Genomic DNA, 72,089 nt, shown 5'->3' with positions numbered 1-72,089 from the left:
CTGGTGCCCTAAGCCTTAATTGGTTGGGAGTCACCGACCTCAATGCTCGTTACAAGGGTGGATAGGTGGAGTTTAACATACTATAGGTGCTTGGGTATTAAAATTCATTGTCAAAAGTCCGGGGTAAAATCCGAGTTAGTGGTTGAAAAATCCTTAAAGCTTGATGCCCTAAACCTTGATTGGTTGGGAGTCATCGATGGACCCCCGTTACATGGACAATTTAGAAAAGAATGCCTTTAAGCTTTGCACTCCTACAAGAAAAAAAAAATTGTGAAAAAAAAGAGGTGCGTTCTTAGCCTATTGGAGGTTGATTAGTTTGCTAAGCTTTGAAAAGAACTAGGTTGAGGGGAGAGATTAGTTTGACATACTATATCCGGAAACTAATAAATAACACAGATTTTTGTGGAAGAGTAAGGATTGGACCTTTGGGAATGGAAATGATTTTAAAGCTTAAATTTGCATAATGCTTTCTCTTTAAGAATTGTGATTAGACAAGTTATTTGATAACTCTTGTTGAAATTTGAGTTTATGTTTCTTTAATGTTCCATGTGAGAGTTAGATCATCATGCCACTTGAAAATTGTTTTTTGATCAGCATGATGTTGTAAATTATAGTACTTTTTATTTTTCTTTTTCTCTCCTTCATTGCTAAGGGACTAGAAATATGTCGGTTGGGGGGAGTGATTACTACTCAAAAAGTGCTATTTCATAGCTTGTAATTAACTCTTTTAAACACTTTTGAATAGTAGTTATTACCTTTTAACCCAATTAACATGTTAAGGACCCTTGCAATCAATTATAATCAAATTGTGTTAAGTTTTGGTGTTTTGATAGCTTTTTGATCACCAAAGCAATCCGAGATTGAGGAGAGTTATTTGGAATCCATGGCAAAGCAATGGAAAGCTCAGAAACATGAAGAACCAAAGCTTTGAAGTCCTTTGCCATAAGCAAATCAGGAATGCAAGGAGAGAAGCAAAGAGGAGAAAAACAAAGAGGAAAATAGAGGACAGCAGCTGCAGTCTTCCTTTGCACTTTTGGAGCACTTCCCGAAGTCCATTTTCTACATTCTATATACCATTTCAAAGCTCAGGAAGTCAAGAATCCAACTCTTCAAACCGTGTATGATTTGGAGCTGAAATGAGGAAGTTACAGCCTTTGGAAGACAACTGCATCAAGCTGAAGGAAGAATTTTGCTCGGCTGCGAAATCACCCTTTTGTTGCGAAATGATTTCACAGCCATTTTGCACAGTGCTATGGAATTCCTCCTGAAGTTTCACGACACGATGGAAGCCAAACACCACAAGATGAAAGCCAACTTCGTAGCGCTGCGGATTCAGCCATTTGCTGCGAAGTGATATCGCAGCCCTTTTTGTGCGTCTACGAAATCTCGCAGACCTCGTTTTCACCTGCGAAATGGTCCTTAGTGCTTCCCGATATTTGTGACCGACACTTTGAGATATTTTTCTTCAGATTTTTGTGTCTAAATTTCCATTTTCTCCTTGTATTCAGCCACTCATGTAATTCCTTAGCTAGGAAGTATCCAAGGAAGGGTAAATTACCTTCCTATATAAACTCTCTTGTAAACACTAAAAAAGGAGACTCTCGGAGGAGCTTGTTCCAAAGAAGATATCCAATATATAGATATCATATAAATATATAGAATTAACGAACAGAGCACTTGCTCTGTTTTTCATATATATTCTTGTTTTCTCGTTATTTTTCTTTCTAGCCAATCAAACTCTAAGGATTTTTCCTCAGAGGATGAGAGGCTAGGCTCTTCGTCTCTTGGAGTGAAGAAAGCCGGGTAAGTTTCCTCATGCATAAATTAGAAGTTTTGTTGTTTTAGCTTTTAATGAAGAGAAAGTGTGACCCGTTAATGGTTTTTATCTTTTTAGTTAACTTAAAACGCCTTTAAATCACCTGGGCCAACACTTGGTAAGGCAAGTGATCTCCGTCCATGGAGATTCACTAGTTTACCCCTTGCGAGCCTCTGGGAGGTGACTTGAAGGTAGGATTTTCTAGAATTGCCAACACTTGGTAAGCTTTTGGACTCCAAGGAGACATCCATTAGTTATCTCTTGCGAGCTTGTGAAGGGAAATCCAAGGTTAAAGATCACCTTGAATGGCAAGTGCTAGGTGAGAGACACGAGCCATTGCAAGTTGCATCGGTGAGAGAGATTTAATGTTTGAACCCATTAAGAGGAAGCATCTGTACCACACCGATTCGGGAAATAACTATAGGTTAAATCTCAAATGTGAGGAAATGAAACAAGTGACCGGAATTCTCCTTTTTGTATAAGGAATCTGAGCCTAATGATCTGAAACTCCAAGAAACACTTTTCTTTGTAATTGAAATCAGTTACTATTTTTGGTTAGCTTAAAACCAATCCTTTTTCCACCAAAGTTTATGTTTTCTTTTAAAGTTAACCTTGAAATGAAAAGGCACCAATTCAGCTTTGAATTAATATCATTTGCAAAGTGAAAACCCATCCCAGTGAACGATCCTAGAGCCACTATGCTATAGTAGCTTTGTCTTTGCTACCCTAGTATATGGTGTAATAAGTTATAAATTTTGTTGATTACTCCCTCAATCAAGGAGCACCAGCTGGACACGAATCAGCTGAGACATCAATTGGGCACGAATCAATAAATGAATAATGAAATGCATGAAAGTCCTAGTGCACAAACAACCTTACAAAGAGATCTTATGAAGCTTTGGTCTTGAAAAACTCTTCTCTTTGAGGTGGTCTTCTTCTTCATGATTTCTCCTTGGCTTGATTTATCTCTGTGATTGCCACTTTGGAAATCGTCTTGCCTAATCACACTTGAAATATGACCATTAGTTCTAAACCTTGTTTTGTTATCATCAAAATCAAGATTAACCAAACCTTGGTTTCACAACAATTAATCCAAAGTATCTTTATGAACCTCTCATCTATGTTTGCCAATTTGTTTAGAATTTCCCTATAAGGCAAAGGTGGTTCAAATGTAACAAGACTTAGATAATTAGACTTGTTATCAAGTATATTTAGGTAAAAAATAATTTAGGTTTTTAACATTATGTTAAAAAATCCCAAGCACTCAAAAATCCCTAATTGGTCAAAATAGCAAAAAAAAAAAAAAAAAAAAAAAAGTACTCATGATTTGTGCCCAATTGGTGTATGTCCTGTTAATTGGTGTTCAATCAACTGGTGTACCTTGATTTTGGTCCTTAGACGGGAGTAATCAACAAAATTTATAAACCTATTTCACCATGTACTAGGATAACTTTAGCTAGCATAGCATAATGGCTCTAGGATCGTTCACTGGGATGGGTTTTCAAATTACAATTGATATTAATTCAAAGTTGAATTGGTGTTTTTTCTTTTCAAGGTTAGCTTTAAAAGAAAACATAAAGATGTTTGAAAAGGTTGGTTTTTAAGTGAAACCAATAATAAAGTAACAGAAATTACTTACAAAGAAAAGTGTTTCTTGGAGTTTTTAGATCAATGGGCTCAGGTTCCTTCTACAAAAAGAGAGTTTAGGTCACTTGAATCTTTTCCTTGCATTGGGGATTTAACATATAGTTATTTCCCGAACCGGTGCGGTATAGATGTTTCCCCTTAATGGATTCAAACACTAATTCCCTATCACTGAATCATCTTGCAATGGTTCACACCTCTCACCTAGTATTGGCCATTCAAGGTGATCCTTAACCTTGGATTACCCATCAAAAGCTCACAAGAGATAACTAATGGATGTCTCCTTGGAGTCCAAAAGCTTACCAAGTGTTGGCTATTCTAGAAAATCCTACCTTTAAACCACCTCCCAAAGGCTCATAAGAGATAAACTAGTGTAACTCAATGGACGGAGTCCACTTGCCTTACCAAGTGTTGGCCCAAGTGATTTTAAGACATTTTAAGTTAACTAAAAAGATAAAAACCATTAACAGGTCACACTTTCTCTTCATTAAAAATTGAAACAACAAAACTTTCAATTTTTGCATTCGGAACCTTACCCAGCTTCCTTCACTCCAAGAAACAAAAAGCCTAGCCACTCATCCTCTGGGAAAACATCCTCAGAGTTTGTTTGGCTAGTGAGAAAAATACAATCAAAATGAGTAGGTAAGTTAGAGCAAAGCTATGTGTATTACTTTCTTCAAAACTATACAAAAGTTGGTCTCTGAGAAAGAACTCCCGAGATCTTTTTTTAAAAGAAAAATTACAAATGATTATATAAAAGGTTATTCACCCTTCCTTCTTACTTTCTAACTAGGGAATCCTATGATTGGTGGATTACAAGGAGAAAATAGGGATTTAAACAACAAATATCTGAAGAAAAAAATCTAAAAAAGTCGGTCGCAAATATTTGGGAGTACACAAGTGGATTTCGCAAGTTGAAACATGACTTGTGAAAATTTCGCAAGTTGAATTTTCCATTTCGCAAGTTGGACCTTGATTTCGCAAGTTGACTTTTGTGATTTCGCAGCTTGCGAAATTGTCTTTCAACTTGGCGCTGTTATCTTCCAATGGCCATAACTTCTTCATTTTGGCTCCAATTTACACCCCATTTGAAGCCTTGGATTCCAGACTTCTTGAGCTTCGAAATGACCTATAGTATGTATAAAATGGACTCCAAAAAGTGCTCGAAATGTGTCCTACAGATTCTGTGCTCTTAAATTTCTTCATATTTGACTCCTCTCTCTGTTTTTTCCTCCTTGCATTCTTGATTTGGCTTTTGGAAAAGGACTACAAAGCTCCAAAGCTTGGATTCTTCCTACAAATGAGCTTCCATTTGCTTTGCCATGGATTATACAGAGCTCTCCTAATTCCTGGTTCCCAGCTGGTGTACCTTGATTTTGGTCCTCAGACAGGAGTAATCAACAAAATTTATAACCTATATCACCATGTGCTAGAATAGCCTCAACTAGTATAGCATAGTGGCTCTAGGATCGTTCACTGGGAAGGGTTTTCAACTTACAACTGATAATAATTCAAAGTTGAATTGATTAGGATTTATATTAGCTATTGAAAAAGCTTTATGATAATCAATTTTTGCATGCTTTTTCAGCTATGTATAGACTATAAGGAATCAAATGCAAAAAATAAAAATAAATAAAATATTTTGGTCTCACAAGTTTGACGCAAATTTGATGTTATACTTTAATATGTTATGATATTACATTTTTGTCACTTTCTTTAGGACATTATTTATTTCTTTTTTATCATGATTTTGAAATTTGTGTAAGAACACACATTTTTTATTTTTTATTTATTTTCTTTATTGTTCATAACTCTCCCTGTACTTTTACTACATTAGAATACAAAAACAATCTGCAACCTAAAATAGTTATGTAGGACACACATAACTAGACTTTGTTATTTATCTTAGTTTATTATTATATGACAATCAATAATATCCTCCATTTTCTTTTATTTAACAAACACTAATATTTCTTATTCTCAGCTTGGAGTGTTTACAACATCACCATTCTATAAGTTGTTTCAAGCCCAGATGATATTCTTAAGTGAGTAGAACTCAAATTCAATAGATGATTATGGATGGTTCTCAAGCTTCTCTTATTAAAATTTAGGTAACCATACTATTTGAAGAAGATACTTAGAGAGAAGAAAAAGAAGATGAAGAAAATGTTTGAGAACAAGTACCTAAGGAAGACAAATTTCTTCTTAGTAGTTGAGGATGATTCTACTCTTGATGATGATGATTAAGAGTCTATTTTAGGGTCTAATGAGATAATAATGATTGTTATGTAAGAGGAGGAAGAGGTTGTTGATACAAGGAAAAAATAAAAGGTTCGTGCTACTTACAGTTGGGAATATACGTGATGCTTAATGACTTCTGTTCCATTTTCCCTTTTTTCCTAGACATTGGGATACATTAATATTTTTTTTTTTTGTACTTATTTAATTGGCATGATTTTCCATTAACATTTGTACTAACTTTTATTGACATTTTCTTTTATCATTTAGGGATTTTTTTTTTTTTTTGTCCAATTTGCATTTCATTCCTTAAATAAATGTTCTAACTTGTTCTTGTTGTTCGTTGGTTTTGTTTTGTGAAGTAAAAGGATGTTGATCTCCATTTTTAAGGTGATTCTTCCATTCTTACATTTTTCTTTCAATGCACTTTAGGGACAATGTGCCTAATAAGTTAGGAGTAGGAAGAAGTAACAAAAAAATTTATTCTTTCAAATTATTTTTCTGCTTTTGCATTTCTTTTTTAGAAAATGGAACTTTATTAAAAAATAAATTCCAAATTTTGTTACATCATGTCATTCTTTTAAGGGTTCTATCCTATCATGCTTTTAAGGAACCCATAACTTTAATCTTTAAAGAAAGAAACCCATCATGTATGATACAATTGTTAGGATATAGCCCTTAAAAACATGATATGATGTAACAAATTTGGAATTTATTATTTAATATTCCAATTTCACTTTTATCTATTCTTGTTCCATGCATTACACTTTATGAGCATTCTAACCTAGCTTGTTTTGTATTGTATGTGATTTGAGTACATTAGGAGTTGCACAGAAGATTAAAGTCATAGGTTCCTTTCAAATAGATGATTTGTTCACAACCGATGTGTGGACTTAGGCAATTCATTTGACGGTGTAGTGCACTACTTCCTAATTGGAGGGATGGTTGGTAATGACCTTCAAGATAGGTTTCTCATGGTGAGTGCACTAGTGTGTATGTTACACATTAGACAAGACCTAAGGTGAGTCATGACATAAAGCTCTCAAGTAGTCAAGACATTTACCAAGTTGTTTTATCCCTTTGAATGAATAAAATAAAATAAAAAGAAAATAAAAATGCAAAAATTTATTCTTTTTTTTTTTTTCAATTTCATGGGAGCACAACAACGTTCACCTTGACTCAAAATTGGGGTCGTCTCTCGTGAGTTTCATGGGTAAGCTACATATGGTTTTGTACCTTAGGAAAGTCAAAAATCCAACACTTAAAAGATTCTAAAATATCCTTAGAAAATTATGAGAGAATCTAGTTTCATTTTCTAAAATATCAATAGAAGATCCTTTTTTCAAAGTTTCTAATTTTGAGATCATCAAGGACTTGAGTTTCTATATTTGACCTCTTCTCTAGGATAGAGTAACTTGGTTGACAACTCCATTACCCAGATGAAAGAAATATTTTTAAGGAAATTGGTATGGTATTTATATAGTTAATATCTAATTTGTAATTTTTATTATTGAATATATATATATAATGAACTAAAATATAAAAAAAGTTAAAACCAAGATATAAATTGAGTGAGACTTAAGAAACATACAAAGTAATATTTTATAGGCAATGATTCAATACTGTTATTGAACTCTTCTATTAATATAATGTGGACTTCTATAAGATATTCAAATTGCTATTGAACTTTGCAACTTCCACTGTTATCCAAATCAAAAAAGGTTGATCGAGGCTAGAGTTTGACTCTATGTCCTTAAGACAAATTTGTTCCACTCAGGTGGATGAATTTGTCCCACTTAGGTGCTTATGGTTTATTGAAAATCGTCTTCTAAGATACAACAATCATTTTCTTGTGATAATAGCACTTCAAATCAAAAGAAACAATGAATCACTTAGAGATTTGTACTCTCTTGAATGCCAAATATTTGGCAGAAAAGAGAAATGACTAGACTTGAAGTTACAGAGGACTTGAATGTTTTAAATCACAACAAAAAATGGATGAGTGAATGAATTGCTATGGAGAGGGGGGAGGGTCATATTTGTTTGCAACATTAGAAGAGATGTGTCTTTAAAATACTAGACACATCGTTTGAAATAAGTAGTATCCATTAGGAAAAGATTTGTCCGAATTTCCATTCACCTATATGAATTTTCCAACATCAACTACATCTGGTTTTCCAAATTGTGCAATTTCCTTTCTATTTCTCTAATTAGGTGGGAGGCAATTAAATTAAAAACATTTGCCCAACAAAGAATATCAATTTCAATTATACTTTCTAAAAATGGGTATTACTCTAAATAACACTTGAATAATAGTCGAAAGTCAAATACGGAACACCTAAAGGAATGGTGAAAGAGTGATTTAAAAAAAATAAAACAATATTTATAAATTATAACAAACTTTTCTTACTCCAATAGATATCAGGGATATCAAATAATTAAATGGATTATACGTAAAATATTTAGGTATACAAAAATGTAATTTTTAACTTTTCAAGATATCCAGTAGTTGGTTGGGGATAAAGATAATATAATTGTTAATATCTAAAATATATATTGAGATATGTTAGGGATAACAATAACTACCAAAATAACCAACCTAACAAACTCAACATAATCCTAACAAATCAATCAATAATTGATTATAGGTATAACCACCATAACCACCAAGATAACCAATCCAACAATCTCAATAATCAATTAACCAATCAGTTCAAGATAATCAATGTCATCAAACAAAATATAAGTAGGAAAAAATACATATGCACCATTTTAATAAAGCCCTGCAATATATTAAGATTAATCAATTTGACCTATTCTAGGCAATTCAAACAGAATATCAAATATAAAGGTTCTAAAGGATATAAACAATGAGGCATAAGATTTTAATGTGGAAAACCCCACAAACTTGTGAAGATAAAAAACCACGACATCTAAGACCTACCAATCTAAATCCACTATTCGAAATCAAGTTACACAGATTTACTTAGTCGTTTTACCCTAAAGACTTACTCTTCAATACCTACAACTTGATCCACATCCGCAACGCATCAAGTCCCTGTTACTCCCTAGTAGATCCTTCAGTCCCTTCGAAGAGATTAAGGTCTTCAACCTATAATTCAAATAATCAAATCCTTGAATGAGAGATCGAGAATGGTGTGACAATAAGCCCTCCCAAGGAATCCCCCTTTTGAATAAGAGGTCTATAAACTCTTAGATCTCTACAATCTCTAATCTCTCAACCCAAATCTCTAACCCTTATATTAGAGAGGTACATATAGGCATAAGAAAAAAGTGTCCCAATATCTTAAGCTTCCAAATTAGAGTTTGAGTGAAATTCATCTAAAATACGTTTCCAAACTTGGTAGGATTGATATGACCGTTTGAGCAAACTTGGACCACTTAAGCGCTCTGCTTGAGCATTCTGCTTAAGCGTTCAATATCGCTTGAGCATCCCCTACTTTATGAAAAATCACTTTAAAAACATTTTAAGTCCAAAAATGATATCATACCTTTTTATACCTTAAAAATCCCTTATATGCCACAAGTCAAACCTTTTTAGACGTACTTGTGGCTTCTTGATTGGATGAATAACAACCTTTGATCTTCAATGGAGAGTAAGTCACTATCTAAAAAGACTTCTATGACCAAATATAAATTGGAACAAAATTGCTAACAATTACACAAAATTCAATGTCCTAACAATTTCCAATTAATTGTTTTATTTAGATGATTAAATTAACTTTTTCATCAATTCAAGCCTTGATATGGATTAACAACATCATGAGAAAAATCAATTAAAAAATAAATAAACCAAAAAAATGAATAAAACTAGAAATATATAAATATAAACTCATTAAAATTTTTCATTTTTTTAATGTTGTTATTCTTTAATACAAATGATAAAAATAAAATGTAAAGCTCATTATGATTTATTTTCTTCAACTTTTATAAAGAAAATTTCAAATTTTATTTTATTATTTCCTTGATTTAATTTGATTGTTGGGTCATAACTAGTGTTTGTAACAATATATTTTCATTGTGACAAATCATGAATTTTTGGTGATATTTTTTCTTTTTTTAATGAAAAATTGGTTTTGTAGAGATGAATTATCTATTTACAACATAGGGTTCATATTTAACTGAGACACAATTTGTCATAGATAGCTTTGCATGATTATTTGTAATATCTAGTTAATCCCTCCTAGATACACACTCAAGAGGGAGTAAATTGGGCATTAATTACTTTTTAGAAACTTTGATTAGTTTAAATTAATGTGATAATTGAATACAACACAATGGGAAGAAATAAAGAGAAAAGAAATAAGATATTAAAAATGATATTTATAATGATTTGAAAATCCCATGTTTAATCCAAGTTTAATGGTATACACTAATATTCAAAGACTTCAAGCCAAGTCTTTCCCTTAGATTCGAAAATCCCAACTGATTTGACTGGTTCCCCTAAAACTTGACTGCTTGAGGTATTTTGCATGTTTTAAGATCAAATTAAAGTTAGAGAACCATAAGAAACTTTCTTAAACCTTCTATAAACCTTCTAATTAAACATGTTTTTAGAAGATTAAACCCAAAATCTGAGTAAAACATGAATTCATCCATTTTTTACAAAATAAACTCAATTTGAGGGATGTTATGGATTATTTTAAAGAGGTTAAATGCATGAAATATTTAGTTTAACCCTAATGCATTGTAAAACCAATCTTATACAAGATTCCTAAGTTTGTCAAATTATCCAAGTCTTCATTAATCCAAGATTATCCATTATTTGGTTTGACTTAATTCACAAGAACCAAAACTGACAAGCTCAATCGATGAAACCCCTAATATCATTAACTCCATTTTACTATTATCAAAACTTCATTAGAGGAGATTTTGAACTAACATTTTTTTTATCATTAATTTTATATTGATAGAAAAAATTCTATTTAGTTATGTTGTCCATTTACAAAAAAAAAAAAAAAAAAATCATAACACTTTATCCTAAATTTTGTACTTGAAGTTAAGAATTGCATATAATTGGCCTACTCATGTCAAAACCTGCTCATGTACCTACTCAACATCAAGTGGGTTGAGTTATCTAAGTGTCACAATGAGCTTAGACAAAGCCTAAGTCAGTGATAATAGGCTATTAGTCTACTTTTTTGAAAGCTTATTATATAAAATAAATAATATATAAAGATGTTTTATTGATGGAAAATGATGGATTGAATTTTTTGTTTTATATTTTGGTTTTCAACTTTGATAAGTAATGTTTGTAGGACTTTTTGGCATCGAAAAAATTAACACATTCAAGCAAATATTCAAGGTCAAAAGGAATATATAAGGTTTGTGATATTAAATTATTTATTTATTCTTAATTTTTAAATAATTTTTTAACATTATCTACACTAGTATTTTGTAATACATATATTTTTTAAAAGAAAAATCTTATTACATTAGTCATAAGATAAAGAAAATTCTTATTTAAAAGATTGATGGTACTTTCATAGACAAATATCATTTTAATTATATTAAGTTAAAAGTAAGATTAAAAATGAGAAAATATTATATTACAAGGAAAAATTTTAATGACCTACTAGTATTTGGGTCAAAACAGGCTTTCATTTAAATGACATATTGTCGTTCTTCTATGCAATGATAAATTTATAGTGATAGGAAAAAGAAAAAAAAAACCACATTTATCTTAGTCCTCCGATAGCTACCACAATTGGAAAAAGGATGAGCCGCCCAAGACCAAAATAGATCAGAGAAGCCGAGTATGACTAGCCAAGTTCCAACATGTAAAATGGGGAACCACCTTTATTGAACATCACTTAAGAGATTTTTTTTAATATATATATATATATATATATATATTTCCATAGTTTGAGGTAAGAGTTAGAAAGGTAAGACATCTCAAACCAATATGAAGGAATAAAGTATATGTTTAACATAAATAAGTTTAGGTTAAAATTTGGTTGACCCATTAAGCATGTTTGAATGACTTAGTCATGTTATAGTCAACCCACCTACAATATGTTTGTTGCACGCAAGAAACCCTAATTTAGATATATACATACCTTGGTTTTACTTTTAACCCTAGGTTTTCTCTCTCGGTTCTTGCATGCTCCATAGCCGCATTTCACAATTCTCATCTTCTCAACTCAACAATCATCTCACTAGGGGTTTTCTCTTAGTTGTCCGCTAAGAACATAAATATAAAGCCTCTCTTGTCGCTATCATCATGGTCAGGAACAAAGGTTTGGTGACTTACATATTTCTTTTATGCTCTTTTGCCATTTTACAGATTTCCACTTCTTCTTACTAGATTTTTTTGGATGGTTAAGGTTTGATAACTTTTCTTGGTTGCATTCAATTCTGATGTGAAAGGTTGTATGCCCCTTTTATGCTGGTAAGCTTTTCAGGCTTAAGTTGATAAAGGATTGTGAAGGGTTTTGGTGTTAATTTTCTTATGGGCTATCATCTTAGAGGTTTATCATTGATGAAAATTAAGGGATTCGATTATTTCTTTATGATGAAAATCAAGGGCGTTAATTATTTCTTCTTGAGGCTATTTTGGCTTTATGATTATATTTATGTTAAGATGAGAATGTCCATGGTTATTTATGATTTATGGATTTGAGAATTTTATGCATTATATTCAACTAGGTGTCTAGTAAAGAATACTTTTATGCTCTATATAGTATAAGAGAAGTTAACTAAATAAAGAAAAAGTACAAAAATTTGAATTTTGGGAATTATTTTTGTTTGCAAGGGATAAGGAATGATTGTAGGTTTGAAAACTTTTTTTTTTTTTTTCTTCAACTTTCTCAATAGACAATATTAAGCGCATAAAAATGAGAAACATTGTAAGGAATTTTGCATTGCAAAATTCGTTGTTCAAAAGGCTAAAATTCATTCACTGTTTCTTTTTTTTTTCTTCTTCTTTTCTTTTTAAATTTTGATAGAAAATAAATGAAGAAGGTTGCATGATTTAATAAAAAAAATATGTTATGGAATAAATCTAGATTCAAAAATTTGAAAAGGAATTTTAGGGAATACTCGTAAGCTATAATATATATATATGAAAAATATCTAAAACTTCTTGCCTTTCACTTATGTCTTTGGAATACAAAATTTTTGTAAGTACAATAAAAATGATTATTATCTACGCAAAAGCATTGAACAAGCTAAAAATCACAAACCTAATTTCTTCTAGGGGTTTTAAAATTTTGAAATTTTTACTTTTATAATGTGAGAACTTAAAAACTTGAGCCTTTGAGGAAGTGAAGACTAGAGCCTCCAATGTGGCTTTCTCTTTCGAAAATTTCTTTTGTACAACTCTTTCCCTATTTATAGAGGTTAGTAAGATAATGGTCTATTTTCTATTGACTTTTTGAAAATTATCTTTAGGTGATTAGAACATATGTCAAGTACCAAAATCATTGTCTCTTAATTCTTTAAATAATTGTCCCTTAACTTATAAGGGTAATTAGAAAAATCTCTCCTTATTAAAATACCTAGAACTGAATGTAAAAAGTAATTTCCATTGCCATTTACGGGTTCCTTGTAATAAATCACACTACATCATTCAAATAAAATGTAAGTTTGATGTGTTCGGTTGAAAGTGTAGTAATATATATGTAAAGGAGGTCAAACAAAGTGGATCGAGAATTTATATTTCTACCTATTAGATAAAATGTTTCCCTACAAAAATTTAGACTAATTCTATACTTTGGCCTTTTATTTGATGGCTTATCTAATTAGGGATAAAGAGTAGGAAGAAGGGAGCAATTAAATTTTTTTGATTGTGTGGAATATGTGAAAAGTAAAACTTTAATTTTACTAAGTTTTTTTCAACACTTTACGGTATTTTATATAAACATTTTAAATGTTAAATTACTTTTTCAATAGAAAAGAAAATTATTTCTTAATTTTATGATATGAAATCAACCACTTATTTAGGCCATAGGAAGACTTGCATGAGAAAAACACTTTCAATGGGACTTAAAATATGGAAGCATAGCCCCTTGAAGGGGTTTAATATATTTCCTATTTTTTTGAATGAAAATGTTTCATAGTATACCTTTCTTTCTTTCTTTCTTTTTGTGAGATAGGTTTTAATATCTTTCATATCTTCAAAATTATGTCTAGTTCAACTTTTGTCATTTCATTAATCGAGCATTTATATTTATGTTGTATTCCAACTACATATGTGTTTATTCATTTCTAGTTAAATGGTAGGTTTTCATATATGAGCTTAGAATTTACTTGTTCTTTTATTTAATAAAGTTAATCTTAATACCAAATCATATTGGCATTACCTATTTTTTTAAGCTACTTTTCTCTGTTAGATTAATCTTAACAACTATAAATGTCATTTATTGTAGGGGAAGGTTTTTTCCATGATAATTAATACTTGTAATGAACCAAAGTTTCATAAAATATATCAAACTATCATTTTTTTTGTGGTATTCAATATTCGATATAAATCTCATTCCATAGCTCAAAGTAATATGAGATGCCATGCAAAAATATGCAAGACTATTTTGTTAGTTGAAAATGATATATAGTTTGAGTTAGAAATTTTGTTCCATTCATCCCAACTTAGAAATTTTCTAGTTTTATGTGTCTTATTCTCCATTAAAAACTTGAGATTATTGTGTGATAAAATGGAATGACACAGGTAAGCATAGACAGGTTCAAGAAAGCCTAACAAGGTTCAATTATGGCATGGAGTGAACATTATGTTTTAAAACTGAGTGTAAATATTTTTTTAAAAAATGTTTTTAAAGCTCTTAGAGTACTCAAGAGCAACTTGGAAAGCTTCTTGGAGTGCTCAAGCTTTTGTAAGGATGCTTACGTGCTTGCAATAAAATTTTAAACCTGAACAATTCTATTTTGTTCCATACTTTTAATAAGCTTTATTTTTTGAAAATTTTAGATCTTGTTCACTAGGTTTTTATCCTATAAATACCATGCCAATAAGGTTTTTGTTTTTTGATGCCAACATTGAAAAAAAAAATTCAGATGAGCATTCCTCACATTCAAAACTCTCAAGAAGTTCATCACCGTATTCTTTGGGTTGAGATAGATCTATATCCCCATAAGCATGAGGTGGAGTCCATTGGGAGCACTTGTGATGCTATGTTACAAATGTGAAGACTATAGGTATTGGGAAGTAAGACTTAGGGATAACATTTGTGAGGTAAAACTATGTATTGTTCTTTCAATAGTGGATTTGTGACTTACAATTTTTAACCCATGGTTTTTACATTCGCATAGGCTTTATGAGACTTGGTGGTTTTTCACATGAAAAATAATTGTCTCTTGGTTCAATTGTTTTTTTTTTTAATTTCTAAATACTAAAGAGGAATTAAATTTAAAGAATCTGGGTTAAAAGAAATAAACACCTATTTGCCCCCCTCTAGGCATATCATAACCTAGATCACCAAACTTTAGTATTTCATTTATGAAAAGTTAAGAGTATGTTTTTCATATATATAAAAAATTTCTAAAACAATGTAGTAACTAACTTTATTCATATCAAGTGGTGCTAATTTGATCTTTGATCCTTGTTCTAACTTGCAGCATAACCAAATGGATAAAGGAAAACTATGAGAAGATTAAGATTGAGATGTGGTTTTTGGAATGCAAAATAGTTAAGAGACAACGTTATGGTAGCAATTATTCGAATCAATGGAGTTGGATCACCTTTGTGCATGCATTATGGTATGACCTTTAACTTATTTCTTTCTCTTTTTTCTTTTTTCCTTTTTTTCCTTTTTACTACTAGTACTAAAGTTTTTACCTTCCATTAAAGAGATTCTCACATTAAAAACTTTTTTTTTTTTTTTTGGGGGGGGGGGGGGGGAGAGGGTAATGCATACCTTTCCTCTAATATTGGGGTTTTTATCCTAGAAAAACATTTTCAATGACAACCATACTTAAAGTATGAATGCAAAATATAGTTGTCATGCATTCATACAATGCGAAGTCTTATCATTAAGCTCCATTGAAGAGGAGAAAAGAGTTTTATTTTGAGTCAAACAAACACTAGGTACCAACCTCTAACCTTTCACTCATAATATGTTATAGGTATATAGAGACATCAAATTATTTGTTCTAACTTTAATAAGCACTCTTTGAGGTTTTATTTTTAAATGATTATAACTTTCAAAGTTGGGTGTGGCTATATTAAGGCATGGGTAAAATTATTGTCTTTCCTCTTATAATTTAATGTTTAGTCTCTACAAAAATTAACTCATTGAGTAGCCTTTCAAGTTCCTAATAGAAGTTCCAAAGTAGTCAAATGTGACTCCTATCACTGTTATAACCCTCTATTGTGATGTTTAGTACTTCTTCATAAATGAATAAGTTATGTTGCTTTCACATTTTTATTCATGTCAATACTAAATGTATGTTAGTCAACATAATTGTGCTCTATCATGGGTTCTATCACATTTTCCCCCAAATTTTCTAGGGAAAAATCCATCCTTTACTGCTTGAAAGCCACTTTGATCCTCTAAAAGTTGGTGCTTGCCTTGATTGGGATCCAAAAATTGGATTTGATCTTAATTATAAAAAAAATATAGAGATTGCAATAAGAAAACCCCTATGCTCTCAAAATGAGCTTCAAAATCATAATATAAATATATTTAATTTCATTTATTCTTACATCATATCATATTTTAAGGGCTCTATCCCAACAAGATCTAGTATCCCTAGGAAGTTAGATGCATGCATCCTATTGATCTACGACATGTAATGGAGTTTTCAGATATTTAAACAAACCTTAGATTAGGAAAAGTATGATTTGATCCATTGTAGGATAGGCTCATTATTATTTTTTATAGTTTTTATTTATCCCATGGCCTAGAAATTTAATGCATGCAATCTCTTTATTGAATTTCTATTGCAGTAGATTGGGTTGTGAGCTCCATTTGAAGAGCATAGGTCTTTACTCTTTTTTTTCATATTAGTAAATTATGCAATATATGCTATGCTATAAAATAAATTTCAAGTGAATTCATAAAAATACTTATGGACTTACTCCATTTTCAGATTTAGGCTTTAGTGTCAATAAACTAACATGTTGGCATTTTAAATAGTCGACTGTTTAGTATAAAATATCTCAACAAGCTTTTAAATCATTTTTTAAATTTCTACATTTCAAAATCTTTTAGTGCTAGAATCAGTTCACAAAGTTCTAGTTTTGTATAAACTTCTCATTGGTATCTCTATCACATGTTTCACTAGTCTTCAAAAGCTATAGTTCTTTATAATAATCTATATTCTTGGTAATTTAATTAGAGTTAGAGTTGTCATTTTATGCTGCAACCAATGTTCATACCAAACATTCTATTTTAGTGACAACATTTGAATAATTGAACTACCATTTCTATAGATTTTATTTTTTTCAACTTGCAATGGGAATCTCATAAGTTACAGTATGTTTGATCAAGGTAGATAATATTTTAGTCTTTCCCATACCTACAAAAATTATGTTTCTCTTAAGAGGCTACACATATTTAGATGTGTGTTTTTATGTTTTCATATTTGGTGTCCATGGCTTTGCCTCTTTTTTTTTCCTTTAATTCCTACAAAATGGAAAACTTTATTTCTTTATTTCTTTTTTCTTTTTAATTCATATCATATATAAATTTCTTATTTATATTTTTCTTATTATGGTAAATTATTTATTTCTTTTTTACTTTCAGAATGTAGGATTGTTTCTCATGGTTTGTAAATACAATGGCATGAGTGGAGTCGGAAATAGGTACGGTTTTTTCATTGTCCATTCCATTAATAATTTATCTCAAAATATGTGGTGAAGGTCTTTACATATTATTTAGGGACATACATTTATAAACCAAACTATAAAATCATTAAATGTTTTTTTTTATTCAATTATCTTTCGTAAGTTGTTTGGAAGAAAAAAGAATTGTTGTAGTATATATCTTATTTATGATGAAAATAATGATATTTATAAATAGTTTCTTTTGTTCAATGTGCATTTTTAAATTTTAGAGAGTAATGGTGCGGCCATTGGTCTAATTATTCCATTTGAGAAAATTAACCTACATAGTGTTAGATTAATTGACATTGACTAGTTATTTATATTATAATGAATTAATGCATCTATTTGCATGTATGAAAATATAAGCCATGGTGGAGTTAGGGGGATGACATCTTTATAAATATTTTTAGTAATGATAGTATATTGAAATGATGGAATTAAATCAATCACCATAAAATGTCCAAAAGAAAGAATCTTGCCTATGTGGAACATGATATTCTTATGGCATATGCAAGCACACTTGTAATCTAACTTATTTAACTTCAAGTTATATACTATGTACCTTATTAATCAATGTTTTGAGGAGATTCATATTTGGATAGACCTTTTCTTTGTTAGGATTTTGTTAGATTTCGTCTCTTTGGCTCCTTAAGAAAAATGTTAAAACTTCTTTCACAAATTTTCCAAATGAATCATTTTTCACCCAAAAAGTCAAGAAAATTGGATGATGATTAGTAAAATGAGGTTTATTGATTATCTTTTATAATTTTTACTTAGTACAATGGAAAGTTGAGATTATATTGAATACAACTTTTTTATAGTTGTATAAAAGATTGTGGGTTTTCTCTACTTATGCTTGATAATAATGAATTATTTCTCCGGGTAGAGGAGCTATATAATAGAACGTATGCAACTATAAGAATGCAATAGTGATGGAAGGATGCTTTGAACCAGTGACACACTCAAATCAATGTGGTTCGAAGTGTGGTTTACAACTATGGGTAAGCACAACTAATCATGTCTTTCAACTAGCCTTCTACGAGTAGTTTTTACCATTTTTCTCCACAAATGTGAAACCTATGGTCTCTTTTCAACATGTTTTATTCTAATTTTAATTTTTATATACTAACCCTATCACTTGTACCCCATTTTTCTTAGGTTAAATTCCCCAAGAATAAGTTTCGAAGGCTTTTACAAAACTATTCTTGAGAGGCAAAACAAAATTATATCGGTTGCATTCGTGAGGTATGCACTTCACCATCTATTTATATATGATATATGCTTTTGGGTAGAGAATGTGTCACATAACTCAAGTTATTTAATTCATGGTTCCTTAGGATTCATGGGAGCAACCTTGCTAAGTGCCATTTTTTTATAACTCGCCCCAGCTACAAGTGCCTAGGAATGTGCCATAAACTACTGGTGGCAATTGAGTTTGTAAGTTCCTTGCACATAAACATATTAAAATAAAAAGTATTTTTACTAAAATTAGTACAAGCAGGGTGAACAAGTATTTAGTCATTCAAGCATATGAGACTTGCATTATTCAATGTTGTTTTAGGTTGTCCATTTTTTTCCTTAGTCCACATGGCTCTATAATCACCTATAAAATTGCTCATACAACTAACAAGACACGGGATTGACAGCTTGGGTTCTCATATTAAAAATACAATACAAAACTAGTTAACCTTCTAATGAGGATTTCCTTAGTTTGAAGTTGAATAGAAACTAAAAGACCAATGTTGGATCGTCTATCTACTTAACCTATTATGCACTTTATGATACAGCTTGATGACATCTGCCACCATTGGAAATATGGTGGAGAAACAGTTTGTTTTGTACTTCTTTTTCACTCTTCATTCGATTTAACTTGTGTTGATTTCCCCCTTGAATACATTTCTTTGAAATGAGAGTTCTAGTAAGACATTTTGAATGCCTACAATATTAATGCCTTCCTTGAATCCAAGGTTGTGGGGGTGAAGTGGGTCACGTATGAAGTGTTATCACAAAGCACACATGTAACTTTTTTAATAGTAGGAGTGAAACTTTTCATTTCAAATTTCATTTTTCAACTTAATTACCTCTACGGTTTTTTTTCAAACGCAATAAGGGTAACTAACACCAATTTCCTTAGCTTAAACAAATATTCACCCAAGTCACAAACTACTACTTATTTGGTCATTCATATATACTAAGCTGAATGAGAAACCTAGGCTTTGAAACTTTCATCCAACTGCAAAAAGAAGTGATAGGCTTCTTTAGGGTTATTGTTCACAAACTCTTCATTGCATATGTTTATGTGTTTTTCGAGTTAACCCATTCTAAAAGATGTTTACCGTGCACCATGTTTCAAATCTATGATTTAGGCATAAACTAATAAATTCCTAATATCATTCTTTTTAATCATGTCATGATGTGTTATCATTATAGTCAATATCATAAATTTCTTTCTGAAAGTCATTATACATTTGAAGGGATTATTGCTACTATATGGTTCAATATGTTTGTCAATTAATATGCTTTACAACACTATTTGGTTCTTTTCCCCTCTAATTAATGCATTATAATGATATAGCAAATCAACATTAAATAATTTGGCATTTTTTTTCCAGTTGTGATTTCCAATAATGCCTTGATATTTGATTTTAGGATTTTGATAATGGTAAATATCATATCTTTAAAATATAAGCATTCTTTTTGACACATCTCATTTATCATTTCCTTATTTTTCCTTGACATAATTCTACATCACAATGGATTTTCATTTTCTTATAATGAATAGCTTAATGTACTTTTTATGCTATATGTCAACTCAACTTTCATCTAATCGAATGTTATTTTATTTTACATTGCATGGACTCATCAACGATTTCTCTACTTCACATCATCAATCATGCAAGATTCTAGACATTTTTAAAATTACTTCCCTTTAATTGGGTCGAGTGTCTAAATATTTTTTTCAACTTGATTTACATAGTTAGAAGCTCTAGTATATATTTTAGCCTTTTTTTAGTTTGAGATTAATCAACATATAAATAGTTAGTAGCCTTGTGAAAATTTGGTATCATATACTTCCAATCTTCATTCGTAAGATAGGCCTACACAGATATCCTTTTTCTTTTTTCAAATCTTGCTTGCTTTTCTTATTTTGAAAATGTATGCTACATTGAAAGACTAACTTCTCATTTTATTTTTTTGAGTGTCTATTCTATGATTCATTTGATGTATACAGAAAATACAATTTTAGTAAATCCAAATTTGGTCCTTGCTCTATTGTGCTTTATAATTAGGTAACTAATACTCCTTATAATTGTCATTGTTTTCCTTATACTTACATTTTTCATTTTTGTGCTTTGATTTTCTTTATAGGTAGTCTTTACAAGAACTAATGCTTATATATACATTTGTATTTGTTCTCTCCATGTCATAAAGTCTTCCACATCGAATATTTAAAGAAATATAATATGAATGAATTGAACACAATAATGATTTATTATAATAGTTCCTTACATAAGATTTTTTCATGTTTTATTAATTATATATATGACACTTTTTGGAATTTAAATATTATGTTGCTCATATAACTTTAGGAATTGCCAAAACGGAAATAGTTTTGTCACCAAACTATAAGAGGAATAACTTTTCTTTGGAGAATATGTTTGTTTATGACGTGGAGGAGATTCTAAAGTATGTGATAAGGATTATAAAGAAAAATAAAAGTAGTTCTACTTACCATAACTATCCCAATGGAAACTCCTGTTTTGGAGAACAACCTCTTATGCCGAAGAAAGATGGTTGCATTGATACCCTTTATTCATATTCCATGTGAGAGTTTTTGGTTTATATCTTTAAGATACTTAGTGATTGGTAACTATATCATATTTAAGAAAATAAAAGTATGAAATCCATTTTTCAATAGTGAATGTGTTATGGTTTGAAACCATTAGTTATACAAAATGCTAAGCAGTGGTCTTCTTAATGTTTTACTACCTGTGAGCTTATGTCATGTCATTTTCATTAACTTCATCTAAGTAAAACTATTATTTTCTTTTAAGTAATTCATTTCTTGTACAACTTGAATGGTGGATTCCATCAAATTTACCTTATTTCATGTTCAAAGGGCATTATGCTCTTAAAAACATTTTCTTCAAGACATGGAGTGCATCCTTTGCCTTGAAAATGGATTTTTTCTACTAAAATTGAAAAGAGCATTTGATTTGTTTTCTATTATTTAATTGTCAGTTCATATGATTGAAAATTAATTTGGAATTTGTTCAATTGTCACGTTAAATAAGTGCACGAATGTTTTGGATTTTAAGTTAAACTTAAGATGAGTCACCTTGTTGATATAATCTATAACTCATATAACATGCATAGATCCAAATGTCATGGCCATATTTTTTTCTTCATCCTTTAAGTTTCCAACAAATGTCTTCTCCATTTTCTACAATTTTGATGTTAGCTCATAAGATTCATGTGAAATCAACTCATGATAATTAATCTTATTTTTAAATTAAACCTAAGATTAGTTAGGTTATTGAGTTGACTTGTATGACCACTTTTCCATGCCATCTCATCTATTTGGTTGATGGAAAAAGGTTGTTTTCTATTGAATAAATGATGATAAAGATGAAGAAGGAAAAGAATTAATGAACTAACATTACTTACATTCATTATGCAACAATATGAAATTAATTTATGTTTATATCATTATGGAATAGGTACTCATTTCATTTATTGCTCTGGTCTATGAAAAGTTTCTTTGTCTACGCTAATGGAAGATTCAATAGTGTTGGTGCTATCAACTTTATTAATTCATGACATCGTCCCTGTTCACATGTACCCACTTGGTTGTATTATTCATTGTTTGACACTAGCTAATCATTCAGCCTTTGGTTTCTCAATTTAATGTTTTGAATATCTCATTTGTTGTGTAGAAGCTTTTTCCTTTCTTTTTTTTTTCTTTGTTCTATCACATGGTTAATCTATTTTGTGCATGCAACATTTGAAATATTTTGTTGAACAGGATTTTATGACAATTCTCTCCCCAAAAAAAATATTCATTTCCCTTCTTTTTTCAGTATTTATATCAACTATTGAAAAATCTTTATGATAACCAATTTGGCAAGTTTTTTCAATCAGGTATAGACTACAAGGAAACAAACACCAAAAATACAAATAAATAAAATATTTTAGGTCTAGCACAAGTTTGATGCAAATTTGATGTTATACTCTAATATGTTATGAGATTACATTTTTTGTCATCTTCTTTAGGACATTATCTATTTCTTTTTTATCATGATTTTGAAAATGGTGTAAGGACATGTGTTTTTTATTTTTTTTATTTTCTTTGTTTTTCAAGCGAAGAGTGATAACAACAATTCTTCTTATACCTATGTTGTATTAGAATACAAAAATGATCTACAACCTAAAATAGTTATGTATGACACGTATAACTAGGCTTTATTATTTATCTTAGTTTATTATTAATATTGTAATCAATAATATATCCTCTATTTTCTTTTATTGAACAAACACCAATATTTCTTATTCTCAGCTTGGAGTGTTTAAAACGTCAACATTCTAAAAGTTGTTTCAAGCCCAAATGATATTCTTAAGTGAGTAGAACTCAAATTCAATAGATGTTTATTAAATTTACATTTGTTGTAATTATGGATGGTTCTCAAGCTTATCTTAATAAAATTTAGGTAACCATTCTATTTGAAGAAGATATTGAGAGAAGAAAACGAAGATGAAGAAAATGTTCGAGAACAAGTACTTGAAGAAGACAAAGATTTTTTTCTTAGTGGTTGAGGATGATTCTACTCCTAATGATGATGATTAAGAGTTTGTTTTAGGGTCTATAGAGATTACAACAATTGTTATGCAAGAGAAGGAGGAGGTTGTTGATACAAGGGAAAATAAGAGGTTTGTGCTACTCATGAAGAGATGGTTGTTGAAGCTAGAGCTCTAGTGGCAAATCTTCCTTTGCCTATTATTACTAAGGAATCTTATTATGTCATTCTAGGTGCTAAGGTAGACACAATTGTTGTTATTCATGCTTATATTACAATATCCTCAACCTTAGTAAACATTCATGCTCCTAAAACTAATATTTCAAAAGTTGGTGTGGCAATTGCGGTTGGGAATATACATGATGCTTAATCACTTCTTTCTATTTTCCATTCATTCCTAAATATTAGGATACATTGATATTTTTTTTATTTGTACTTATTTAATTGGCATGATTTTCCATCAACATTTGTACTCACTTTTATTGACATTTTCTTTTATCATTTAGGGATTTTTTTTTTTTTTTGGTCAAATTTGCATTTCATTCCTTCAATCAATGTTCTACCTTGTTCTTCTTGTTTGTTGATTTTGTTTTGTGAAGCAAAAGAATGTTTATCTCCATTTTTAAGGTGATTTTTCCCATTCTTACATCTTTCTTTCAATGCACTCTAAGGTCAATGTGCATGTCAAGTTAAGAGTAGGAAAAACTAACAAAAAAATTTATTCTTTCATATCATTTTTATGTTTTTGCATTTCTTTATTAGAATGGAACTTTATTAAAAACTAAATTCCAAATTTTGTTACATCATGTCATGATTTTAAGGGTTCTATCCTAACAAAGTCATGCTACTAATTAGTAGGTAGTACACTATCACTTTTAATTGATTACCTAAGTCAATGAACTAGTCATAAACAAACTCGTCGAATTTTAAGGAACCCATAACTTGAATCTTTCAAGAAATTTCTATTACACTTACGTCATGTATGATACAATAGTTAGGATAGAGCCCTTAAAAGCATGACATGAAATAACAAATTTGGAATTTATTATTTGATGATATTCCAATTTCACTCTTATCTATCCTTGTTCCATGCATTACACTTTATGAGCATTCTAGCCTAATATCTTTTGTATTGTATGTGATTTGAGTGCATTAGGAGTTACAAAGGAGATTAAAGTCATGGGTTCCTTTCAAATATATGATTTGTTCACCAATGATGTGTGGACTTAGGCAATCCATTTGAGGGTGTAGTGCACTACCTCCTAATTGAAGAGATGGTTGGTCATAGCCTTCGGGATGGGTTTCCCATGATGAGTGCACTAGTGTGTACGGTTACACATTAGACACGACCTAAGGTGAGTCTTGATATAAGACTATCAAGTAACCATGACTTTACCAAGTTGATTTATCCCTTTGAATAAATAAATAATGAAGAAGGTGAAAGTTTCTTTTTGTTTTCTTTTTTTTTTTTTCAATTTCATGGTAGCATAACAACATTCACTTTGACTCAAAATTGGGGTTGCCTCCCGTGAATTTCATGGGTAAGCTACATATGGTTTTGAAGCTTAGGAAAGTCAAGAATCGAACACTTAGAAAATCCTAAAATATCCTTAGAAAATTGTGAGAGAATCTAGTTTCCTTTTCTAAAATATCCTTAGAATATCCTTTTTTCAAAGTTTCTAATTTTGAGATCTTCAAGGACCTAGTTTATATATTAAAGGAAGATCTTTTTATTTTAAAATCTTTATAAAATTGGATATTCCTTATAAGTACAAGTATTCCAATTCAGTGAATAAATTTTTTATAAATTCTTATAATGGATAATTTATTTTAAGAAGGTTGTCAAAATTATTCAAAGCCTGGTCTGTAAACAATATGAAACTTTAAAAAATAATAATAATAATAAAATAAAATAAATAAAAATAAATAAAATTAAAAAAATTAAAATCTTAAACAATGGTTTGGAACATCCTTGAGATATCATGATAAACATTAGCCTTACAAGAAATAATCTCCTTTTTTTCCAAAATCAACATTCAAATCCAAAATATTCATGCTTAAACAATATTTCAAATGTTATCCACATTTCCATGCATCCAAATGAAATAAGCCTAACCTAATCAAAATCTTCCCAAATTGATGCATTGTAAGAACATTGGCGCCATGAATCATTCCAAGAATCCTCCATTCAACTTAACTAACAAAAACCTACAATGAATTCTCAAAAGAAACCTTATATTTACATACAAGTATGCTTTTGGAACGATTTCTCATGTAAAGAACTATTAGTAAGCAAGAATAACTTATATAATTATATTGACTTAAGAAAAAGAATTTGGTGACTATAAAAAAATAGTCAAATGAATATATAAAAATAACAATAAAAATAGATATTATTAATAAAAGATGACTAGAAGAAATAGTCATCATTAAGAGAAGATGAGACATCATTAACTTTACAGTCATAACATTAATAACAAATAACCTCATAAAGAAATATTACTTTTCTTTTGACAGTCATGGTTAACAAAATGATTGTGTTTCCTAGTCATCCTCTCCCATTTTCCTCATAACCAACATGTAACGTCTTAGTTTGCTAACAATGCTCTCCCTATCAATTTAAAAGCCAAAAGAAGGAACTAAGTTTCAAATGAAGATTAAATTTGATTGTTAAAGAAGTGGAAATGATTCACTTTTCATGAATAGGAGGAAAAAATTTTCTACACACCTAATCTTGCTCCACACACCCCTTTGAGACATCACACCAAAATGAAGAAGAGAAGAAGAAGAAAATTTAAAGAAGAAAACAAAAAAAAATATAGTGAATTTTCTCTCCCATTTAGTCATATATACTATGGATTATATGTGAATTTGTTACTATACCCTCCTTATCTTCATGGAGTGACAATAAAGTTCCTCATTAACATAAAAATAATAATAATGCTCTTAAAATCCCTACACTCCACTAGGTATGCTAAGTGTCCCCTAAAATTACTCATTTTAAGTTAATTAACTATTCTCATTTATTTCCTAGTTATTTTTAACTTGAATTGAGTTCAAATTCAAGTAGTTATAAAAAAAAGGATAAACAATCTCGGGTGATTACAATCTAATATAATGCTCACATTCTACATTAACCTTCCTTAAAAATATTTTTTAATCCTTACTTTCCTTCCAATTTTAGTATATAATTCTTATTAATTTAATTAAAGTACTTATTCTTATATTATTCACCTCTTTTCCTATATTTACTGTACATTTGCTATCTCTACATAGTGTTAAGTGGCAGTCATTCTCTCATGGTTTGGATAATTAAATTTCCATCATGGTGTATATATATGTATATACATGATAGTTTCTTAATAAAAAAATTAAAATTAAAATACCTATCCAAAAATATTGATGTTGTTAGAATTTTCACAATCTTATTGATTTGCAATTAATTAAAAAGCTAAAGGATAGTAAGCTATGTGGTAAATGTTCACATTCTCTAGAACCTCTCTTAATTTCTTCAAGATGGCAAACTATGTTTAGTTGAAATATAACATGAATTTTTAATATATTTTATATTTTACATTTTTAAATTTTGAAACTTCTATACAAAATATAAATAGTATATACAAAAACAAAAAATATAGCTTGCATTCTTAGAACTCTTTTCAAAAATTCAAGTGAAATTTTTTTACTTCTTTAAATTTAAAACATCTTTAAAAAAAAAAAAAAAAAAAAAGTGTTTACTAACTATACATGTAACAATTGCTCTCAACCGTGTAGATATTTTTGAATTTGAACCCAAAGGGGTCTTCATAGCTTTAAACTCCCTATCTCAAAATATTGATATTGTTGTTAGAATTTTAATAATCCTATTGATTTGCAATTAATTAAGGGGCATGCTAAAGGACATTAAGCTAAGTGGTAAATGCAAAGTTTTTAAAGGCGAAGGCGTAAGGCGAGGTGTTTTTGTGCCCATGAGGCAAGCCTTAAAGTGTTGAGGTGTAAGCCTTTTGAGACCCTCATTTTATAATTAATAAATATTTTACAATATATAAAAAATAAAAATAAAATAGCATAAATTTAAAACATGAAAACTATCCATTAGAATTATAAAAAAACGTTACTAGTTCCATACTTTCACAAAAAACCATAACTAAGTCACAACAGAAAATAAAGGCAACCATATTAATAGTTCCAAACTTTAACAAACAACCATAACCAAGTCACAAAATATCAAACAAAGTTCAAAACATATTATTAGAACGTTTCAACTTAAATCATCCTCTCCAATGTCATCATCATCCTCATCCAATGTATCAATAGTAGGAAAGTTCCCACTATCAAACCCTCCCAATTCATCTAACTCCTCATCTTCATGAATTGGTGTCAAATTCAACTCCTTCCCTTTGCTTTTATCTCCACTTTTACCTAACATAAAGTATAAATTAGGTGAAAATAATTATAAGTTCATTAATAAATTTAATAAAATCTATAACTTAAAATTTTTAGTACTTACTTGCAAATTCATCATGTTTTCTTTTGTTGGAATATGAAGAAACCATGTTGTCCAATGATGCTTGAGTCTCTTGGTCTTGGGATGACACAATTCTAGTGGCATCAACATTAAATAGTTCATTATCTTCAAGCCAAAAAAGATCAAGCAAAATGAGTGGATCTTCTTTCTCCACAATCCACTCATCATCTGAATTCATCTCATCTACCAAAATGGGATCAACATTTTGTTTCTTTTGTAGACTTCGCTCTCTCAATCTAGTGTTGAACCTCACATACACTAGAGCATTGAACCTCTTGTGTTCGAGTCTATTTCTCTTTTTGGTATGAGTTTGTAAATAATAATATAAAAAAATTTATATGTTGAAATTAAATTAAAGTTCTATAATATTAGATAAAAATGTATACACTAAAATTTTTAAAAAATAGAAGTATTACCGATTCAAAAGTGCTCTAATTTCTCTCACATCCCAAAGCACTACAAGTGAGACTAAGAACTTGAACAGCAAACTTCTACAACTTTGGTGTAGAACCCCCAAAACGCATCCACCAACTCGTAGGACCTCTTAATCTTCAAGAATCAATAGCAATACAACTTCCAAATTCACCCATTGCTTGGTCATATGAGTCCAACTAAATGTCAGCTTGTAAACATTCTTGGTAATCCAACATCCTATCCATGCATTCAAATAATCCCTTCCTTACCTCATCCACATTAGAAAACTTATCTTCATAGCGGAATTGAGGATTAAGATAATATAACCTGCTGCATATAAAGGCCGATGAAGTTGCGAAGTCCATCTTGCATCTATTTTTCTCCAAATTGAGCCATATTTCCTCTTCATGCCTCCACAATTTAAATGCAAATTTCTCCTTGGATGAGTCCATCAACTCATAAATATAACCATGGCTATTCTTTCCTCGAAATCAACCTCTCTCAAGACACTTACTAATGGAATAGTGGTATTAATACAAAAAGCAACATGAGGCCAAAAATTTGGATCAAACAACACTATACTTCGAGCTTTTACACCTTCTATCTTTTTGGCCCATGTACTAGAACACCATTTTTCAGAGGAGAACATTGCTATAAGAGCTTGTTTTTGCTTATAAAGATTTTGGAGAGTAAGAAATGAAGTAGCAAATTGTGTAATTGTTGAACGAATAAATTTATGATTTTTTGTAAATGTTTTCATCAAGTTAAGAACCCAAGTATGTCCATATATGAACTTCACCACTTGCCTAGCTCTTAAAAGTGTATTAGCATGAACATTTAGCTTCCCAACATCCTCCAACATCAAATCTATGCAATGAGCAACACAAGGAGTCCACCACAATCTTCTCCTCTCTTCCATAAGCCTCATTCCAACATTCACATAATTAAATGCATTATCAATAATAACTTGCACATTATTCTCCTTTCCAATTTCTTCAACCATGTCATCAAGATGCTTGGACATCAATTCTCCATTTTTTATCATATCAAATGCATCAATTGATTTCAAAAACCATATGCCAACAAGACTATTCACCAAAAAATTTATAAGACATCTACTCTTTCCTTTTGTCCAACTATCTAACATAATTGAACATTCATATTGCTTCCAAGCTTTTTTGTGCTCTTCCATCATGATATTTATATCATTCACCTCTTCTTTCAAAATCCATGTCCTCAATTCATGCATAGATGGAGGCTTAAAATCAAGCTCAAAATTTGCAATTGCATCAACCATAGGAACCCAATAAGGATCATTCACTGTTTTAAATGGGAGACCTTTTAAGTACATAAATAAACCTATTTTTCTACACACTTCCTTCCTTTCTTCTAGCTTCCACTTAAAATTCAAAGTACTTTATCTAGGTTGTGAAATGGCGAATTTATCCATGGGTCCCCTAGGTATAGGTTCCCCACTCCCATTTACAATCCCACTACCACTACCACCCCCACTCCGTGATTACTACTCAAAAAGTGATATTTGATAGCTTGTAATTAACTCTTTTAAACACTTTTGAGTAGTAGTTATCACCTTTTAACCCAATTAACATATTAAGGACCCTTGCAATCAATTCTAATCAAATTGTGTTAAGTTTTGGTGTTTTGATAGCTTTTTGATCACCAAAGCAATCCGTGATTAAGGAGAGTTCTTTGAAATCCATGGCAAAGCAATGGAAAGCTCATAAACATGAAGAACCGAAGCTTTGAAGTTCTTTGCCATAAGCAAATCAGGAATGCAAGGAGTAAAAGATGTCCGGACAGGGCGTCCGGACAGGATGGCGGCGGAACATGTCTATAGCAGGCTGTCCGAATGACATAGCAAGGCTTGCTCACATTAAGTCAATGATCCGGACAACACATCCGGATAGGATATGCTATCGTCCGGGTGTGATGTTCACGAGTGTCGTGTGCTTCTCCCTGAGGGAGTCCGAATAGGAGAGCGCGCCACATGTCCTCTTGGGGAATCCGGATGGAGTTGATCCGGATAGCCTTGTGCGCTCCGTGTCATCCGGGAGAGGGGTCCCTACACCTTGCACACGCAGACGGTCCCCCTTGCAACATAGCTCCTTCCACCCGGGGGAATTCGAATGTAGTTGATCCGGATAGCCTTGCGGCGCGAGATATCTCATATCCGGATGGGAAATGAGGACGTTCCGTCCGCCGACATTTCACATCCGGATATCTCACAGCCAGATGGGAAAGGAGGACGTTCCGTCCGCCGACATTTCACATCCGGATATCTCACAGCCGAATAGGAGAGGAGGACGTTTCAACTTCTCCGGTCAGACATATTCGGATCCTCAGACAGCGCTTACCCGGAGAGTTTTTCTCTCAGTATACAGTGCCACGATGTTCTCCTAAAGCTTCCTGATATTTTCAACCGACATCTTGAGATATTTCTGACCGACATCTTGAGATATTTTGCTTTAGATATTTATTGTATAAATCCCCAAAGTCTCCTTGTAACCCACCTATCATAGGATTCCTTAGTCTTTAAGTGAGAACAAAGGGGTGAATAACCTCTTATATGTAGTTGTAATTTTCTTTATATAGAAGATATATATCTCGAGAGCTTGTTCTTGGAGAGAACCTTTTGTATAAGAGCACTTGCTCTATGTTTCATATATATATATATATATATAGATATATATATATATATATATATATATATATATATATATTTGTTTTTTCTTGTTATTTCTAGCCAATCAAACTCTGAGGATGTTTTCTCAGAGGATGAGAGGCTAGGCTCTTCGTCTCTTGGAGTGAAGAAAGCCAGGTAAGTTTCCACATGCATAAATTGGAAGTTTTGTTGTTTTAGTTTTTAATGAAGAGAAAGTGTGACCCGTTAATGGTTTTTATCTTTTTAGTTAACTTAAAACGCCATTAAATCACCTGGGCCAACACTTGATAAGGCAAGTGGTCTCCGTCCATTGAGATGCACTAGTTTATCTCTTGCGAGCCTTTGGGAGGTGGTTAAAGGTAGGATTTTTTAGAATAGCCAACACTTGGTAAGCTTTTGGACTCTAAGGAGACATCCATTAGTTATCTCTTGTGAGCTTTTGACGGGTAATCCAAGGTTAAAGAGCACTTTGAATGGCAAATGCTAGGTGAGAGGCACAAGCCATTGCAAGATGCATCAGTGAGAGGGAATTAGTGTTTGAACCCATTAAGGGGAAGCATCAGTACCACACCGGTTAGAGAATTAACATTCTCTAACGCGAGGAAAAGAAACAAGTGATCGGAACTCTCCTTTTTGTATGAGGAACCTGAACCTAGTGATCTAAACTCCAAGAAACACTTTTCTTTGTAAGTAAAATCAGTTACTATTTTTGGTTAGTTTAAAACCAACCCTTTTTCATTTAAACATCTTTATGTTTTCTTTTAAAGCTAACCTTGAAATGAAAAGACACCAATTCAACTTTGAATTAATATCAATTGTGAAGTGAAAACCCATCCCAGTGAACGACCCTAGAGCCACTATGCTATGCTAGCTAAGGCTATCCTAGTACATGGTGTAATAGGTTATAAATTTTGTTGATTACTCCCTGAGGACCACAATCAAGGGACACCAGCTGGACACGAATCAAATGGCACCACTGTCAGGGACCATTGAGAGGACATGAATCAGCTGAGACACCAATTGGGAACGAATCACTCCGCAATGTTCTCATTGGTTTAGAGAAAGCACTCTCAGTTGGACCCACACCAATTTATTAGAGCAATTCATTTCTTTTTTGTTTTTGTTCCTTATAATTGCTCAATGCCTCTTGGCATTCTAATCTAATATTTTTACTGGCTTTGTTACATGGTTTCATATCATGATGAATTCCAGCTAAGTGATGCTTGAGCATCTTTGATTACAAAACTTACATAGTATATATTTCTCCCTAGAAACTTTAATAACATATTTCCACACAAAATCTCTTCGTGAAGCTTTTGAATCGGAGGAACTCATTCTAAAAAATAATAATAACAAAAATAATCAAATTTTATTATATAATTGACCTTAAAAAAATAATAAGACACAATTTAAATATCAAATTAACAATTAAAAAATAAAAATAAAGCATGGAAGAGTGGAAGAAATGTGTTGTGCATTGTTTAAAAGAGTTAAAGATATTGTTGTGTGTCTATTTAAAAAATTAGGGTTGTGCATTGTTTAAAAAATAGTGTTGTGGGAACTATTTAAAAATTAATGCTGGTGCAATGATTAAAGAATAGTGCACACTATTCACTGCACTCTGCATGCTATAAGTGTTGTTGTCAGGTGCAATAAATGTTGTTGGGTGCAATAAATGCTGGTGGTGGGATTTATTTAGGATTGTTGATTGAAGTTGTGAGAAACTAGACATTGAAAAGAGTGAAAAACAAAGAGAGAGAAGAGGATATGAGAAGGGTGTGACGGCGTGAGACTAGGACAAGGTGAGCAATAGAGAGAAAAGAAGAGATGAGAAGACATACTTGTTGAGAATCAAGATGAAGAATATGCAGTTCTTCACGTCATGTCACCGCCGAAGGAGAACTTCTGTCAAGATGAAGTCGTTGAAGTGAGAAAGGGGAGCAACACTTTAGTGTTGTTGTCGAAGAAGCTGATCTTCAGGTCGTCGAAGGTACGAACTAGAAAGAGCTAGGGTTAGGTTAGGTTTCTCCCTCAATTCGTTATCTTTGTTCCCTCTTTAGTCTTCAACATGTTTGTGGGGTTTTTAAAGTCTTCAACGGTAAGTTTGTTTCAATTTTGTTCTTTATCAGCCACCTCAGCAAACTAAAGGCTCACGCTTTAGTGAGCAAGGTGTCAAATGTGTATGCAGAGCACACGTTTGAAGCGCCTTAGGCTAAAAGGCGTTCGCCATTTGTGTTCAACGTTTTTTTGCCAATGCCTTCAGGCGTTTTCTTGACTCCTCACCTCAGAGCATACCTTCAAGCGCACCTCAAGAGCGTCTTTCAAAACACTGGGTAAATGTTATCTTTCAAGATGGCAAAGTATGTTTAATTGAAAATTTAAGATGAATTTTGAATATGTTTTATATTTTTTATTTTTAAAATTTGAAACTAGAACCATATATAAAAACAAACAAAAAAATATTACTCATTGTATTCTTAAAATTCTTTTCAAAATTTTTAAAATGTAAGTGAAAATTTTTACTTCCTTAAATTTAAAAATTCTAAAAAAAAATTCTTTCAGAAATACAAATAAAAAAGTATCCAAACATAACTAACTTGATTATTATGATTTCCTTGATCATCCATAGAGCAGCAGCCTCCCAGGCAACTTGTTTACGCTTGTCTGTATATTTTCCCAACATATCTCTTTCTTGGGTTTTCTTTCTTTTTCAAAGAATCAAAAGCAAATTAAGAACAAGAAAATATTTTTTATACACATGATGAAAAGATAAAAGACCGCGAAAAAGGGTAATGGAGATTAAGATAAAGTAAAGCACCCTTTGGTCTAGCTTCCTCCTTGGAGGTGAACATAATTTAATAATTTACCTGAACGCATAAGGGATCAATCAAATTGATCCTCACCAAACAGGTAAATCATCCTCTCCTTCCTCCATGGATCTCCTCCACACTTGAGCTTCATTTCCTGATCATTTGGCAATAGCTTTGATCTACAGAGAGGGCAAGTTACCTGGCCCTGATCCATCCAAACATCTATGCACCCTTTATGGAACACATGACAGCAATTTCCAAGCTCTCTCACTTCATGCCTTTCTTCTATGCAATTCAAGCATATCGCACATTCGGAATCACTTTCTTTACATGTACCTGCACCTGCATTTGCACCTGACCTCTCCAGAAGGCGACTATATTCTACTGACACAAGTTTCTCCTTCCTGGATTCAACTAAGCAGTGGACGGGAACTGGGACTAGCAAAGAAGAAGGGCGAGGGTATTCATCTGAGAAACCATCAGGATCTTGTTCATATTTGCCTAACAGTGGAACATAAGAGAGTATAAAAGCGAGCATATTCTTGATAAGATTGACTGAGAAAATGTTCTGCTGGAAAATTTCTGCTATGGTTGTTGTGCCATCAAATCTCCCACAGAAGAAACCCATCAACAGTGACCTGGAAAGAAAGGAACAGCAGGAATTAAGAGAGGGAAAAGCTTAGGAGAATGGGAAGGTGGAGGAGCACCTGGGTCGGAGTTTCTTCTTTAGGATCAGTAAATATAATAACAATCGAGGCGACTGCTTTCAAGTGAAAGATAGCACAGGCTGTCAGTCGACTTTTAGGACTTTTTGGTATGGGAAATTTTAAGTATTAATTTATTTATTTATTCTTAATTTTAAATAATTTTTTAACCTTATTTACATTTGCATTATGAAAAAGAGGAAAAATAAAATAAAATAAAAAATAAAAATAAAATAAAAATAAATAAATAAATTAACCAAGGCAGTTTTTGCTTAGTCCTCCGGCAACTGCCCCAGTTGCCTAAAGGATGAGCCGCCCCAGACGAAAAATAGAATTGAGAAGCCGAGTATGACTAGCCAAGTTCAAACGTGTAAAATGGGGAAGCACCTTTATTGGTTCTTCCACTATTCTCTAATAAGATATGATTGAGAAAAGACTAAACAAATTCTAAAGCCATATGATGCCCATCTATAATTTATATAAAAATGGCCGTACTCTATTGATCCCTTCTCTAACATAGAGCGACTTGGTTGACAGCTCCATTACCCATATGAAAGAAATATTTCAAGTAAACTTATAGGGTATTTATACCTGATAGGTAACTTGTAACCTTGATTATTGAAAATATAAGGTGAAATCTACATCATTGAATAAAACCATGAATATATAAAATTAAAATATGTTGGATTATGAAGCCCGAATCAATTTTGTTGCGTTTCGCTTGAGATGTCGGGGATCTAGTTACCTGATCAGCTAATGAGGGTTGAAGGAGGTAACACTCTCTAGAGAATTTTTTTTTTTTTTTTTTTTAATGTGATGATTGACAAGTTTACTCATATTATATATTTTATGCTTAAGGTTTTGTTTTTAGAGAATATGTTCGCAATTGAGAGGCTTTTTTTGAGAGCTTTACCCTTATAACTTTTCTCATTCATTTTAATTGATAGATTCTTAAGTGTTAGTGCACTTTGTGGACATAGGGATCACATTAATCACCAAATCATGTTAAAAATCTTGTCTTTTTATTTCATTTTTTTACTCATATATGTGTCTAATTTGGATAACACAATACAAATAAATTGGATCAGAATATTACAAATGGAATCAAATATACAAAATAAATAAGACCCATTTAGGTACAAAGTAATAAAATTAAATTATACATATAACATATTGTGATTAGTCCGTTACCCTCCATTAATGTGGGCTTACACAATAGTTTCAAATTTTTATTCAATTTTGCAACTTTGTAAATTAAATTTCTAAATTGTACAATTTCCTATCCGTTCCTCTAATTGGGTGGCAGGCAATTAAATTGCAAACATTTGCCTAGCAAAGAAAGTCAATTGCAATTCTAGTTTCCCATTGTTTTATTATGATGATTAAATTAAAAATAAAACAAATCAATAGACCAAAAAATTGAATAAAATTAAAAATAAATAAATATAAACTCATTAATTTTTTTATCATATTTTTTAATTCTTTAATACAAAGAATAAAAATTAATTATAAATATTTCTAAAATTTTCTCATTTTGTTTTTTTTTTTTTTTTTTTTTTTGGTACTTCCATCAAGAAAATTTTAAATTTCAATTTATTTTTCCCCTAACTAAATTGGATGGTTGGCCACAATTAGTTTTTGTAACAACATATTTTCTTTACGAAAAATGACTTGTGGTACTGGTTTCTTTTAATGGAAGAACTGTTTTTTAGTGATGAATTTTCTATTTGCAAACGTACTATTCATATTTAGCAAGACACAATTTGTCATAAACAGTTTTGTACAATTTTTGTAATGTCTAGTTAATTCAATTTAGATATGAAGCCAAGAGGGGGTAAATTGGGTATTAATTACCTTTTTGAAACTTTTATTAATTTTCAATTAATGTGAGAAATAAATAAAGCATGAGAAAAAGTAAAGAAATAAGAAAGAAGATATTAGAAAAACTAAAGAAATAAGAAAGAAGATATTACAAATCAAATTTGTGAATCTAACACTTTTCAAATTTTTTCTTGAAGAATAATCTATTTTTGACATAAATGTCATTTACCATTTCAAGAATTTATATGTAGGTTTTAAAAGAAAGAGTTATTTTTACAAGAAAAGAATGAGTTTTTTTTGTCAAAATGAGACCAAAAAATAATGAAGGATTAAATTTTCAAAATTGGATTTTTAATGATCCTTTTAATCAAATAACCCCAACAACAACCCATCTTGTCCACTCCTAGCATCAATCCAAGCTTGGAGGCAATCTACTAATATTTAAAGACTTCAAACGAAGTCTTTCCTTGTATACTTAAATTCAATGGTCTCAATCCTTCGCAATTTTTCTTCAAGTGAATACTTACACTTGAATATAAATCTTAAAGAATTAAGAATCCGATGAAAATTCTACTAGCAAGATAAGCTCACAAGTTACAAAAGAAATCTATGATTTGATTAAAGGTGCACTAATGGATTTACAAGAAGTTTTGATTGAATGCACTAGACAAAGCTTAAATGAGAATTTTAGGTAAGTAGACAATTGAAGTCCCAACATCTCTTCTATTTTAATGCACTTTAAAGTGCATATTCATATGTAGGAAGGTCAAAAACCCATCATGCACAATTTAGGTTCGACTAGTCAAACAACAAATTGAACCAATTTACTAGTCATTGTATATTATAAACCTCAACAAGTGATTGTTGGGATCTAGTGGCTTGATTGATCGAGCAACCGATTTAACCAATTGTTGACCTATTGAAATAGCATTCTACCAACCTGAGGACAATGTGACCCCCTCGATAAGTTGAACTCAACTAGCTTAATCAATTTCCCTATGACTTGACCAATTAGGGCATTTTTAAAGTTTTAAGATTGAATCAAAGTCGAATAGCCACAAGAAGCTTTCCACAACCTTTTATAAACCTTCTAAACATGTTTTTGGAAAGATTTAAACCCAGGTTCTGAGTAAAGCATGAACCCATCCCTCTTTAAGAAAATTTAAGACATGTTATGGGTGATTTTAAAGAAGCTAAGTGTATAAAATATTCATGTTAATCCTAGTGCACCATAAAATTAATCTTTCACAAGGTTTTAAATGTTTTCAAAGTGTCCAAGTCTTCATTAGTCCAAGATTGTCCATTCTTTAATGATTGACTTAGTTTAATTCCTTAAAAGTTGAAATAATAAACTCAATAAAACCTTTAATTTTTATTAACCTCATTTTATTATTATCAAAAATCGATTAGAGGAAAATTTGGGCTAATGTTTTTTTCCATTAATTTTATATTCATAGAAAAATGCTATTTAATTTTGATATCAATTTATAGAATAAAAAAATGTATATTATGTCCTCAATTTTGTACTTGAAGTCAAGAATTATACATAGAAAGCGAAGCGTATCTCAAAAGGGAAGAGCACCATTGGGTTAGCTGAATGGAGAATTGATGGAGCATATCTCAATAATGCCCAAAACAGGTAGCCCTTTTACATAGAAAGAGAAGGTTAGTTCACAAGAAAAACATAGGATATAATATCAAAATAGGAGCCTCCCAAAATATACAAGATATATACAATCAAAATCAAGAAACAAAGGTGGCTAAACAAGGATCAAGGTGAGCTAAAATACATTAAATAGGCACAAGGATCAAATCTGGATAGCAAGCATGCAATCACAAAATAAATCCAAATAAAATAGCTAAAGGGTGATATAATACAAGGGAATGCTTGTCCAACATGCATAAAAGTCTATACTGTTGATCAAAAGTCAAAGAAAGATAAAAACAAATGAAAAGAGACTAAAACAACAAGTTGATACAATAGATATAAAGGTTGGACAAAATACAAATAGTTACAGAATAAATTAGAATAAAATAGTTAGAGATGAGATAAAATTAATATATATATATACAACATTCTTAAAGTGTTTAGAATATAACCCAAAAGCCCAAAGTGCCCAAACATACATGAATTATCTCATATTTAACCAAACATATTATTGTTCAGAAATGTGATAGAATAGCAAGTCATGTAAATATTGATTTATTTGACAGGCCTAGAAGTGAGATTAAAAATAAAAAATAAAAACTTCCATAACATATTTAAAGTATCAAGAACACATAAAAAATATCTAAGGGACCCAAACGTGCATCAATTATCCTAGATTTCACTAAACATCTTATTACTCATAAACGAGGCAGATCAACAAGTCATGATAAACAAAATAATTTAACAAGCTTAGGGTAAGATAAAACAAAATAAAAATTTTACAGCATAATAAAAGTGTCTAGAACACATTAAAAAAATTTTGAGGCCCAAACATGCACCAATTATCCCAAAATTCAATATTAAACATTTAACAACACCATATTCAAGTCATCATAGCAAACAAAGAAAGACATAATTAATTCTCAAACTTGGAAAATGATTTTTGAACGAAACCATTAACTTAAGCCATTATGTACCAAAGAGTATGACAGCCATTTATTAAACTTAAAATGACCATAAACTTAAACCTCAAATGACTAGTTCAAATGGGTTAGAAATGATCCTCTAAAATCAATTTGAAAAACCTTTCAAAACTCTTAAAAATCACGAGAGCAACCATCAATTTTCTTAAGCATAAAAATAAGATCAAAGCCTATGGAAGGAGGCTTGACCTTGGGCCATAAAATTGGCTATCAAAAATTCTTAAAATCTCAACCAAAGAGGGTTTGAAAAAGGTTTTACAACCAGATTTGAAAGAAAAATCAAAAAGGGCAAAAAAAGGCTTCAAAAGGCCATTTCCATGGAAAATCACATTGGCAAATAAACAAACATTTGTGGACCTCAAAATTGATTTTAAAATCAATCAAAAAGACTTTCCAAAACCATTAAAATGAAGGGGAAAAACAAAATCCCAAAAGAAGAAAAAAAAAAAAAAAAAAAACACCAAGGATTTCAAATCCTAACAAAGCATCATCTCATGAATTGATCAATGGGCTTGAAAATGGGGTAAAAATACCTAAAAGAGAACAAAACCAAATTATTTAGAACATCAAACCCACTATACAACCAAGATAATTAAAGATTAAGCAATTTCTCAAGTAATCAAGGTGAATCAAGAGAAGAAGAGTAGAAGAACAACCATAAATCATAAACATTATAACCAACAATCCAATGTGTGGCCTCCAATATCCATACCCAACAAGTATATATCCTCAAATGATTAAAATAGAATAAGAATAGACTGTAAATAAAAGATAAAAAATGAAATTAAACCATACTTACAAAGTTTCCTTACAAGTGTCAAAACTTGCTCTTCAAGTAAGCTTTCCTTCTTCTCCAAGCCACAAATTTCTTCCAATCTTCAAAGTTCCTCTTCTCCTAAAAATATGGCAGAGTTTCCCCTCCCAAAATGCCAAAAAAATCTCCCCTAAATGAGCCTCCCAATACCTTTTTTTATGATGTAAAGAATGGTGGAGATTTGGACACTTGTCCTCATCTCCTCCAAAGCCTAACTCTCTTTAAAGCCCCCTTAAACCAAAGCTTAAACTCCAAAAATGAAATAACCTAAGGTTAAGGCTCATAAAAACACTCCTAAATTGAGCCTAAGGAAACCCTAAAAAAAAAAAAAAAAAAACCTAGGATGCTATTAAAGCCACGCCATGGATCCAAAAATCCCTCTAAAAAGTCTCTAAAAGTGGATCAAAAGTACTCAATGCCAAAGCCAAGTAATAGGTGAGTGTGAAGTACAGAAAAGCTAAAAATGATCTTACGCATGCACTTATGCAATGAAATGAAGCAAAAGACATCAAATGTGATCAATATCATATGCTATGAGAACAAAATGTTAGATCTATGAAATTGTATTAATATTCCTTATTTGTCTTTGAGTTTATTCCCTTACATTGACAATTTTTCAAGTACTCTTAGTTTGGGCGAGAAGTAATGGTTAGGATTGGATTTTTTTCATTGTTAGGATCTTGGTTTAAACTCTTATTTTAGACATTATTTAAATGTTAGAATCTAATTATTGATTGAATTGTTTAAGTTTAAAGTTGTTTAGGCAATAGCACAATTGTTGATGCGTTAGTTTTTTTTTTTTTTTTTTTAGAAGTTGAGTTTTGAGGATTGTAGTATGTTTTACTACTTTGAATAGGAATTTGGTAATTAGTAACCTTCCAATTACAAGATAATTATCTGAGTCATTTACATTTTGAGTATTTGGGCTTGAGGTCTGAAACGACAATCATGCCCTTAGAGTAGGTATTGGGGCATGACAGTGGTATTAGGGTTAATTGTTAACCTTAATGTGAGAGTTTGTTTGGTCCTATAAGAGGTGTCTGTCTATCTGTTTGGCCCCCTAACCTTGTAGGATGTTGTGTTTGCACTGGGGCAGTGACTGTGATATCCCACATCAGATAAGGAAAAAAATTTATGGTGCTCTATATATATGGGCTCCTCTTAACTAAATAGATGTATTTTAAAGTTGTGAGAGTCTTTTGAGTCCAAAGCAGACAATATCTATACTATTAGGGGTAGGTCCTTACAAATAGTGTGTGTGTGTGTGTGTGTGTAGATTAAAACAAATATGTTTTAACTTTTATAGATGACTTTAGAAGAAGAAATTGGTTTTGTTCATTCAAATATAATTCTAAGGCTTTTGGTAAGTTTAAAGAAATGAAAATTCTTCTTGAAAAAAAAAACTAATTACAATATTAAAATATTAAGCTCTAATAGAGGAAAAAAATTCAACTTCAATAATTTCAGAATTATTACAAAAGTTACGGTATTCATAAACAACTTATAATTAATTATACATCTCAGTGAAATGACATAACTAGAAGAAGCAACATGACAATTTTGAAAATTAGAAGAAACATATTCAAATTCCAGTCTCTTCCAAAAGCATTTTGGGTAAAGTCGTTACTCATGCAACATTCTTATTAAACAAGTATTCTATGAAAGTGATTTTAAAAGAACGTTGAAGGAAGCTTAAAGTGAACATACACCAAATTATTTTTTTGTCTTACATGCTTTTGTTGTGTTGATTATTCCCACACACCAGATGAGCACAAAAATAACCATATTTTGTTGGATTCAATGATATAACCAAGGTTACAAAATATCAAATCTAGAAACTAGGAAGTTGATTATGACTAGAGATGTTCAATTCCTAGAGAATGAAATTTGGACAATGAATCAAAAAGAAAGTAAGGAAAAATGAGTTTTAATTAAAGAAAACTTTGTGAAAGATAATGAATATCATAATGATAATGATTCTATAATGTATATGTCTTTATCAAGTCCATTTTCTCCTACTAGAAATTCTTCTTCACAAATAGAGAGAGGTGTTGGAGTTTGAATAATGAGGATGCCCTAAACAATCAAACTCGAGACTTGCTATGCATAGGATCATTGAATACCAAGTAATACTCAAGCATCAACACCTTGGATTAAGGCATATTTGAGCAACTGATATACCATGAAAGTAGCAAGGGAGTATTTAAATAGTCATTGCTTAAGTTCCCCTAAGCTCAAGCTTATCAATAAGTTAAATTAGGAATTGTCACCTAAAGATGCTCCAATATTTCTCAATTCCCTTGAACTCAATTTTATCAACAAGTTAGACAAAGAATTGCTATCTTAAGCTTCTCCAATATTCCTTTGCTTGAACAAAGCAACTCATGGATTTTCTCGCATTGATTTTAGTGTTTTAGCCACTCATAGTGGCAACAATACATATCAAGCAGAAGTTTAGAATGAAGAAATCAAGAGTGAAGATAAATAGAAGTTAAAACTAAATTTTTTATTAATTTAGAGTTGATGTGTTGTACATCTATCTACAACTACCATTTCTTAAGCTTGTTTTACAATAGCCCTAATCCTTCTTCTTATAGTAGAGGTGAGTTAACCTCCATACTAGTGGTAGGTTAACCTAAGACAAGACATTCCATTCTAGGCTAGTCCATGTCACCAGTGTCACTTCTAATGCAACATCGAAACCCTAAGACAAGAGTTGTAGGCGATAAGAATCTTTCAAACTAGCAGCAAGCAAGTAATTAGGTGATTAGAAAAAAAAATGGTGCATTTGCTCAATCTTATTACAAGCTCACTAGGTTAGAAAAACTTCATCCTTATAAGCAAGATTATGGGTGCTCAAATAAAAATGTGAAATGGTCAAATGTACTTGCCTAGTGATCACAAATCTAAGATGTAATTAAAATACTAAAACCTAAAAATGTGATAACTCTAGCTAAGAAAAATCAAAGATAGAATTACTATGGCTTTATAGTATTTTTAATTGTCTTCTTTTGGGATCAGCCCTAATATGTTCAATTTTTTTTAGGTTAGAAAGATTAATTATTTACTATGTGTAATAAAACCTAATTTAAATAAATAAGAATAAAATATGGATAAATATTTCAATAATATTTAATGAAATTTTTTTTAAAATGTTTTGGAGAGATTAACAATTCAGTGTTGAATCCTTAGAGAGAGAGAGTAATAAAATTTAGGGTTTAGGATCAAAGTCGATTTGAAATCAAATTGAATCTTAAGCCCAACATTGCATCCAGAACTGAGATTTTTATTTTTGAAAACTTTCCAAGTTTCCAATGAATCTAGTGTTAATCATTGCCTTAGGATGACTTTCTAAGTATAAGGCACGATGATTAATTAGAGAATCTCTCTACATAGTCATAAGAATTATAACTTGCTTAAAGTAAGCTTAATCCTTACGATACTAGAATACCTTGCATGAATATATGTAGTTTCAAAGCACTACTTTTTTGCTAAACTTACCAACCTACCTTGAATCCTCAAACCTTAATAAATGCATGGGTTGTTTCATTTATTATGTATATCATGTCCTTAATGCAATCACCTTTATTCTCACATTAAGCTAGACCTAATTATGGACTAAAAATAATCTAGAGATAGTATTAATTATAAAGAAGCTAATTTAGGCAAAGCTAGTTATTCCTTTTGAATAAACCTAGCAAAAAGAAAAAGAGACATATAAAAAGTGGCATAAGACAAATCAAAAGATTAAGTGTCTCATACTTGGGTCTTTGGATAATGTGTTGCAACAGCAACACATATTTATTGCCATGGTCTATGATATTCTTTTAAGATTGCTAGGATTATTTGGTGATAAGGGCAAGGCAACTAGATGAGTTGCCCTTAGGACTATTATGAACACAAGGGTTTCATATGATTCTTAAAGATCTTATTGGATTCCTTTAGAATAGCTAAGAGGATTCTCAAAGATCAAAAGGGTGTTCATATGGGAGTTAAGGGTTCTTTAAGCTCTTCTACCAAAGAGAAACAACAATACCAAATAAGAAAAGTTCAAGTAAGGAATAAAAAAGCAAGCTCAAGGGTAGTGATTTCTTTGTAGCTCTTATTGGGATACTACAAAATGAATGCCTAGACTACCTAAGGAAAATGAGGTACTTCTCATGTTCTCACTGTTAATATGTAGTGGTGGATTTCATCAATTATGGTGGATGAACTCCAAGCCAACTATCTATAATTTTTTACATGGTTTTCAACAAAAGAAAAGGTTACATGATAGGGATGTACCTACCATAACTTTAGTTGCAAGGTTAACTATATAGGCTAGTTGGAGGATTTGTCTTTTTTTTTTATTTATCACTATACCTTGATGTGTGTAGACCTTTTAATGTCTACATAGGCAGAGGGTATGAGCATTTCATCACTTTTATTGATGATTACTGTAGGTATGATTACGTTTACCCTATGCATAGGAAATTCAATGTCTTGGATAAATTCAAGGAATTTAAGGTAAAATGGGAAAACCGGTAACGTAAACACCTTAAGGCACTTCCATCCAACAAAGGTGGAGAATACATGTCAAGTGAGTGTGATTTTTTCCTAAAAGTGCATGGAATCATATCCTAGATGAGTGCCCCTAACACTCCATAATAAAATGGAGTGGTGGAAAAAAGAAATCAAACTCTTATAGACATGGTGAGGTCTATGATGAGTTTTTCAACACTCCCCCTATATCCTTTTAAAGATTTACCTTGGAAAGTGCAGGATGTCTTCTTAATTTTATTTAAAACAATCACATTTCTCTTTCTTTTGAATTGTTTTACCATTAATACATCTACTAAAAGTGGTGATTCTCTCCAATCAAATAGTGTGAAATTAATTGGAAATAACTATGATTAGTAGGAATATATTTTGAAAAACTTTTTGATTGATAAAAAGACGTGGGATTATATCTAGCGATTTGTTTAAACCATACAACAGTAATATAGAAATTAAATTAAATTACATTAGATATTTTCTGTATTTTTTAATTAATTAATCTTCATATAAAAGAGAAAAATAAATTAATCACACTTAAAGATGCATGTAAAAAATAGCTTATTAGTTTTAAATTATTTTTTATTTTTCTTGACTTTTTGCCTTCTATTTTTCCACTTCATTTTCTCTACCCCACATTTTTCCTCAAATTCTTCAAGAACCAAATACTGTATTAATGAAATGGTAGAAAAATCTTTTAACATGTTTTCCACAAATTTTTTTTTTTTTTTTTTTTTTTTGGGTATGCTTTGTCCTTAGCTTTTTCCATGACTTATGAAAATTATTTAATTTAATATATATATATATATATATATATATATATATATATATTTCATTAACATTTTACAATAACCAAATATAACCTTAGGATTTTTATTTATTTTTCAACAAAGTTTAAAAGAAAGAAAAGAGAAAGAAAAAATATAAGAATAGAAAAGGATAAATAAATTTATAAAATTAATCACTTTTTTATTATCTATGGAAGATTAAGGGAAAAATAAATAAATTGTTGAAGAATGCATTTTCCCCAACAATCATCATCTTTATTTAGGTTATGTTTGGTTCCGACAAATAAAGTACTCAAGAGAAAGAACAAGAAAAAGTGAATAGAAAAAAAAATTAAAGTAAATGAAATATTTTGATACACTCGTTCAAATTCATTTCACTTACTACTTGTTTTGATACACTTCTTATTTGTTGTTTTCAAAATCAAAAAATGATAATAATTCTCATAAAAAAAATGCATGAACTCATTTAGACTTACTTTAAAAAAGATTACGACTTTTAAAGAAAATGATATATTAAAAAAAAATTTCCTACCTGAAAATTTAAAAGTAATTTTTAAGAATATAAAATAAATTCATGCATTTAAAATAAAATTTACTATATTTAATATAAAAAATAGAAAATAAGAAATGTATCCAAATGAATACTTTTTTTTTTTCTCTTCTATCTAAAGATTAAATAATTTGAAAATAAATAAGTTTTTAACTAATTTTAATTACATTTAATTTTCTTCTTTATTTATTTATTTTGTAATCCAAATCTTAAAAATAAAAAAATAAAAAGAAATAAAAAATAATCATTTTCCTTAGCTCGGCTTGATTTTCTGAAAATTTAAGGGAAAAGGCAAAAAAAAAGGGGGGGGGGAGAGAATAAAAAGAAAAGAAACAATAAAGGGAAAATAAAAAAATCAATTCAATAAATTATTTTTATATTCTATTTTAAACTTATTTTTATTTATTTTAAACTTCTTATATAAAGAGTAAATAACTCAAAATATAAAAATATATTACTAATTTTAATCATATTTGATTTCTTTTTTCATATTTCTATAGAAAAATCAAACATAAAAAAATAATAATTTTTTTCTTTTTTTTCTTTTTGCTTAATAATTTTTTAAGAACCAAATACAACATTAATATTTTTTTTCTTAATATATTTTGAAAACCAAACATAGCCTTAAAAAAAATAGGGAGAAAAATATTTTCATATTTTCCCTTTTCTTTTCCTTAATATATTGTCTTTCTCCTTTTCCTTGGTGCTTTCAAATATCAAACATTAGCCTTTTGGAAGGGCTAAAGCATTCCTCAATAATATAACTTTCCCCATATAATATATTTGGTCCTTAAGGTTATATTTGGTTCTCAAAACAATATAATAAGAAAAGAAAAATAATTTTCTCTTGTTTGGTTGTACTATGGAAAAAAATAAATAAATCAAATATAATTAAAATAAGTTAAAAAAATGATGTTGTGGACCCCGCATTTCGGCTCAATGCATTTCCCACTCGATGGCAAGCTCGATTTTTATTTTGAAAAAAAATGATTTTTATTAATTATGAAAATGACTTGGAGTCGCCACTTATTTTTGTTTTATTTTTAAAAGGGTAAACAAAATAAGAAAGAAAAACCCTAAGTGTGACTCCTTATTTTGGAAAAGATGGTCTGCGGGAAAAACCGGATCGGGTTCGGGGGTCAGGTTACTTATCGGGAAGGTATGGTACAAACCGTAGCACCCCTTTAAGTCCCTAAAGTCGGGTCTCTACTAATAAAATGAAGCAATCATGGCAATTGATGAGAGAATCAATGAATACTCAGAGTGATCACACACATGTGAGAATCTAAACATACATACAAAAAATGACTCGAGCGGGTGTGGATGCATACCTGGGCAGTGATCCATAAAGCGCTATCAAGAAGTGAGGTTAGTGCACAATTAAAAAATAATTTCGAGCATGTCATAGAGCAAAAAAAAAAATCGATCACGCATGACAATTAAATCAAACAAACAATCAATCAATCATAAGGAAATTACATATGTTGGGCCCCCACCAAAGCCCGATCTATCTTGCATGAATTAATCCCATAAATTCCATTATTCGGAATTACGGAAAATGTGTTCTTGCTTATATAAAATTAAGAAAGATAGAAAATTATTTGAAAACCAAAGTGGAATTAAAATTGTTCGAGAGAAAATTGAATTTTTGAAATTTATTTGAAAATTGGAGTCTCGAAGATTATTTGAGAATTAAATTTAAGAGTTGGAATTTTGAGAATTGAATTAGAAAGAAATTTAGAATTTTGGGAATTGGAAATTAAGTTCATAAGTTGGAATTTTTAAAAATTGTTTAAAATGGAGTTTCAAAATAAATAAATAAGATAATAATAATTAAATGGACTAATGTAAATATTGAAATTTTGGAATTAGAAATTAAATCGGAAGTCGGAAATTTTAATGAATTGTTTAAAAATGGAATTTTAGAATAAATAAGTAAAAATAATAATAATTAAATAGATTAATGTGAATGTTAGGATTTTTGGAATTGGAAATTAAAATCGGAAGTCGAATTTTGAAGAATTGGATTTTAATTATCAAAATAATAAATAAATATAGAGTAATAATACTAATTAACGAAAATAGTATTTAAACGAGTAAAAATGAATAGTGGAATTTTTGGGATTAAAAGTTAAATTAGGACGTCGGATTTTTTTTTAATAACTGAACTTGAATAATTTGAATTTTTAAATGAGAAAATTAAATAAATATGGGATAATAATAATAATAATAATAATAAATAATATTTAAACGGATGAAAGCGAATAGTGGAATTTTTTAAATTGAAAATTTAATTCAGAAATTGGATTTTCGGAGAATTGGACCTTATATAAATAAATAGATATGGAATAAGAATTCTAATTAACAAAAATAAAATTTAGACGAATAACGAAATTTCTAGGATTGAAAAATTAAATTAGTACATGAGAATTTTTGAAGAATTGGGCTTTAATGAATAAGATTTTTAAAAGAGGATAAATAAATACACACGAAATAATATTAATAATTAATAAACATAATATTTAAACGAATGAAATTGAATAATGGAAATTTTGGGATTGAAAATTAAATTTGGACGTAGGATTTTTTTGAAAGATTATTTGAGAATGGTATTTCGAAAAATTAAATTAATAAAAAAAAAAAAAGAAATTTTGAAAAATTGAAATGTTAGAAAATTGTCCCAATATTAAAACATAAAGAAATAGTGAAAGAAAAGGCTTGGGATGGTCTTCATTTGCAAGACTTTCCCACGTGCCCAAAGTGGAAAGCAACCCATTCCCTATGCTGCCAATATACTAAAGAAGGCCATTAGACTACCCCCCATATTACAATAATGCCATCCAAAACCACTTTTCATGCAAGTCTCAAACAAAGCCACCGAGAGCACCACAAAGCTATATTTCTTCATGAAATAAAAAACAAACTCCACTCCACAACGCAGCCACCATCTTACCTTTTGATCTGCCTCTTAAAAGAGTTTGTTTTTGCTTTGAGCTGGTTGTGTCTCCTTTGGAAACCAGTTCCAAAAGCTCCGCAACCCCCCCCCCCCCCCCCCCCCCCCCCCCCCCCCCTCCCCCTCCAGCTTTGTTCTCCCTTTTTTTTTCCTCCAACTCCCTCTGCCCTATTTCTCCTTTCCCCTCTTTTTTTCCCTTCTTCCCTTTTTTGGCAGCCGGTCTATCTTTCTGAGGAAGCCATTACCTGCTTCCCTGTTCCTCAGTCAGCAGCATGGCTTCGTTCACCTACCAGCATGGCTGCCCACTCTCCTTCGCCCAACGTCCAAGGTAGCCGGGTTCCATGCCTAGAGAGGGGGGCCCCCCACTCTTTAAAAAAAAATGCAATGGAAAAATGAAAGAAAATGAAGTTAAAACTCTCCCCCGGGCTCTCACCTTCATAGGGGTCTACAGATGTGTTTTTAAGTTATTTAATATTTATATAAAGAATTTAAAATAAGTTAAAATGACTTTGAATTAACATATAAAAGTAATTTATTAACTTTAAATCTATTTATCTTTCTTCACTTTTTCTTTATTTCTTCTTTTCATTTCTATTTTCTTTTCTTTGTATTTTCTCTTAAATTTTTTGGGTACCAAACAGAGCCTAAAAGTTTCAAGGAAAATATAAAAATACATATATATTAAAAAATCGTTTTCTCATATTTGATTTACAATTAAAAAAAAATCAAATATCATTCAAATTAATTAAAAATTTATATATTTTCAAATCATTTCATCTTTATAAAAAATAAATAAAATAAAATAATTTTAAATAGATTACTTATTAACTTTAAATCTATTTTTTATTGCCCTTTCTTTTTTTTGCTTTTTAACTTTTTTCTCCTTATTTTATTTCCTTCTCAGTTTCCTCAAATATTTCAAAAACCAAATATTGAGCTAACTTTTCAATAAATAATCAAACAAAAGATTTAATATATATATATATATATATAGTATTATTATTATTATTATTATTATTATTATTATTTTCTTTACCTTTCCTTTCTTTCTACTTCTTCTCCCTCAAACTTTTCATGATCAAATATATGAATTTAATTATTTTAGCATTTAACTCATTTGGGTCTGAAAGACCATGTATTGCTTAAAAAGGAAATGGTAGTACCATTTTTCTCCCCATTCTCACATGATTAAAAAGAGCTTACATTCCACAGCTGAAAATGGCAACAATAAAATCATAGTTAACTGGATGCTTTAAACCATTCAATGGGAATCACCATGAGAGAATCACTTTGCAATTTATTCAGAAAGCATGAAAGAAACAATGTGTGCGTCATGCGGATAATGATTTGAATGCAGTTCTCTATGTTTAAAAGGGTGTGCTTCATGGTTTTGTATAAGATAAAGTCAGGAAGAGATGAAGAGAAATGAAGTTATAGAGAGAATTTCACGCCCTCATCATCAGCTGAAGTTCCCTTGAAGATAGCAAGCTTCCCCTTGTGCTCTAGCTGTTTCAGGGCTCGCATTAGAACTGTCCGGTCCATCCCATGAAGCTCTGAAAGATGGGGAAACACAGAATCATCAAAAAGACAACAAACTTTCAGATGCACAACATGGAAACATTGTGTGTTTGTCAGTAGAGGAGAGACACCATAGTTAGTTAATAATATCTTGAGGAATCAACCCTGTTTCATGAGGTGAGGGGATAATTAGCAATCGTATTTTATGACAATTAATCGGCACTGGGAAACACAATCCTTCTCTAAGAACGGAAAATGCTACAAGCACAAACACATGCATCTATAGAAAAAAGAAACATCACCCATGACAAAAAGAATAATCTTCTCACACCTCACATCCTGGCCAATAAATTGTCAACAAATCAGGAACATTTCCTATCTCGCTTTTGAGCTAGTAATTACTTGATTAGAATTAATTGGATCCAACACATACCAGTTCTCATCTCTTTCTCTTTAGGAGAAATGTTCTTATAACAGGCTTATTAATTTTTTCCTTTTATACGTAATTTATGTATGATATGTTATGTGCATGTGTGATCTCTACCCAAACACTTGCTATTTGAGCCAGGCCTAAGTGGAATCGCAACTGTCTCTACCCTTAATGCTTGCTACTTGAGCAAGGCCTAAGTGGTATCCCAACCATTCATTTGTCTGTTACGGTTTTCTTATTGTGTGAGATGTACGCCTAGAAGGAAGTTTTTGGTTAATCAAACTTAAATTATGTGACCATAAATTTATTCCTCCATATTACGATGCACATATTGGGTCAAGGAAGCAAACCACCTGTCCTAAAGTGAAGTTTAGCATGCTTCCAACTATACCAACACACTCTTATGCCAGATATGTACACCATTGGTGGCTGCTTCATAAACTCACATGGTGCAAAAATAAGTTTCACATACAAAATTATGTAAATAGAGACAACATACTGATGAAAAACTATTTCTTGGAAGCAGACTCAAAGGATAGCTACTTAATCAACTCTCCTAATTTACTGTTTCTTATGAGGATTCAAAGATTTGGAAGACAAAAGCACAGGAGGGTTTTTCTGACCCTGCAACATGGTGAGATTAAGCCTCAAGATATGAGATGTACGCATTTTTATTTTTCTGCTTTTTAAGTTTGAAAATAATCAGACGCCTGGGAATAGTGAAAATGACAACTAAATACAGAAACTTATATTGGTTATTTAACTCACTCTGTTGTTTATGACACAACTAGAATCTGGAACCATGAGCTAAGATACCAAATTGACCAATAAAATTAGGCATAAAGCATCTTCTGTAGCAAATGAAAATAAAGAAAGAAAAGAAATCAACGAAAGAGACAAAACAACTGCTACTTGATTTGAATCTTAACAAAAGATGGATAGAACGAAAGAAGTAGAATTATCGCTTTCAAAAAGAGACTAGCTATAATAAAAATCCATTGGATACGTAAATCTCAAGACATAATCCACTGTCCATTAGAGAACCCCACAAGGGACCCACATAAAAATCCATGAAAATAAAGATACAATGTACCATAATCACATTCTCTCATTAAAGTTGATAATTTCTATCATGCAAACATGCTTGATTGAATCTGTATGTCAATGATGATTGATCCATGGTGGGCCAATTTTAATGTATTAAACTATTGAATTTACATGAGTTGGACCAATTTTTTGAGGAAACGAATGACAAAATGAAATTTTCATAAATCACTAGCCCAAAATGATAGACAAAAAAGAGAGAGACCATTGCAAGAGGTATAAGATGCTTTTGAAAGATAAAATGGTTGGAATTTTCTTCTGGAATGTGAAAAAAAAAATATAAAAATAAATAAATAAATAAAATCACTCTTTTATCTCTTTTGCTAGACACTTGGCACATGAAAATACTGTTTTTACCCCTCCAAACCATACCTCTCTCATGTAAATAAGAATCCACTAAAATGTTTTTGAGAAACAAAAAATAAAAAAGAAAAGGAGGGGGAGGGGGAACTGCATTTTTTTTAAAGAATGTAACATGGCTTGAGAAACAAGAAATTTGTTAGCAGCTTTTTCCTCAAAGTTACAAACCTACTTATTAGGTTCAACAAATTTAAAATAGAAGAAATGTTGACTTAGAAGCATCCGGATCCCAGAAACCATCAATTATTTTATCTCATGCAATACAGCTCCAGATACAAAACAGTAGTTCCTGGAACAGTTTTGTGGGATCATACTACTTGAATATATTCGAAGCTGAAAAAACCTCCAGTCATACAACTTGGATGGAAGAACTTACACAATCACAAAAGCAACTAGAGTTTCTGGGATGATTTCAACAATCTACTTGTATGAGGCATCAAGTGCAATCAGAAATTACCTGTTCCTCGAGATTCAGTCCCTGAACGTATTTCCTCAACTGTCATAACACTGTCCTCCAATCCATTTTCTCTCACCTAATCAAATAAGGAAGAAAATCATAAAGTAAACACAAACTACTTATGTTTAAGAACACTAATGTAGGACAACCCTACAGTAGTAGTCTACAATCAAATAAGGAGGGATTGAGCTTCAATCTTTTAGGATTTAAGGAGATGAAAAATAATAAAATTATAGCAATAGGGAAAAAAAAATAAAAAATAGGAAATAAAAAATAAAAGAAGATAGAAAACCATGAAGTCTCACTAAAGCCTTCTAAGAATCTCAACTAAAAGAAAAGTAATGGAGTCCCACCATTGAAAATTCAAAATATGTACCAAAAAAGGAGGAAAAAAAAAACCCTCAACAGTATTCATCACCAATCCCATTTTACAGCAATTATCCTTAGTTATAGGGCTTAGAAAACCCTAAAAACTAAATAAAATTATGAACAAAGTAGCCCAACATATATAATAATTAATTAGAACTTTTCTTAAATCTATTAAATCTTCTAAACAATAAAATTAAAAGAAAATGGATGCTTTCTTTTTTGAATTAGAAATTTAATTGTGTAGAAACTTCTTGTAAAAAAAGCTTCTAATAAAGAAAACTTCTAGATTATAAAAAGAACTTAAATAAAAAAAAAATTTAAAAATTAGAAAATAGAAGGTCAAATATGCAGAAACTTTTGAAAATTTTCCAATAAAAAAATTCTCAAATCCTAAATAAAACTCAAATACCAACTACTAACTTATTATTGCATCAGAGAACCTAAAAAACAACAAAATTGCTTTAATATCCTTAACAAAATCATTTAGGATTTTTTATTTCATTCCATTCCTTTTTTTTAATAAATCTTGGAACTTCATCTCTATCAACCACTTCAGATCACATGTTTTTAACTTACAAAGCGCAGAATAAGGTCAGCCCAATCTTGAATCCGGTGCCAGAGAATGAGACATTTTTTATGCCCTTTATCCATCCACTCAGCACGTCCTGTAAGATAAAAGAAGCATCTAAGAGACTACCCATTTAAGTTTATGCATGTAAGAGCACAATTATTTTCACCAACCAGAAAGGGAAAAAGCATCAGTTAGAAAAATCATAACACACCTTCTGAAACCAAGGCTGAGAGGAATGCCTCCTTAGCTTCATGACTGAGGGTTCCTATATAATCACAATCAAAATATAATGTATCTGCAGACAAGAGCTTTCAAAACAACTGAATTCAATATGTTGACTTAGAGATACCAGCTTATTGAACAGATATAGTGGGCACAAAGCAAAAGCCATTACTACTTATGCATATGTCTTGAGCCAGCACCCCATAAGTCAGAGTTTTCATGTAAAATCTCAGCCAAAATTAATTGTTATATGATGGTTATGCATAGTTTGGTTATGACTTAAGAACCTTCTAGATTTATAATTAGAGACAAAGAATTCCAATCCTTTGAAGGATTAAAGGAAAATCTATTTGCACAATAGAACTGATAAACACTAAAAAAATTATAGATGTGGTTAACTCTTCTAAACTCAAAGCTTTTATAGAATTAGATTTTGAAGTCTTTTTATAACAAAATGAATTTATCTAACTCTGAAGTCCAATAGAATTTTGATTCTCATTCTTTCATTAACAAATATGGGTCTTACAAAATATTAATTCTTGAACTGAATAAACTCTCTTTGTCTCAAACTCATCTAAGTTCAGATAAAAGCAAAGGGGGCCCATCAACAAAATCCTAAGAAATAGGCCAAAATGTTCAGTCTATGAACTACAAGTCCAATAACCATGCAGGTCTTACTATGCAAAAAGACTAAAACATAAAAAATAAAAATAAATAAATAAAAGATCTCCCTTACTACTTTTACATGGATGTGTTGAACAAATGATTCAGCAAGTTTCACAAGGTCAGATTCAAAAGACAAAGAGATGTGATCAAAAGGTTGATGAGGAGAAAGGTCATAAACAATCTCAAATTGTGATTTACCAGTACAATGGTTAACAGAAGAATTATTAAAGGCCAACTCTACTGATGGTAATATCAAATCACAATTACAATATTTCTCCTCAACAAGAGTCCCAAGGGTGTGTTGTATAGGTAAAGTTGTGTACAAACAGGTGTTGCTCTTCACTGCCTTAGCTAGGTAACAGGTTCCACACTGAAATACAATTTCAGCAATCTCTTTTCGAGGAAGGCCAAATAAGCCTATCCTGTACAAAAGCAATATCCCAACCAAAGTGACCAGTTAGACTTCCACTATGCAACTTCCAACTCAAGATATCTTGAATGGAAGTACAAGGAATGCATAACATATACCATCTAAACAAGTAGCCATCACGAATGACAAAATTGATGTGCTCTTGACAATGACCATCTTGAATTTCTTGATAAATAACACCAAAATCAGTACAAATAAGATACTCATTCACCATCCTCTCAAATTTGACCACATGGGCAATTATTACTTGTAAAACAGCCACTACTCAACTAAGGACATTGATACCTTTATTTCAGTCCCTGCATGATGGTAGAGAACGAATGAATATTCTTGAAGAAACTCTATCCACCTAGCATTTTTAGCACCTAACTTTCTTTGGGAACTAAGGTACACCAATGCTTGATGTTCAGAGTACAACAGAAACTCTTGAGATAATAGAAATACCTCTAATGTTGAATGGTTTGCACAACAACATAGAACTTCTTGCTACCAGAAAAATACCTCTGTTTAGACATTGAATTTCTCGCTGAAGTATGCTACAAGATGCCCTTCTTGACTTAAGACACCACCTATGTTAACACAGGATGCATCGCATGCCACCTCAAAGACTTATAAAGAATTAGCATGGCCTAAGAAACATGTCTCAATCATTTGCATTCTACTCCTCAAATGTCTTTCTTATGACTTCATTCCAATGGAACTTTCTTTTTCTCATGAATTCAACAACAGCAACCTTTATGATACTAATTGTCTTAATGAATCACGTATAGAAAGTAGTTGGTCCATGACAACAACAAACATTAGAATAGTCCTAGGCTCAAGCCAGTCTCTAATAGATCTAACTTTTTCTAAGGATGACCTTACCTATCAAAAAAACTTTCTAAGGATGAACTTGTATGCCCTTCAAGGAGATAACAAATCCTAAAAAGATCACTAGGGATTGAAGGAAAGAGCTTTTCTTAATATTAGATAAAGTTTCTTAGATCTTACAGCTACAAACACCTTCCCAAGATGATCTAAATTATCCTCTTGAGTTCGACTATAGATTAAGATTCCATCAAAATAGACCATTAGGATCTTTTCTTATGAAATGACGCAAAATCTATGTCATAATCTTCAAAAACGTACTAGGTGCATTAAATAACCCAAAGGACCTGACTAACCATTCATGAAATCCATCTTTGGTCATGAATGCAGCAGCTTTCCACTTATCTCCTAATCTAACATGAATTTAATGATGATCACTACATAAATTAATCTTGAAGAACACTCTGATTCTACCATCAAGTTTAACATGCTATCCAACCCAAATATAGGAAACCAATATTTTGTGGTTATTTTGTTGATGAAAAGATCATTTATGCCCATTCTCAAAGAACCATCCTTCTTAGGTGTAAGCAAGTGAGGACAACACAAGGGCTACTAAGATTATATTGAAGAAAAACCTTTTGTCCACTTACAACTTTGTCTTTAGGAGTCTATAGTATTGGAGACTAGGTAGGTGGAATCTTAAAACTAGACCAATGGCATGTTGAATGTTCCTAGTGGGTGGTAATTAGCTAGATAGGTCTTCAAGAGTGATATCTTGATACTCATCCAACAATTTGTCATCTTGAGGTAGCAGAGTAAGATCAGAAGCTAACAACTTGTGAAAAAACATTTGTAACCACCAGGACTAACATTGCACCTGAATTTTGTCATTTTTTCTCAAACTTTTGTTGTGTTAAAATATGAAGGTTTTGGTTCTTAAGGCTCCAAGTAGAAATTTTGGGTGCCTAAGATGTCGAATCAGTTGATTGGACAGATATCTTAAATTGCAGCTTGCCATCCTTTTCAATGGGCTTACTAGGTTGTAAATGGATAGACTAACTGTTCTATTTTAATTGAAAAGTGTTTTCCCTATCATCGTGGGTGACATCAAGGTCATACAGCTAAGAATGATATAAGAGAATACAAGCAACATTCAAGGGGCGAACATCAGAATAGATTCTGTCTAAATAGTCTCCCAGTGTAATAGGAACTAGACAACTTTCAGATATGGCCAAAATGAAGTTTTGTCTACTCAAACTACTCTACATGGATGAGGATGTACATTCATAGAACTGACACTATCAATAAGGAGCTTGAAAAATTTATCCACGCAATACTATCTGTCAAATTTGATAAAATACTCCTCGACTAGTGTCTTTGCTGTCACATGAAACAATATGACTAGCTTTAACACCACTAGTAGCCCTCAAGGTTTTTCCTACCCTATCATGAGATAAACCTCAAGAATGATAAGACTCCCAGGTTTAAGAAGTCATATATCTCTTACTAGGAATCGTAAGGTATCTCGAAGGCCTTGTCATAGGCTACCTCCAAAGTTTCAAGAGAATGAAGGTTTACCCCTGTTTTAATTTTTTTGACCTTGGCCCATTAATGAAATTTGATACGATCCTAAAATTCCTCCCTCACATCCTGATCCTATCTCTCCTGAAACTCCTTAAAGCAAAGTGGTCTGTTACACACTTACACTAGAGGATAATTGTTTAAGATTAATCAACTGACCTAGCAACTGCCTCTTGTGATAGATGGTGAGAAATGCCTCTTTCAACTTTCGTTTCATTTCATCCCAAAGAGTGAGTGGTTACTAACATTAACACTCTATGTTAGATTGGACACTTTGCTAATACCACTTGGCAGAACCAACAAGTTTCATTATGGGAAGTAAATGCATTGGGTGTCTGATATGAAATATCATTCAAAGTAATCCTCAAGACTAGCTAACCAATCAAGAAAAATATGAGGGTTTAACCATCCATTATAACTAAGGGAATCCATTTTAACCTTCTTGGTCATATCACTTGAATTTTCATGTGGCCTTGGAAAATGTCTCAAAGGTGCACACCTAATAAGCTAACTAAAGTGCATATGGTATTTCATGTGCATTGGTGGATGCAGATAAGAGACTTGGCATGATCTTGGACTTCCTAAAGAGCAAGGGTATTTGAATATTCTATTCTGTTATGGAAATTTAGGGTTGACCAATTTTGTACGCATTAGTTATTCAATTGACACATGAATCAATTCAAGGTAAATAGGACAAGCCAAATAGGTGTAACCTATTGAAAACTTTTGGCATATAGGTGTTTAAGTGGTTTCAAGGCAACACAATTTAGGTGATACATTTAGTCCATAAAGGCTTTCGGTATATTATTTAGAAAAGACATAAAACACCACCAAAAAATCCTTACTTGAAGATATAGTTATTATGCCTTTTCTTGTATTTCACTAATATCTCAAAAAACACTCCAAATTTTGGGTGAAATAAATTTTTAAAAGGAGACAAAATCCACTCTATTTGAACGTTGACTGAAAGAGACAGATCTGACGCAAGCTTATTTCATCAATCTAAGAAATTGGTCTTTCATAGATTAAGGATGTTAGTCAATCAATCGATCAAGAGATTTTGAGAAACACAAGTTTGATTGATCAAGCAAAACTTTAATTAATTTGACCTTACTCTTGTGCTTCAATCAAAGGCCAAAACTTCAATAGATCAAGTTGCAGGAAAATTGAAATTACAAATTCAGGGAAAATCAAACTCTTCAAGAATCATTTCCTAAATAAACAAGATTTTCTAAATTCTATTTAAACAAAATTTTCTCCTCAGATTTGGTAGAGCAATCAGTGAGAGATTAAAGTGTGCATAGAAAAGAGTAAAGAACAATACAAAATAAAGTATGGCAAAAGGGAAGACAATTTTTTGTTCTTGGATTTGAGAATGAATCTAGAGAAAATTTCCTCAGAATTTCATTTTTACTGAAATTTTACAAGGTTTAAATATTTACAAAAATTAAAAAAATAAACAATAAAAATCACACGTTTGTATATAAGTTGGATTCTGCTGAGTATATCTACGGTTTCAGGGCATTTTTTGACAGTTTTTTTTTTTTTTTGATAGGTAAAATCAAGATTGGATTGAATTAGAAGAAAGGGCCCCTATAGGCGTCCCAAAGCATACAGGAAGTATACAGCAAAACACCAAATAGTAGAATCTACAAAAAGAGGGGATAAAGGACAGTTTCTTATATCCATGGATCCAGAACATGAATGATGTTGTGGATTTCAGATTCTTCCTAGCAGTGATCATGGTTCGAACCAGAAAAGGCAGATCATGGACTTGTTTTATGGTTCACAAGGATAAAGAAAACCAATGACTGAAGATATGATATACTAGTTCGGAATTGAGTAGGTAACTTTGTAGGCATTGGGGTAACTTGAAGGTAACTTTCATAGTGCATGTTTTAATTTGGACAAGGTTCTGTGGTTTTTATAAAATTGGTTTTGAAGTAAAAATTGCTTGTCTCTCCAGCCTCTGTTTATTTATAAATCATTAAGAATGCATTACCCAAATGGGCTAATCTAGTTCAGTTTCATTTCCACAACTAATTATTAATTTGTGCAATTTTAATTGGACTAGATCAGAAATAAAAGAACTTCACCCCTAATCATGCAACACTGAACCAACATGTTGAAATACAAGGTGTGTGAGTAAACAATACTACATTTTCATGGAAGCATATACTCACAAATCCTAAATTAGGAGCACAATTTTTTTGTAAATATTCGTTAACCCTTGCACCATGTCTGCAGCAGAGTAAGAGCCTTTCTGAAAGCAAGAGCTATTTTACTGTTATAATGATTAGGAACCCAAGTACATTAACCTTATAAACCTATTGACAGTAACACAAGCATGGCCAATGGTTTACAGAGTTATCCACTTCAATTGATGATTGGAGTAAGTTGATCATGTGGCACTTGAGAACACAGTATAAACCTAATAAGAACACAACACTTACTTTCAATAACAGGATTCGAGAACAGAGGAAATTCTTCTTCCAGTCCAATTACAAATATCTTTTGAGTTCTACAATAGTCAAGAATAAGTTCCTTCCAAAGTTGTACCTGCTTCTCTCGGTATCCTTACCGGCTGCAAACTGAAGAACACCAATAGAATATGTACTAAGCGAATCACATTCAACGAGAATGAAATCATGATGGAGAATAGAAAAATAATAAATAATAATACAAAATATAGCATAAAAAATTCCAAGGGTTATAATGGAAAAGTCCATGGTGAGAGAAAGAGAGAGATGCTTTGGTGGTTAGCACTATTACATCTTTATGTTGTGGAGATCTCCAGGTGTTTGAGAGTCTAAAATGAGATTTGTGGAAAAATAAAAAACCATTTTAAGGGCAAGATTTGTGGAAGTGTTGATAAGCCCAATTAATGTAAATAAAAATTGATTGGTCACCATAATATGGAATGCGATCTAATGGTTAGGTGTTTTCTTTTTAACATGTATTGCAATCATTTCTTTGAAATGTAGTAAAACAGAAGAAAATTCAATTACAGAACATAATGCTATGATCTGATATGGTCCCACTCAACCTTTCCTATGGGCTTTACCTAATTTCCTGTGTTGTCTTGACTTAGGTATTTCTTAGAAAATTAGAAAACTCAGAAATTGGTAACTGTTGGCTTCAGTGAGCCAGGCCAAGCCAAATTATGCACACAAGTAGAGGCCCTAGAAAGACTAATGCAATTAATTTAAGAATAGACAAGAAGCAAGATCGATTAAAAGAGACCCTTCAAACCATCAAGCATCACAAAGACATGGCAAATAATGAACATCAATAAAGAGAAATGCGTATTAGTAAGAAAGGTAAAGAATCATAACTAGTTAAGACTGAAACAATATAGATAAGCACTAAAAGGGTATATCTGGAAATTTGTTTGAAAACAATTCCTTAAAAATATTTTTTGAGAACAGTTCGAAAATAGTTATCATTCATTTTCAGGAACAAAATTCTGTGAAGAAATTCAGATATGAAAAACAGTTTTTTTAATTTATTCTCTGTGAACGTATTGTGTACATTTATACACAATGCAAAAGTTACCAAAGTATTTTTTATTTTTCAATTGTTTCTTAGAAAATTCTCAAAAAATAAAACCCTCACATTTGTTCTATAAATCAACTTATTTTTAAATTACATGTGTTTTAAGTTAGAGAACCGTTTTCTATTCTAAAGAACAAAAAAAATGGTTTCAAGACTGGTTCCCAAATAGGCCCCAAGTAATTGCACTACACTCAACTTTAAACAATTTGCTAAATTTGAAAATCAACAATTCAACATCTGACAAAGAAAAGATAAGAACTGATAAAAGCAAAGAGAGCAGAAAGTTACGTGAAGTATGGTGGATAATTGAAGAAGTTGGGTAGCTTCAAGTCACCCAATTTCTGCATCTTTCTAGTACTTCCCCAAGACAATGCAACCTAAAATCCCCTTTTTGTAAATGGGGTTAAAAAACCAAAAGGATTTAGCAATATTGTTGACATCGTCATCATCATGATCAACATCATCATCATAATAATAATAATAAAAGTTACAAAACTATAACAAATAGATAAAAGAAACTAATGGGCATTCCAAAAATGTTAGTAAAGGCATAAGAATAAGAATACAAAAGGAGTAATTAATTTCCAATTTGGCCAAACTTAATAGCATTTTCTAAATGCCCATAGCAACTAAATAAGTTATACATCTGGAAGCATGATTGTGGATTAGATTAATCTTCTTCAGCCCCTAGAGAAATACTTAATTACACAAATTCCAAGATGGTGTTGATTAGCAGGTATTCCTACAGCGAAAAAAGCATTCTCCACAGAGTAACTAAATGTGAATTTGGTTAAACTTTATGGTGATTTTCAAAATGCCATAGCAAGTTCATAAGTTATATATCTGAAAGCATTGTTGTCAATAGATTAATCTGCTTTGGCCCCTAGAAAATAAATAATTCAACACTAGTCAAAAGTTTTCAGGAATATTTGACACCATAAGGGGTATTCGATGAAATGCTCATAAAGCCTAAAATATTAATCAATATTACTGGGGGAAAAAACACACCAGACCAGAACAACAATATTAAGGAATCATCTAACATGGGTGTTTAGTTGATACTTCATACTTGATGCCAAGCAACATTTTTAATGAGAAAGAAGGTAACAGTATGAAGAAACCAGAGCAAAATGGGAGACGAGAGAAGAGAGAGCTTTTCCAACATGGATTCATCTAGCCAAAAGGGTCGTGGAAAGTGTCAAACTTTGGCGGTAATCGAGAAAAACTGCAGTCGGAAAAGGAGAAGCCCGCTTCTCAAGTCCTGAATCATGAAGACGGGGATGCCTGATGGGTGAGGCTCTCCTACAGTCAGCATCCCTCTCTCTTCTACTTTCTAGACTTAACAGATTTTTCCCTCGATAAATGAATTAATTATGAAAATATCTCAAATTTCTACATCTAACACCTCCCACTTTTCAACTTTCAAAAAATACCCATTTTTTAATACATAAAACTCTTCATTATTATATGAAATTTTTTTAAAAATATGTATTTTAAAAAATTATTTTTAGATTAAAAAAATAAAGGATTAAATTTATAAAATGGAAATAGTTTTATCCCTTTTAATAAAAAAAAAAATAACCCTAATAAAATTCATATATCCTACTAAATCATTTTTAATCAAATTAATATTCCATATAATAATATTGTCATTGGTTATAAATAAAAATAAAAAATATATTCAAATTCCAATTATCAATATTTTAAAAACTAAAAATTGTATTTATCTCAATATTTACTATTAAAAAAATATAAAATCCTTTTATGTTCAATCTAAACTCATAATAAATTAAGAAAGAAATAAAATTGCATAACCCTTTTGTATGTGTTATGTATTCTTTTGGTTTTTTTTTTTTTTTTTTCTGTGTATAAATCATAAAAAAAAAATATTAGGGGATGTTGGTAACTATTTTCAAAATAGTTTTAAAAAATGATTTTTAAGAATAGTTTTGAAACAATTTTTTTTTATATTTTTAAAATAAAATTTGTTTGGAACATAAAATTTTTTACCTTGTTTTAAATATTTTAAATAATTTGTCCATTCAGTGTTTTATTTTTAATCATTCTACATATTGTTATAATTATTTCTTAAAATATACTCAAAAACAATTGAAAATAATATAAAACAATTAAAAATATTCTCTGAAAACACAACCTTGTTTGGTAACTGTTTTTTAAAACAGTTCTAAAAAATAGTTTTTAAGAACAATTTTTAAAAATTATTGTATGATGTTTTGTAAACAAAAGTCTGTTTAGAAACTTAAAATGTTGTTATCATGTTTTTAATCATTTTAAATATGTTTTAAAATAATTTTATGTCCACCACTTATTTTTAATCATTATATATATTTGTATAATTATTTTTAAAACAACTCTTTAAAACAAGTAATATAACTAAAAAATGTTATATGAAAATAGTTTCTGGTTGTCAACGTGTTTTCTGATTTTTTTTTTCTATAAAACAGAAACTATACTTGAAAATAGTTCCCAATAGGCCCTTATTTTTTATTTTATAACAGAAAATAGAAAACAAATTTTATTACTAAACATATTTTCTACTTTTTTTATTTTGGAGAACATAAAACTATTATTAAAATAATTACCAAACAAATCTTAATATTTTATTACTTATTTTATTTCATGATTTATTATAAGATTTGATAATTGATAAGACAAGTCATTATATTTCAATACCAAATAATTGAGCTATAAATTTTCAAAAAATAGACAAACAAACATAAATATCGATAACATTGAAGTAAATTTATATACTATATTACTACTAAATATAAATAAAAATGTGACTAAAAAAAAAATATATAACTAAAATAGGAAATATATAATAAAGATAGGAAATTTGTTATTTGATTAAAAAAAAAAGATCCAATGTAACAAGTGTGACTAGGAAGTGAAAATGTGTTCAACACAAAAACATTATAAGTAGGGAAATTATTATCAAATATGAAAAATGATATTGGGATATTGGTAGGGCTTTAGTTAGAAATGAAGACACTCACATAGGCTTCAGGCTCTTTGCTGAAATTCTCAAAAAACAGAGAAGAAAAATTGGAAATTATAAAGCAATGTTAGGCATTCATATTCAAGCAATTTCTTAAATGAAACAACTTGAAAAAGACAATTAATAAGACATAACTCAGGATAAATAGGAACTTAGTGAGCATGCAGTAATGAAATCATGTTCATCAAATTCCAACTTTGGGGAATTAATTGTACCAATAGATTACGGATTGACAGTACCAAAATAAAGGTTCACCAAAGCAAACTGTAGACCCCCTTTGAACAGCCAAGGGGTTAGTTTTTTATATAGCATTAGAGGAGCCGGGCAGCAGCTGAGGTAAGTGGGGGCCCCCCTTTCCGACACATGAGATGAGTTGGTGGAGGCAGCAAGTCAAGATGGCCGGCATGGTGGTCAGAGGGGCCATACTTGCTGAGTGGAGCAATAGTAGAGCCGGTAGTGGCTTCCAGGGGAAGATAGAAAGAGGAGGAAAAAAAAACAAAGAAGGGGTAGGGCTGGAGAGGGGAAGGAAGCTCGATTGGTCTTCTTGAGGGAGAAGTTTGGCGAAGGGGGAAAAAACTTTGGTTTGAGAAGAGACCTCTCGGGTATGAATACTCAGTATTTTTTTTTTCATTTTTTTTCTTACTTATTACTTCGTCTGCATTCCTTATTGTTTCAGGCTCATATCCGTTGCTTAAATGTGGGTATAATTGGCCATATGTTCATTGCTATTATCTCTTTAGATTGTTGTGCTCTGCCTAGATGAAGCATGTTGCTCTTTCTATAGTTTTTGTATAAGTGCGGTTTGGCTTCATCTTAGCTGCCTGTGATATGCCCAAATGAATGTTTTTGGTCTTGTGCCCATCTAAGTTCCTTACTTACCCATAAGCTCATTGATGCCAACGCGGGATGAGACCTATTTTTATGATTCTTGGGTTTGTGTGATGCCCTGTTTTTGGGATGTTCTATTGTTATGGTTTCTTTGTCCCAGGCTCTCATTCAAATCTAGGGATCATATGGAAAGAAACCCAGGTCCGGTTATGAACTCCCGCATGAGTGTATGCCCTGAAGCTGAAGCGTGTTGTCAGAGAACAAAGTTCTCCTTCTCTTGATTTGATACCTTTAATTGGGAAGCCATGGATGCATCAATGGCAGAAAAACCCAATGAGGAAATCGTGTTCAATCTGGGTTAAAAAGATATAAAATATAAAAAAAAAATGAATGAAGAGGAGAGATGCAAGCAAAGAAAACACGACATTTTTCTGGTGGTTGGAGAATGAGGATGGCATTAATTCAGGTTTTGCTTATGGATCCAATTTTTTTGTTATTTGATGGACTCACCGATCATCTTGATTTAGAAGCTAGTGACTGGTTGGAGGAGACATTGATGAACCCGGACTGTATCTTAGTTGTGGTTTCCCACTCCCAGGATTTTCTGAATGGTGTTGGAGGTCTAGACGTGATCATATCTATTTTTCTGAACTCTCGGAATGCAGGGTTTGGGGATGAGAAGTCATGCAAATAGGACACCTTGCTGCCTAGCACCACAAGAACCTTATCTCTGGTCTTCTGCCACTCCGCAAGCCATGAACCCCATGTACATGCGGTCACCATATATGAATACATGGCCAATCCCTTTTCTCATTCTCCAACTTCCTGTCAAGCTCTCCACACTTCAGTCACTATTCACTCTTTGTTTGCTTACCGCCTTTCAATTATTCCTCTCCATTAACCACCCATTTCCATTATACCCATTTATCTCTCTAACCATGCACCCTCCATGCATAGTCACTCATCCATCCCTTCAACCTCTCTTTCATGCACAAGGTCATCATCCCACTACCCATTCCACTTATCCCATCCCATGTCTTCTATGTCCATTCATTAATGTGTTCACCCTCACTATAGCCCACCTAAACCTTCATATACCCATCACCACACTGATCTCTCTCTCTCTCTCTACACCACGGGCCTCCCAAGCCCATCATCCATACTCCATTTTTCATCCCATACATATCCTCATTTAACTACACCCCCCCTAAACCCATTCCTCTCTCTAAGTCTTCATTTTTTTTCTCACCACCTTTTCTCTCTCATCACCACACCATGCACCCTCCATGCATAGTCACTCATCCATCCCTTCAACCTCTCTTCATGCACAAGGTCATCATCCTACTACCCATTCCTCTCTCTAAGCCTTCATTTTTTTTTCTCACCATCTTTTCTCTCTCATCACCACACCATGCACCCTTCATAACATTTCCCAAATACCCGCCAAACCCATTTCTCCCCACTCTTGCATGGCCATGCCATGCCCATTTCTCTTCTTATATCCATACCACCAATCTCGTGCATACATCTTCTATCACCTTCATACTCATATCTCATCACCCATGCCACCCATGTACAAGAATATAAACCCATTTCCCGTTTCTCTCGCTACCCGCTTCATTCTTCTCATTCTCCATACCACCAATCCTCATGCATGCATAAACACACTCACCCCCCATACCCATCTTCCCTACAACTCATACCCATCCATCATGCCAACCATCTCCATACCCATCTTTTTTTTTTACTCACCACCATTCTCATTTCCCAAACCCACATATCCATCTTCATACCCGTTTCTCTCTCCAAGTCAGCTCCATGCATACCTATTAAACCCGTCTTTCATCCTCCCATCTTCATGCCCACTACCACCAAACCCTCATTTTCTCACTAACTCATTCATTTTCTACTCCCTACCCGGTTATCTCTCTAAACCATGCCATTTTCCAAATACCCATCAACCCTATTTCCTCCACCTTTGCATGGCCACCTAGCTTGGCCCACTTCCCAGCCCACCAATTTTAAAAATTGTTTTTTTTTTTTTGGAAATCTAGTTTTTAAGTAATTCAACTCTCTAATATTTCATCCTTATATTCTTTTTAGGTCTTCCCAATTCCCGTATTTATATATTTAATTATTATTATTATTATTTTTCGCGATTATACTTATTCTATTTATTTATTTATTTATTTTAAAATTCCACCGTCAAACAATTCCAATTTTCCAACTTTCAAATTTAATCTCCAATTTCAAAAAATTCCACTATTCCCGTTCATTTATTTAATTATTATTTTCGGCATTATTATTATTATCCCATTTATTTATTTATTTTAAAAAATTCTATCTTTAAACAATTTTTTTTTTCAAACTTCTGATTTCCGAATTAAATTCCTAATCCTGAAATTTCCCATATTCACATTAATTTATTTAATCACTAATATTTCATTCATTTATTTTAAAACTCCATTTTAAATCAATTCTTTAAAACTTCTTATTTCCGAATTAAATTCCTAATCCCGAAAAATTCTCATATTCACATTAATTTTTCACTAATAGTTTATTTATTCATTCTAAAATTCTATTTTAAACATTTCTTTAAATTTTCTGACCTTCGAATTTAAATTCCGATTTCAAAATTCCAATATTCCCATTTATTCAATCATTATTTTCGTCCTTATATTATTATTCCATTTATTTATTTATTTATTTTAAAATTCCATTTTTAAACAGTTTTTTTCAAAGTTCCAATTTCTAAACTTAATTTCCGATTTCCAAAATTCTAATTTCTTTCAAATTTAATATCCAAAATTCCAATTCTTAAATCTAATTCTCAAGACTCCAATCTTCAAATAATTTTCGAGACTCCAATTTTCAAATGAATTTCAAAAATCAAATTTTCCCCTCGAATTGTTTTATTTCCACTCGGGTTCTCAAATAAACCTTCTATTCTTCTTGGTTTTTATATAAGCATTAATGTTATTCTCGCTATTCCAAGATAATGGAATTTGTGAGACTAATTCATGAAAAAATAATTCGGGCTTTGGTGGGCCCCCCATATATGTGATTTCATGACTAATTGATTGATTGATTGATTTATTTATTTATTCGCCATGCGTGATTGATTTGCTCTATTCCTTGATATACATATAATCATTCTGTGTTTATTCACTAACCCCATTCCATGATAGCGCGTTGCTGTTTGCTGCCCAGGTACGCATTCACTCATTCTGATCATTCACTATACATATTCTGATTCTCATATATGCATGATTGATGTGAGTATCCATTGACTTTCTTATTGACTGCCACATCAGCTTCATTCTATTAGTAGAGACCCGACTTTAGGGACTTAGAGGGGTGGTACGGTCATTACCGTACCTTCTCGATAAGTAACCTGACCCCCGAACCCGGTCCGGTTTTTCACAGACCACCTTTTCCAAAGTAAGGAGTCACACTTAGGGTTTTTTCTTTCTTATTCTGTTTACCCTTTAAAAATAAAACAAAAATAAGTGGCGACTCCAAGTCATTTCTTTGAATAAATAAAATCAAAATTTTCAAATAAAAATCGAGCTCGCCATCGAGTGGGAAACGCATTGAGCCGAAATGCGGGGTCCACACAAACATATTACATTGAACAAATGAGAAGAAATGAAGAGAAACAAAATTGATGACTAAATAGCAAATTGCTTAAGATAAAAACTTCAAAATCAATTTGAAACTTAGCTAAGGAAGACAAAGAATCTATTTCGTAGTGATTATAGGAAACCAAGTGTTAGAAAGACAAAACGTTTCATAGAATCACTATCAAATAAAAAAGTAGTTCTCTCACTTCTTTCAAGCCTGTCACTTGATGATTTTTCCTTTACTTGGGTTACTAAAGTTATGTTTGGTTCCAAAACATTTGAGAAAAAAAATGCGAGGAAATAAATAAAAAAGGAAATTATAATAAAATAAAAAATAAATTTAAAATCAATAAGTTATTTAACTTATTTGAACTCATTCATGTTGAGATTAAACATTTTAAAAATTTATAAATTTCCCATCAATTTTAATCATATTTGATATTTTTTTTAACTTTTCATATAAAATCAAATATGAAAAAATTGTTTATTTTAATAATCATAGGGAAAACGAAATACAAGATGTTTTTGAAGTCCTGAAGTGAAAGGGGGGTTTGTTTCTTCTCTATTATTTCTAACAAATAATATTTTAAATAACTATTTTTGTTAAAATACAACAATTCAAAAAATATTTTTAAATTTTTTATAATTGGAATGAATCCAATATAAAGTTTTAGGAAGAGTGTATAGTCAAGAGTCAAGTGAAAATGTGTTTTTAGTGTTTTAAATTGTCTCGGAAAGATAGCAACACCTTTAGTGGGTATATTTACTAACCCACTTTCCTTAGCCTAATGGGCTTGTGGGAGAGGTGTAAGGAAGCCTCGCATCATGGGGCCCAAGCCCATTTGAGTGGGGTTTCGAGTTGTTTAGGCTAGAATTCCTTAATGCACGAGGGGTCTCCCTTGCGTATGCTCACTAGTTTGGCCATTTTTTTTTTTACAAAATTCAAAATAAAATTATTTTTAATTTTATTCCCCATTCGTTGGAACTACGTTAGTGGCTCCAATTCTATGGGAGAGACCCGTTGGGTCTCTACCTATAAAAGCATATCACCTCATAGCTCTTAAGGCACCAATTTACAACGAGTTTTCTAAGCCATCCAGTGTTCTATTTTTTTGCCCTCCTACAACAATTGAGCCTACATCCATTCGCAACAACCAACCCTACATCCATTCGCCTCTATAGCAACCACATCTGCTGCATTCCCAAACCTACTTTCGTCTCCACTACAATGGTCATGTTCATCACTATGCTTGTTGCATTCCTACATTTATCTAGAGGATTATTTCATAATCTAGGTTATACACATCTCGTCTGCAAAGTGCACCCAAGGCGATATCCATTGGTTGTTGAATCTTGGAGGTAGACCATTGGTTCCCTGGTACACTGAGCTTGTCTTAGAGGAGGTGGATCTATTTCAAGGACAGTGCATTGTCACACCTCAGTCTATTATACCGATAAGTTTTAATTCCCTTTTTCTGTTCTTTGCTTGCGTGTTTTGGGCTAGGTCAATTCATTTGCTTTTTTTATATCCTTATGTCACGCCCCAAGACTCACTCCAAGGGCATGACGGTCATTTCACACTTCAAACCCGAAGGCTTACAGTGTAACCTCACCCAAACAATTATCTTGTAATTGGAAGTTACCAATTACCAAATACCTATTCAGAGTAGCAGAACAAAATCTAAAATCCTCAAAATTCAATTTCAAAACTAAAACATCCACTATCCAAAATCCATTGTCCAAATATTTGCAAACTTAAACAATTCAAGTACTAAAACAAATTTCAAAATCTCCAAAACTCAATTTTGAACTAACATAAAATTTAAAGGATCAATATCCAAATAGCTTCCAAATACCAAAAGATCAAAATGAACATAACTAACACTTAAATAAAATCCAACATAAAATCCTAAATCAAATCCTAATGATGACCATTCCTCAGCCTAACCATCACTCCTCACTCGAACTAAGGGTACCTGAAAAGTAGTCAACATATAGGAATGAGCTCACAGCCCAATCAGGAACATTAATGCAGTCCATGGATCAAATATTTCAAATTCACTTGCAAAATAGGAGATATTGTAATCAATCATTTTCATAAACCTGTGAGTTAATTTTTTATTTTTTATTTTGCCAATACATTCAAAATTTCTAACTGTATGCATTTATTTTTGATTCAACCATTTTCATATCAAATTCAATCAAAACATTCCAATAATTTATTTACTTTGGTCATCAAATCAAAGGGTGCCCAGTTAGGTGGGACTTTTCAAATGGGTGGCTAGCCTCAAATTGTTCCTCTAAGGTGGACGGAACCAAACACTACTAGTACTAGTAACCTCTAACCGAAACCCATAGAGGCTGGGGTTCAAATCAATTACATTCCCCACCAAGAAATATAAAGGTCAACTATTATATCCCATTGACAAGGGCCAAAAGTCAAAAGTCAACTATTATATCCCGTTGACAAGGGCCAAACAAACCAGAGTCAAATATTTATTTCATTTATTCAAATTTACAACATATAATATCTCCACATTTATTTGTCAAAAACAAAATATAAAATTCTAACATATTTTTCATGCAAAACAGTTTGATCCATGCATAAAACGGAATATAACTCAAACGTTTTCAAATAATGTATATATATATATTATATATATATATATATATATAAATTGTTTTAAAAAAAAAAATTAACAACTGCATTAATTTCCCTTACCTGAAATAAGCACTCCAAATCTTGTAAAGTTTGGCCCCAAAATTTACTTATCACCTAACATAACAAAAAGGTACTATCAACACTATTAAGTATTCATTTAAAATAGGTTTGGGAATCCTAGAATTTATTTATTTTTTAAGTCAATATTATTATTACAAAAATTATTTTCCAACTTTTTAACCAATAAGAATTTATCCTCAATAATTTATTTCTCTTTCCTAAACTAAATTGAATTTCCTAAAAATATTTATTTAGAAAAATCTCTATCATCACTTTACATAAGAATTTATTTCTTTAATTATTTATTCCAACTTTTCCTACGACCTACTTCATATTTTAATAAGATTATCCTACAATCCTCAATATATCCTTTTTCTTTTCCACCCTCAATATCGCAAGTCATTGACTTTTCAACCACATAACCAAATCCACACACAATATGTCTCCATGATCTCCACATTTTCTTTTTTATCACTATTCTACCACATGTTTTTTTTTTCTATTTATTTATTTCAAAACCTCACTTTCCACACCTATCCTACCATCTCCAGCACACACCACCCATTAAACATTAAATAAGAAAACATACACTCCACACCCAACGGATCCACACATTCCCATTGCTATTTATTTATTTATTTATTTTTATTTTTAATCCTTAATTCTACAGGGCTTCACGTTGCCACAACTATCACACGTCATCCACCACGAAATTAATTAATTTTTTTTTTAAGAAACACAAACCCTAATCTAGATTGGGGTTTCCTACCTAAGGTTAAAAATATAACAAATATATATAATAAAATCTAAGAATTAGAAAACAAAAATCTTACCTAGAGAAATCTGTTTTTCAAACCCTAGATCCGAAAGTCTTATGTCCTCTGGTATTCTGCCAATAGGAATGAAAATTTAGAGAAGAACAGAAAGGATTTTTCCTTTTTTTTTTTCAATTTATACCTAGGGTATTTATTAGGAAAATTACATTTTTACCCCTCTTTCATTTTATTAAAATAATTAATTCACTAATATTATTATTATTATAAATTTCCTATCTTATCCCTATATAAAAATTTATGGGCGTTACACCTTAGACCAACAATCTTGAAATATATTCAAATAAAAGCTTCCTTAGTTCACACACATCCTAACCTCTAAGATTAATCCCTTTTATGGGACATTCTTCAAAAGGTGGTAGGAAATGTTCTTCTTGACAATAGATGTAGTGAACTTGGAACACATTTTAACTAACCCAAAACCAAAAGATGGTTATGATTTGTTGCCTACCTAGGAAACTGGAAATAA

The 72,089-nt window shown here is 31.2% G+C and overlaps 1 protein-coding gene and 1 pseudogene across 1 annotated transcript; both read right to left on the bottom strand.

Moving 5' to 3' along the window:
• Window positions 1-33,791: 33,791 nt before the first annotated feature.
• On the bottom strand, window positions 33,792-34,356 carry LOC117930121 (probable E3 ubiquitin-protein ligase RHA4A). The gene has a single exon (XM_034850595.1). The coding sequence runs from the start codon at window positions 34,354-34,356 to the stop codon at window positions 33,802-33,804; it is 555 nt and encodes a 184-aa protein (XP_034706486.1). The 3' UTR covers window positions 33,792-33,801.
• A 15,351-nt stretch (window positions 34,357-49,707) lies between these two features.
• LOC117928421 lies at window positions 49,708-60,980 on the bottom strand (annotated as a pseudogene).
• Between the last annotated feature and the right edge of the window lie 11,109 nt (window positions 60,981-72,089).

This window comes from Vitis riparia, chromosome 2 (genome assembly GCF_004353265.1).
Source record: "Vitis riparia cultivar Riparia Gloire de Montpellier isolate 1030 chromosome 2, EGFV_Vit.rip_1.0, whole genome shotgun sequence".
In the NCBI taxonomy this organism is placed as follows: Eukaryota; Viridiplantae; Streptophyta; class Magnoliopsida; order Vitales; family Vitaceae; genus Vitis; species Vitis riparia.
The sequence above is the reverse complement of the archived record's forward strand: the minus strand, read 5'-3'. Positions and strand labels throughout refer to the sequence as shown.

Bases quoted from the DNA above. Each gene is read 5' to 3' on its own strand.
- LOC117930121 (XM_034850595.1), bottom strand. From the start codon at position 34,356: ATGGGTTTCTTCTGTGGGAGATTTGATGGCACAACAACCATAGCAGAA.